This window comes from Giraffa tippelskirchi, chromosome X (assembly GCF_054371585.1).
Source record: "Giraffa tippelskirchi isolate mGirTip1 chromosome X, T2T-mGirTip1v1.2.pri, whole genome shotgun sequence".
Lineage (NCBI taxonomy): Eukaryota > Metazoa > Chordata > Mammalia > Artiodactyla > Giraffidae > Giraffa > Giraffa tippelskirchi.
This window is the reverse complement of record NC_137289.1, coordinates 78,788,705-78,860,793: the sequence shown is the minus strand read 5'-3', so window position 1 is coordinate 78,860,793 and position 72,089 is coordinate 78,788,705.

The window sequence follows — 72,089 nt, the reverse complement described above, 5'->3', positions numbered from 1 at the left end:
TTATTTTGGGGGGCTTCAAAAACACTGCAGATGGTGACTGCAGCCATGAAATTAAAAGACACTTACTCCTTGGAAGAAAAGTTATGACCAACCTAGACAGAATGTTAAAAAAGCAGAGACATTATTTTGCCAACAAAGGTCCATCTAGTCAAGGCTATGGTTTTTCTAGTAGTCATGTATGGATGTGAGAGTTGGACTATAAAGAAAACTGAATGCCAAAGAATTGATGCTTCTGAACTGTGGTGTTGGAGAAGACTCTTGAGAGTCCCTTGGACGGCAAGGAGATCCAACCAGTCCATCCTGAAGGAAATCAGTCCTGAATGTTCATTGGAAGGACTGATGCTGAAGCTGAAACTCCAATACTTTGGCTACCTGAGGCGAAGAGCTTACTCACTGGAAAAGGCCCTGATGCTGGGAAAGATTGAAGACAGGAGGAAAAGAAGACGACAGAGGATGAGATGGCCCTATTACATCACTGACTCAATTGACATGAGTTTGAGTAAACGGGAGTTGGTGATGTCCAGGGAGGCCTGGCGTGCTGCCGTCCGTGGGGTTGCAAAGAGTCAGACAGGACTGAGTGACTGAACTGAACTGAACTGAATATGCTTTAGAAATAATGTATTTTTTTTTAATGAGGTGTGTTAGTTTTTCTTGGAGAAGATAATTTACCTTCCTTAAAATAGCTGGACTTATTTTTTTTCCACTTTGTCATAAAATATCGTGGTTCATTCACAATTACCACTTAAGCCTACTGTTGAATTTGGAATGGGCCTTGCCCTCCATAGTTCATTTTCTCTACTTAGCACTATAGTGGTGGGAGTAAGTTAGGATTGGGGCATAGTTTAAATGCAGGATCCATAAAATGTATAAAGCTTGCTTAGGCTGTTTGTGTGTGCATATGTTTTCATAAAAATGAGGGCTTGGAAATCATGGAACAGAGACAAGCTCTTCCTATTTTGCCATACATTAATTTCAAACCCAAATAAGCAACGAGATATATTGTTATTTTTGTTCGTTTAAGCCAGAAAGTTTTCAAGTTATTTATTTTACAACATTAGATACTGAACATAGATTTTGGTCCTGAGTAGAGTCCTGTCAAAACAAAAATCTAAAACTCTGGCAAGATCTTTAGGACAATAAGACAGGCAAAAATTTTAAGGACTATGAAGAGGCTACTAGTAAAAACTATTGGCTCTCTAGTAGGTTGTGGGTGATGACTTAAAGAAAAATTAGTAGTTATTGTTGAAAAGTAGAGAAAGGGGAAAGTTTAACCACAAATTCTGTCTATAGTAATATGAAAATAAGAAAATCCACCTAATGAAATAGATGATACAACTAAGGAGATTTCCAAGTATAACACTGAAAGTACTCCTGGTTTCTTCCTGCTGTTTTATTAAAATGTGGGGGAAAATGTTTATCTAAATTAAAAACTCTTGAATGCAAAAGAGATATGGTATGCTGGGTTTGAAAATAAAATTATTTCTCAGAAATAAAAGTCATGCAGACTGTAAAGGAATAAATAAAACTATTTCCTTTTGCAAGTTATATAATCATTTTTTTATTCTTGATTTTTTATTGAAGTATAATTTCTTTACAATGTTGTGTTAGTTTCTGTTGTACAAAGAAGTGAAGAAGATCCTAAAGAATTTACTAAAAACTCTTAAAGAGTTTATTATTTATTAGTTATTCACCATTAATTTTAATAAGTGAATTTATTAAGATTGCAGATAAAAAGTCACTATAGAAAATCAACTGTATATCTACATTGTTGTTGTTGTTCAGTTGCCCAGTCATGCCCAACTCTTTGCAACCCCATGGACTACAGAACAGCAGGCCTCCCTGTCCCTCACCATCTCCTAAAGTCTGCCCAAGTTGATGCCCCTTGCATCAACTGCAATGATCCATCCATTTTATCCTCTGATAACCTCTTTTCTTTCTGCTGTTAATCTTTCCCAGCATCAGGGACTTTTTCAGTGAGTCAGCTGTTTGCATCAGGGGACCAAAATACTGGAGTTTCAGCATCAGTCTTTCCAATGAGTATTTATTCAAGGTTGATTTTCCTTTAGGTTGACTGGTTTGATTTCCTTGCTGTCCAGGGGATTCTCAGGAGTCTTGTCCAGCACCAAAATACGAAGCCATCAATTCTTTGGTGCTCAGCCTTCTTTATGGTCCAGCTCTCACAATCTTATGTGACCACTGGGAAGATCATAGCCTTGACTATGTGGACTTTTGTCGGCAGAGTAATGTCTCTGCTTTTCAACATACTGTCTATGTTTGTCATAGCTTTCCTGCCAAGAGGCAAGCATCTTCTGATTTCATGGCTGCAGTCACCATCCACAGTGATTTCAGAGCCTGAGAAGAAGAAATCTGTCACTACTTCCACATCTTCCCCTTCTATTTGTCATGAAGTAATGGGGCTAGATGCCATGATCTTAGATTTTTCAATATTAATTTTAAGCCAACTCTTTCACTCTCATCAAGTGGCTTTTCAGTTCCTCTTCATACTAACAATGAATAACCCACACATAAAATTAGGAAAATTCCATTTTTAATAGCATCAAGAAGGATAAAGTACTCACACATTTTTTTAAAGAAGTGAAACGCATGTATTCTGAAACATACAAATATTGTTAAAATAATTTAAAGAAAATCTAAATAAGCAGGAATTTGTAGAGGCTTCTGGTTCAAGATGGCAGAGTTGAAGGACGTGCACTCATCTCCTGTGAGAGCACCAAAAACACAACTAGCTATTTAACAACCATCAACAGGAGGACACTGGAACTTACAAAAAACAAACAAAAAAAAGAGATACTCTGTAACCAAAGACAAAGAAGAAGCTACAGTGAGGTGGTGAAAATGAAAGTGAAAGTCTCTCAGTCATGTCCAAATTTTTGCGACCCCATGGATTACAGTCTATGGAATTCTCCAGGCCAGAATACTGAAGTGGGTAGCCTTTCCATTCTCCAGGGGATCTTCCCAACCCAGGGATTGAGCCAAGGTCTCCTGCCTTGCAGGTGGATTCTTTACCAGCTGAGCCACAATGGAAGCTTAAGAATATTGGAGTGGTTAGCCAATCCTTTCTCCAGTAGATCGTCCTGACCTAGGAATCGAACTGGGTCTCCTGCATTGCAAGCAGATTCTGTACCAAGTGAGCTCTCAGGGAAGCCCCAAGGAGGGAAACAATCATGATAAAATCAAATCCCATACCTGCCTGGTGGGTGAACCACGAACTGGAAAACAGTAATACCAAAGTTCTCTCACTGTTGTAAAGGTTCTGCACTCCATCTCAGGCTTCCCAGCCTGGGGATCTGACAAAGGGTCTAGGCATCCCTAGGGAATCTGACCTTGAAGGCCAGTGGGATTTGATTATAAGGCTTTCATAGGACTGGGGGAAACAGAGACTCCAGTCTTGGAGTGCACAAACAAAACTTTGTGTGCATCAAAACTTAGAAGAAAAGAACAGTGAGCCCACAAGAGACTGAACCAAAATTACTTGCTAATGTTGGAGGGTATCCTATGGAGGGATGGGTCAGCAGGGATTCACCACAGGGATGGGTACACTGTCAGCAGTAGTCCTGGATGGTCCCTCTTGGCATAGCCCTCTTAGAGGTCACAATTAGTCTTACCAATCAAGTCCAAGAAGAACAGAGTCCCAGGCAGGATAAACCCAAGGAGTAACATACCAAAACATGTAGTAATCAAACTGACAAAAATTAAAGACAGAGATAAAATAGTAAAAGCAACAAGGGAAAAATGACAAATAATATACAAGAGAATTCCCATCAGGCTATCAGCTGATTTCTCAACAGAAACACTACAAGCCAGAAGGGAATGACATGATATATTTGAAGTGATGAAAAGGAAGAACTTACAACCAAGAATACTCTACCCAGCAAGATTTTTTTTCAGATTTCATGGAGAAATCAAAAGCTTTCCAGACAAGCAAAATTTAAGAGAATTCAGCACCACCAAACCGTCTTTACAGCAAATGCTAAAGGAACTTCTCTAGGCAGGAAACGAGAGAAGGAAAAGACCTACTTACACAATAAACCCAAAACAATTAAGAAAATGGTAATAGAATCATACATATCAATACTTATCTTAAATGTAAATAGATTAACATTGTAAAGCAATTGCATTCCATCTTTGCAATTTATGTAGTTCCTTGATTCATGAATTACAGAAAGAACTGTATTGAACTCTTACAATATAATTATGCACTTGTCAATTTTTGTTATTATTTTGTCAATATTTTTATTGTTGTTGTTGTTCATTTGTTAGGTCATGTCTGACTCTTTGTGACCCCCATGGATTAAAGTATGCAAGGCTCCTCTGTCCTCCACTATCTCCCGGAGTTTGCTCAAATTCATGTCCACTGACTCGGAGATGCAATCTAACCATCTCATCCTCTGCTGCCCCCTTCTCCTTTTGCCTTCAATTATTTTTAAGATTTTTCTCTCTGTATATACTCAGAATTTCTGGTTCCTCTGATCGATTCATTTTTTTTAATTGGAGGATAATTGCTTTTCAATATTGTGTTAGTTTTAAAAATGGAAAACAAATGTTGATAAGGATTTGGAGAAATCTTAAATCTCATAAATCCTTATGGGAATGTAAAATGGTATATCCACTTTGGAAAACAGTGTGGTGGTTCCTCAAAATGTTAAACACACCATTATCACATGACACAGCAATTGTACTCCTAGATATATACTCAAGATCAATAAAAACAAATGTCTACAAAAGTACTTACACACAAATGTTAATAGAAGCAACATTGTTTGTAACAGCCAAAAGTTTAGGCCGAGTGAGATGGCTATCAATTGATGAGTGGATAAATACATTTGGTATAGTTCAGTTCAGTTCAGTCACTCAGTCATGTCCGACTCTTTGTGATCCCATGGATTGCAGCATGCCAGTCCTCCCTGTCCATCACCAACTCTTGGAGTTTACTCAAACTCATGTTGATTGAGTCGGTGATGCCATCCAACCTGTCATCCCCTTCTCCTCCCACCTTCATTTTTCCCAGCATCAGGTCTTTTCCAGTGAGTCAGCTCTTCACATCAAGTGGCCAAAGAATTGGAATTTTAGCTTCAGCATCAGTCCTTCAAATGAACACTCAGGACTGATTTCCTTTAGGACAGACTGGTTGGATTTCCTTGCAGTCCAAGGGACTCTCAAGAGTCTTCTCCAACACCACAGTTCAGGCTCAGCTGGTAAAAAATCTGCCTACAATGCAGGATGCCCTGGCTTGATCCCTGGGTCAGGAAGATACCCTGGAAAAGGGAATGGCTACCCACTCCAGTATTTTTGCCTGGATAGTTCCATGGACAGAGGCTACAGTCCATGGGGTCTCAAAAGGTCAGACATGACTGAGCAACTAACACTTTCACTATGATAAAATATTATTCATCCATAAAAAGTCACAAAGTACTCATTCATACTACTACATACTTGAACCTTGGAAATATTAGAGTAGGTGAAAGAAGCAAGTAACTAAATATTGCATATTATATTATCCTATTTGTATGAAATACCCAGAATAAGAGTATTAGTAGAGACAGAAAAATGGGTTTTCAGAGTCTGGGCTCCAAAAATATGTATATCCTGTGGTACATTTAAATGCAACAAAGGTAAATAAAAAGGAAAGCAAAGGAACACAATGAAAAGCAAAAATGGGATTCAGGGTAGTGACCCAGAAAAATAGAATGGTGGAGGAGAAAATACATGCCTAAATAGTAAGTTATTATTAAGGCCTAGGTTTGATTTTGGATGTTGGATCTGTGGGTGATAATTGCACTAGGAAAAGTGATTTACTAAATTTAAAATGCATCTTGGCCTGTTTTCTTCTTACTCCACTACTTTTTTCAAATTTGTAATGAGCTTTGTTGCAGTTTATTTCTCTTTAGAAGTCCTTCATTTCCTTTCATTTTAGAGGAATTTTAAAGTCCTTTTTGTGATTGCAGTATAGATAGTTCTAGAGTAAATACTTAGTATTTATGTAGTCTTATCTTGTTTCAGATAGGCACTCTTAAGTGGTTAATCCATATGAATGTCATTTGATATCAATAAATAGACCACTTCACAACAAATACTTTCCCAAAGGAGCAAATGCAGCATCTTTATGCTCAGTTGCCTTCTTTTTTATCTTCTGATAGACAGTTCTATTGTTCTTGTGGTGAAGTGTGTTTTTATGGTAGTGAAAGAAAGTTGAACAAAGAAAAGCCTTGAAAAGTTGATATGTGGAAGGTCCTAAACTTATGCAACAAACAAAAATCTCCTCTGTAAATATGTATTCCTTTAACCTTGATTTGAGACATCATATTATCTTCTCCCAAGAAACAGTGTACATCAAAAATAATAAAATTTTATTTTTAACTATTCATATTTTTTTATTTATTTTATTTATTTATTTATTTATTTATTTATTTAATAAATTTATTTATTTTAGTTGGGGGCTAATTACTTTACAATATTGTAATAGTTTTTGCCATACATTAACATGAATCAGCCATGGGTTTACATGTGTTCCCCTTCCTGGACCCCACACCCACCTCCCTCCCCATCCCATCCCTCTGGGTCATCCCATTGCCCCGGCCCTGAGCCCTTGTCTCATGCATCGAACATGGAATGGTGTTCTGTAATCTCTGTCTTGTCTTCATTCAGGTCAGTGTCATCTTCTTAGAGAGGCTTTCTCTGGACATCTTATCTAAAACACATCTTCTGCTCCATCACTATTTTCTTGTTTTTCCTTATATTTTCTTTATAATATTTACCATAGTACCTAATACTATATTTTATATTTAATAGTGAATTTATTGGGTGCATCTCTTCTAGGATGTAAGCTCCATGAGAACAAAGATTTGTCTCATTCATTGCTGTATCCTGATCACTTAGAATAGTGACATTCATTATCAAATGAGTGAGTGAATGAATGATCCTCTCTCTGGGTCTCTTAAGGAAGGTCATGGCTACCAAAGCAAGGCAAGGGTATTCCAGAACCAGCAACAAAATATTGATGCTGCTATTAGATGTAATTTTTAAGAAAAGAAAATGAGCTGTAAAATTTCTTACCAAGCATTTATTTATGTAGGTATTCTTCATTAAATGCAATGAATACATTCTGAAAATGTTTGAAAATAGACATTTAGAAACTGACTTCTCTGTTTCTATGTGTATTAATTTCTTCCTGTTGATATAACAAATTACCACAAATTTTGTGGCTTAAAACAACACACATTTATTATCTTACAGTACTGTAGGTCAAACACCCAAACTGGAGCTCACATGGTTAAAACCAAGGATAGCAGAGCTGGTTCTCCTTGGAGGTTTTAGGCGAGAATCAATTTGCTTTCCTTTTCCAGCTTCTAGAAGCTGTCTATATTCCTTGGCTTTGACTCCCTTCCTCTCACTTCGAAGACAGCAATTACCAATCAAGTCTTTTTTACATCACAGCATTCACAGATTCTTTTTCCTCTCTTCCATTTTTAAGTATCTTTGTAATTACAGTAGGCTCACCTGGGTAATTCAGGAAAATTTATTCATTTTAAGGTCAAATAAATATTTAAAAACCTTCATTTCATCTGCAACTTTAATTCTCCTTCACCATATCATTATATATTCAAACTACTGGGGATGAGGATATGGATATCTCTCACGGACCACTATTCTCCCTATTATACAGTCACCAGTCATCTTTTGGACACGTTTATTTTCTTTTAGATCAATTCAAAATCCTTTCTGGAAGAAGGCAGGTCTATTTATAAACTATTCATTAAATATAGATATTGTTTATCAACTCTCCATTGATTTATCAAAGATCTACTGAGTACTTAGTATGAATAGGACATAACAAATATAGCATGTTCCCTGCCCTTGAGGGGCTCTCATCTCTACAGTTGATGGATTTTTATGGGGAGTACTCCTAAATTTTTAGTTTTCCTCATCTCTATCCCCTGTCCCAGCTGTTTTCTATAGTTAATGACCTGTAAGAATATATGTAAATGTATTTAGAGAACTCGACAATTAAAGGAGCCCTTCAGTGAATCTTTCTGCAAAGCAAATAATTGGTTCATAAAGCTATCACCCCTGATGTATCCATCTTGTAACTTCATATTTGAACATATGTAAGACTCCTCACTTTAAGAATGCCTGCCAAATTCCATCCTTTATCCAAGACACATAAGCCATAAATTGCCTGGGCCAACAGCATCCCCTACCTACTGGCATAGGAAGCAGCCAAATTCTCTTTTGTATTCCTTCTGCCTTCTCCCTTATGGGGATTCTACACACACTACTTTCCCACTTTTATTGCGTGCCCCTCTGCTCTCCTTTCAGTTTATTTTACATTAGGCTATTTCTTTTAAAATATTTTTTTTAATTCAATTACAGTTCTAATTTTCTTGCCAAAGCTTTCCTCATTTATTACATAAAAAGTTCTCTCTTGCTTACAACCCAGGTTGCATTTCATTAAAAAATTAAAAAAAGCAAATTCCCTAGGCATGATTTATAGGTTTATACTCAGATGTTTATCAGAGAAGTTTATCACATATTCTTAAGGAGTATTTAATAGTGAAATTTAACTTTATATATAACCAGTATCATCAACCACCAAAGTACCTTAAAGTACCCAGTAGTACTCATCTGCTATTGCTGCTAAGTCACTTCAGTCGTATCCGACTCTGTGCGACCCCATAGACTGCAGCCCACCAGACTCCCCCGTCCCTGGGATTCTCCAAGCAAGAATACTGGAGTGGGTTGCCATTGCCTTCTCCGAGTTCTCATCTGAATCTTCTCCAAAGAATTCTACTCCTTTCTTATCTTTGTTACTGTCGTAGATTAGTACCTCTGTACTCAGGTTCATAGGTCACAACATACGAAGACCATGATGATGAAGGGCACAAAAAGCAGCTATGACATATAAAGATTCTTCGCATACAATCCTAAGTATTGCTATTTCAATTCAGTTCAGTCGCTCAGTCGTGTCCGACTCTTTGCCACCCCATGAATCACAGCACGCCAGGCATCCCTGTCCACCACCAACTCCCTGAGTTTACCCAAACCCATGTCCATCGAGTCGGTGATGCCATCCAACCATTTCACCTTCCGTCGTCCCCTTCTCCTCCTGCCCCCAATCCTACCCAGCATTAGGGGCTTTTCCAATGAGTCAACTCTTCGCGTGAGGTGGCCAAAGTATTGGAGTTTCAGCTTCAACATCAGTCCTTCCAATGAACAACCAGGACTGATCTCCTTTAGGATGGACTGGTTGGATCTCCTTGCAGTCCAAGGGACTCTCAAGAGTCTTCTCCAACACCACAGTTCAAAAGCATCAATTCTGTGGCACTCAGCTTTCTTCACCATCCAACTCTCACATCCATACATGACCACTGGAAAGACCATAGCCTTGACTAGACGGACCTTTGTATGCAAAGTAATGTCTCTGCTTTCAAATATGCTAACTAGGTTGGTCATAACCTTCCTTCCAAGGAGTAAGTGTCTTTTAATTTCATAGCTGCAATCACCATCAGCAGTGATTATGGAGCCCCCAAAAATAAAGTCTGGCACTGTTTGTACTGTTTCCCCATCTATTTCCCATGAAGTGATGGGACCAGATGCCATGATCTTAGTTTTCTGAATGTTGAGCTTTAAGGCAACTTTTTCACTCTCCTCTTTCACTTTCGTCAAGAGGCTCTTTAGTTTTTCTTCACTTTCTGCCATAAGAGTGGTGTCATCTGCATATCTGAGGTTATTGATATTTCTCCCAGCAATCTTGATTCCAGCTTGTGTTTCTGCCAGCCCAGCGTTTCTCATGATGTACTCTGCATATAAGTTAAATAAGCAGAGTGACAATATACAGCCTTGATGTACTCCTTTTCCGATTTGGAACCAGTCTGTCGTTCCATGTCCAGTTCTAACTGTTGCTTCCTGACCTGCATACATGTTTCTCAAGACACAGGTCAGATGGTCTGGTATTCCCATCTCTTTCAGAATTTTCCACAGTTTACTGTGATCCACACAGTGCTATTTCAGTCATCTTAAACTATACTACTTTCCAGTTTGTAGTTTGTCCTAGTCACTTGTTTGCAGTGGTTGTCATGTCTGAGTCTCAAATCACCAGGCATATCTAATGAACACATGAAATGGTTTCAATGAAATCTTTACTTAAACAGATTTCTTCCTACAAATAATAAAGTCTCATTATCAATTCAAGTTACTATTGCCCAGGCTCCCATTTTTAGCAGGTTGGACATCATTTATACACTAATTAATCATCACTACAAAGATTAATAGTAACTTTTGCATGCCAAATTCAGTTGGTACAACTGTAACAATGATTTCTTCCAAACAATTCTTTCAGCCACAATGCTCCAAGATAAAGTAAAGGAAGTCACTCAAAGTTTGTCAAGTGTATCTTATTTTGTGATTTTGTTCTCAACCTTTCTAAATGTGCAGTCAGAATACAGTATTTATACCACATGTTATTTTAAAGATTCATTTCATGTATATAGCACTTTATGCTATGGCCCAATATATTGTGAAATCGTTTGTCACTGTACATTTCTGACTGCTCTTTGAGATCTGCAACAGGAGGCTATTCAGCCTTTTTAGAGTATAATCTCAAATCCCCTAAAGCAAGATATTTCAACAACTGCATTTAATAGTTATGGAATTTACTTTAGATGCCTGTTTGTAGGGTTTCTTCTGTCTTGACATTTAAAACTAAGCATATGACATATCTGTTTGCTATTGCAGTGAAATACATTTTTAATGACCTTTTCTTTCTCTTCCAAAACCTTGTGGCTTTTTTCTCAATGACACTTCAGGATACATAGATTGTTGCTTGCATTTTTTTAATAACATGGGGAAAAAACTCTCTCTCCATTAAAAAATTCCTGCCAGGTAGAGACTGGTCATTTTTTTAGAAAAACCTATGATCGAGTATTTCAATTATTAAGATTAGAAGAATGTATGTGAGATGCACATCAGCGTGTTTTCTTACACCTTTACTCTCCAGTCCCCATCCTGAAGCCTTATGGTGATTAGAATTCTGCTCCTAAGGTCATCTTGCCAAGAAATATTTTACTGGGTAAATAAATAAAGTGCAATGTGTGCTTTCACTGTGCAATGTTCACTTTAGCAGACATGATTTAAAGAATACTATTATGAATATCGTAGGTAGATAATGTATATAAGGGAAAAGTCAAAGGTCAGTCACATCATAACGATTACAGCATACATTTCTCAAGGCTAGAAATAGCAGAAATTGGAATTCACTATTAGAATATAAAGCCTAGAAAATACTGTGATTCCTGGAATGCTGCCCCTAAGAAGCTGTGTGAACTTTTCTCGGAAGCACATAACATCTTATCAAAATAACAGAAGCTTTAAAAATATTGTTGAAAACATAGTATTTTATATTAGTCATTAACCTTAATTAATGATTTACATAATAATTAGTTTTTAAAATTTAATTTTAGAGAAAAATTTCCCTCTCCCAGCAAACTGGCACATTTCTTTCTATCAGGCTACCCATTTTATTCCTCTTTAACTGTAGCTGACTTGCCTTTTAGTGCTAAAATTATAGCTCAAGTATTCTCACCATGTGAACTTAGTCATTTGATATGTTTATATTCCCTCATTTTAACTTTTTACAAAATTTTCTATTTAAATGTACTGGCCAGTCACACTTTACAAAAGTGTTTTTATCCTTTATAAAATCTTTATAAAACACTATAACAAATAAATAAGCATTTTATTAATTATTTTAAAATTGGGATTGTGGATGGGTTGAAGGAGTGGATAAGGAGCAAAAGGGAGATCAAGTCTCTTTCAAAGAAGACTTGTAATCCTACCACATTATAGCTAACATACTTTAGAGGCCTAGACACTTAGAGACATCATTTCCCTACTTCATTTATTTTTGTAACAATTACAGGCATCAATTAGTTTCTATCAACTTTATTGTTTTAATATTGAAATAAAACAGAAAAGATTCCAAAATTGCATGCTTACTGGGACTCATAAATCTAGTTATTAATATTTTCTTAGTTTTCCTGATATATACCTTTTGCCATTATTTGTATTTACTAAGTTTTAAAGTATAGGGTATCTCAACATCTGTAAAAATAAATATTTTTTAGAAATAGTTCCTTCTATGGAAGACTCTCATTTGTCTAAACATCTAAAAATAAGTAGAAATATGGTGAAATATTTTTATTCATTCATTTGTTTGGCAAATAATTTTAGGGTTTCCTCTGAGTAAAGCATTGTGCTGCCTGTTGATGCATGCATGCTAAGTCACTTCAGTTGTGTCCAGCTATTTGTGACCCTATGGACTGTAGCCCACCAACCTCCTCTGTCCATGGAATTCTCCAGGGAAGTACACTGGGATGGGTTATCATGCCCTCCTCCAGGGGATCTTTCGAAGCCAAGGATCGAGCCCATGTCTCTTACATCTCCTGCATTGGCAGGTGGGTTCTTTACCACTAGCACCACTTGGGAAGCCTATATGTGTGTTTGTGTGTGTGTGTGTGTGTGTGTGTGTGTGTGTATTCCAGTAGGAATACATGGGTATTTAAAAAAAATTAAACAGAGTTGTAACATATGGAGTTGGTGGAGAGGTTGAGCATCTTTAAGTAAGGCAGTCTGGAAAAGCCTCTCAGAGGAGGTCAGATTTTAATTGAGACTTTACATATATATATATATAATATATATATATAATGGTAAATATTCATGTATAATTATATGTGTATTCATTGAACAAGTAGTTGTGGAACTCCTACAATTATCAGGCGCTGTGCTAAGGTTATGAGTATAAAATAATGAATAAAAACAGATATGTCCTGTTAGAGTTTATAATTAGGGTGAGATACTAACAAACCATGGATGACAACAGAAATAAATGTCAAAGGAAATATGCTATGAAATAAAGTGTATGGTGCTAGGAAAGCATATAATAAGAGCAGCTGAACAAACCAGATAAATGATAATGGAGCTGAAAGCTGAAAGAAAAATAGGAGTTATGTAAGAAATGAACAGAAAGAAGAATATTACAGCAAACAGAACAGCATGTGCAAAGGCCCTACATTGGTTGAGGTACATGTCATTACATGATACCTTTGAGAAGGTGAAAGAACGTGGTTAAAAATAGAAGGAAACGAAGTTCTTGCTGTAAAATGGTATTGGAGAGTAAGTTGAGCCCATGCCATTTGGGGCATGATTTTATTATGTATTCTAAGAACAATAGAGAGGAATAAAAGGTTTTTTGTGCTTCCCAAGTGGCACTAGCAGTAAGGAACCTGCCTGTCAATGCAGGAGATGTAAGAGACTCAGGTTGGATCCCTGGGTTGGGAAGATCCCCTGGAGGAGGGCATGGTAACCCACTCCAGTGTTCTTGCCTGAAGAATTCCATGGACAGAGGAGCCTGGCAGGCTACAGTCCATAGGGTTGCAAAGAGTTGGACACAACCGATGCAATTGAGCACTGCACAGCACATAAGGATTTTTAAAGCAGAAGAGTGAAAATTGTTTATGTATTAATAAAAGAGAGAGAAAGAAAATTCTAGCTTCCACAAAAAGAAAGGATTGAGTGTCAAGGAAGGATAGCTTTGGTGAGACTCAGTTCAGTCCCTCAGTCGTGTCTGACTGTTTGCCACCCCATGGACTATAGCATGCCAGGGTTCCCTGTCCACCACCAACTCCCGGAGCTTCCTCAAACTCATGTCCATCGAGTCGATGATGCCATTCAACCATCTCATCTTCTTCTCTTTTGCCTCCTGCCGTCCCCTTCTCCTCCTGCGTTCAATCTTTCCCAGAATCAGGGTCTTTTCCAATGACTCAGTTCTTCACATCAGGTGGCCAAAGTATTGGAGCTTCAGCTTCAGCATCACTCCTTCCAATGAATATTCAGGGTTGATTTCCTTTAGGACTGACTGATTTGCTCTCCTGCAGCCCAAGGGACTCTTAAGAGTCTTCTCCAACACCACAGTTCAAAAGCATCAGTTCTTTGATGCTCAGCTTTCTTTATGGTCCAACTCTCACGTCCATATATGACTACTGGATAAACCATAGCTTTGACTATGTGGACATTTGTCAGTAAAGTAACATCTCTGATTTTTAATATTCTGTCTAGGTTTGTCATAGACTAGTCCAGAAGGTTCATGTGGTCGCTTCAGTCACAGCAATGTTGTCTTGGGTTTAGGTAGTGACAGTGATAGTAGAGATATGGAAGAAAGATCTATTTTAGGGCTACTTGTGAAGCAAAATTCAAAATAAATAAGGAACAGAAGTGAAAAAAAAACAAAAACTAGTACATCATATAGGTTTCTAGGCACTCAGAAGAATGGATGGTGGGGCCAGTAACCAAGATAAAGAACACCAAATCAAGGGCAGAGGTATTACTACGAGTTTACTTGTTAACATACTGAGTTTCACATATAATGATATAATGTTCATAATTTATTTTCTTGGACTCCAAAATCACTGAAGACAGTGGCTATAGTCATGAAATTAAAAGATGCTTGCTCCTTGGAAGAAAAGTTATGACAAGCCTAGACAGAGTATTCAAAAGCTGAGACATCACTTTGCCAACAAAGATCCATATAGTCAAAGCTATGGTTTTGCCAGCAGTCATAGACAGATGTGAGAGCTGGACCATAATGATGACTGAGTACCAAAGAACTGATGATTTCGAACTGTGGTGTTGGAGAAGACTCTTGAGACTCCCTTGGACAGCAAGGAGATTAAAACCAGTCAATCCTAAAGGAAATCAGCCCTGAATGTTCATTGCAAGGACTGATGCTGAAGCTGAAGCTCCAATATTTTGGTCACCTGAGGCGAACAGCCGAATACATTGGAAAAGATCCTGGTGCTGGGAAACATTGAGGGCAAGAGGAGAAGAGGTCAACCCAGGATGAGATGGTTGGATGGCATCACTGACTCAATGGGCATTAAATGGAGCAAACTCAGGGAGATAGTGGAGGACAGGGAAGTCTAGCGTGCTGCAGTCCATGGGGTCATAAAGAGTCAAACATGACTTAGAGACTGAGCAACAACAGACTCTACAATTGCCTCTTGAGATACAATTATCATCCCAGCATTCCTGATTGAGATTGGTCAAGAAACTGCCCCAAATCACTCATGGGTTCTTATTACTATCTGAAACTTCTACCATTAGAACCCATTTAATTTCAATCTTTTATACAAAATTCAGGCCCAGATAGTGCACCAAATTGTCCACAGTCAGTCTTATTGTCCCTATAATACAGCGAATATTTGTTTAGAACTGACTACATATCAGACTGTGCTTTAATAATTTTGCAGAGGTTATTTCATACAGTCCTCTCATCAGTCTAATGAGATAGACTGTCAACCACATTTACGTCTAGGGAAGCTGAGACTCGGAGCAATGAAATAACCTGGTGAGTGGATAGCAGCCAGGATCCCACAACTTGTGCTTTTAGGCATTATACTATTCTTCCTTAATATCCAAGAAAAATCACTGTGCTATTTTACCTTGATACTCAATTATAGTGCAGACAAAAATTCACTGTCTGTGCCCCCAACCAAGGAATTGAATTCTGAATGATGTTTTCCTCTCTGAAATAGTGAACACTCACTGATCCTGCTTCCAATTGCTCTTGTACATACCGTGAAGTTTTGACCACTTACTTATAGGCTAAAAGGACCACCATACTTACAAGACCTTCCTCCCAAGCTACATTTATGTACATTTTAATGTCCTCATTCTTTCAAAGAAAACAATTTACATGTTTTTCATCTTATTTTCATCAAGTCCAGTTACAGTATATAACTAGCTAAATCATATTTCCATATATGTAGCATTATTGCTGTTTAAGTAAGTTTATATTCAGACTTCTGTACCTTAATGGTATATTTGTACAAGAGAACATTGTTTTCTTTAAATGATAAATTTTTATAATGATAATAGCTGAGAGTGAAGATATTTTTATATTATATTACTAGGAATCATATATTTTGTATTAATTAAAATTAATTATGAACTATCTCAAAAGTATTAAGTGAACTTCCAGATGTTCAAGCTGGTTTTAGAAAAGGCAGAGGAACCAGAGATCAAACTGCCAATATCCGCTGGATCTTCAAAAAAGCAAGAGAGTTCCAGAAAAAAATCTATTTCTGCTTTATTGACTATGACAAAGCCTTTCACTGTGTGGATCACAATAAACTGTGGGAAATTCTGAAAGAGATGGGAATACCAGACCATCTGACCTGTCTCTTGAGAAACCTGTATGCAGGTCAGGAAGCAACAGTTAGAAATGGACATGGAACAACAGAGTGGTTCCAAATAGGAAAAGGAGTACGTCAAGGCTGTATATTGTCACCCTGCTTATTTAACCTCTATGCAGAGTACATCATGAGACGCGCTGGGCTGGAAGAAACACAAGCTGAAATCAAGATTGCTGGGAGAAATAGCAATAACCTCAGATATGCAGATGACACCATCCTTATGGCAGAAAGTGATGAAGAACTCAAGAGCCTCTTGATGAAAGTGAAAGAGGAGAGTGAAAAAGTTGCCTTAAGCTCAACATTCAGAAAACTAAGATCATGGCATCTGGTCCCATCACTTCATGGGAAATAGATGGGGAAACAGTGGAAACAGGGTCAGACTTTATTTTTGGGGGCTCCATAATCACTGCTAATGGTGACTGCAGCCATGAAATTAAAAGACGCTTACTCCTTGGAAAGAAAGTTATGGCCAACCTAGATAACATATTTAAAAGCAGAGACATTACTTTGCCAACAAAAGTCCATCTAGTCAAGGCTATGGTTTTTCCAGTAGTCATGTATGGATGTGAGAGTTGGACGGTGAAGAAAGCTGAGAGCTGCAGAATTGATGCTTTTGAACTGTGGTGTTGGAGAAGACTCTTGAGAGTTCCTTGGACTGCAAGGAGATCCAACCAGTCCATCCTAAAGGAGATCAGTCCTGGTTGTTCATTGGAAGGACTGATGTTGAAGCTGAAACTCCAATACTTTGGCTACCTCATGCGAAGAGCTGACTCATTGGAAAAGACCCTAATGCTGGGTAGGATTGGGGGCAGTAGGAGAAGGGGACGGCAGAGGTTGAGATGGTTGAATGGCATCACCGACTCAATGGACATGGGTTTAGGTAGACTCCGGGAATTGGTGATGGACAGAGAGGCCTGGCGTGCTGCAATTCATGGGGTCGCAAAGAGTCGGACACGACTGAGCGACTGAACTGAACTGAATATAATAAATAGGTAGCCATCAATCACATGTGATAGGTTTACCATTTGCCATGCTTATATTGAGGATGCTGTCTAACACTTAAAAGAGATAAGCATTAGAAACACAGCTGAAGCTCCACTATCATCTCCCATCTCTTCCGCTCTTGTTCCTCAAAAGCAAAGCATTTTTCGATGAGTCATATTATACCCATTCATAGTTTTGTAACTTTACTATATACTGTACTAGACATCACATTCTGTGATGTGCTTCTTCCTTAGTTCCTTTATAGCTGTAACCATGTTGTTACCTAGAACATTCATTATTTTATTAAGACAGATGTATTGTATTTATTTTTGTGAATAAACCACAATTGATTTACCTGTTTTTCTAAAGATGGACAGTTAAGTTATTTGCATTTTACTATTACAAATGAAGTTTCAATAAACATCCATTTGCATGTTCCTTGTACACACGTATAAGGGTTTCTCTAAGGAAGATTCCTGGAAGTAAACTTTCTGAGTCATGGAATAATTTCCTTTCCATTTTTATTGAAGTATATTAGTTTCATATGTTCAACATAGTAATTCAATACTTTATAGATCATACTCCTTTTAAAATTATTAGAAAACATTAACTATATTCTTTCTGCTGTACAATATATCTTTATAGCTTATTTTATACATAATATACCTTACTTTCATATACCTATCCTTTCCCTTCCCCCTTTACTGACCTCACAACAAACCACTAGTTTTTCTCTACATCAGTGAGCCTGTTCCTGTTTTGTTATATTAATTCCTTTCATTTTTTAAATTCCATAAATCAATGGTAACACACAATATCTGTCTTTTTAAATATTTATTTATTTAACTGTATAGAGTCTTAGTTGTGGTACACAGTATCTTCCCTGTGTCACGAAGGATCTTCCATTGTGGTACACAGATTCTCTAGTTGGGGGTGTGGGCTCACATGTGAGATCTTGTTGCTCTCTGAACAGATATGGAACCTTATCCCCTGAATTGCAAGGAGGATTATTAACCACCAGGGAAGTTTCAGGATCTATCTTTCTCCAACTTAATTCACTAAGCATAACAACCTCCAAATAACATCCTCTTTATCCATTTACCTACTGATGGAAATTAAATTGCTTCCACATCTTGGCTATTGTAAATACTGCTGCTGTGAACATTGGGATTCACCTGTCTTTTCAAATCAGTGATTTTGTTTTCTTTAGATATATACCCAGGGTTGGGATTGCTGGATCATATGTAGCTTTATGTTAAATGTTTTGAGGAGCCTCCATGCTGTTTTCCATAGTGGCTGTACCAATATACACTCTCATCAACAGTACTAAGGCTCCCTTTTTTTCCACACCAATATATGTTATATTTGATATTTTTAATAATAGCCATATTGACAGGTATGCTCTGATATCTCATTGTGATTTTGATTTGCATTTATTTGATGATTAGCAATACTGAGCATCTTTTTATGTGCCTGTTGATCATCTGTATGTCTTATTTGGGAAAAAAAAAAGTCTACTCAGGCCATTGTCAATTTTTAATCAGGTTGTACACTTGTTTGTTTTCATACTGAGTTGTAAAGCTGTTTGTATATTTTGGATGTTAACTGATTATCAGCCATAGTATTTGCAAATGTTTTCTTCATTCAGTAGGCTGCCTTTTTGGTTGTTGATGTTACCTTGTGCAAAAGCATTTTGGTTTGCACGTCTCATTTGTTTATTTTTGTTTCTGTATGTTTGGCCTTAGGAGTCGAATCCAAAATAATATAGGTGCCATTAGTATGAAAGAGTGGTCTGCTTATGGTCTCTTCTAGGAAATCTATGGTTTCAGGTTTTACATTTAAGTTACTAATCTATTTTTATTTTATTTTATTTTTTATATTGTGAGAGGAAAAATTCTAATTTCATTATTTTACTTGTAGCTGTCCAATTTCCCTACACCTTCTATGGAAAAGACTTTTTCTCCATTGTATATTCTTGAATCCTCTGTCATAGATTAATTGATTGTATGCGTTTGGGTTTGTTTTGGGACTCTCTGTTCTATTCCATTGACCTAAGTATCGGTTTCCATACCAGTACCATACTGTTTTGATTACTGTGGCTTTGTAGTACAGTTTGAAGTCAAGGAACCTGGTTCCTTCTGCTCCATTCTTCTTTCTCAAGATTGTTTTAGTTATTTACATTCTTTTGTGGCTCCATGTAACCTTTATGATTATTTGTTCTAATTATGTGAAAAATATCATGAGTGTTTTGATAGTGATTGCATTAACTCTGTAGATTGCTTTGGGTAGTATGAACATTTTAACAATAATAATTTTCCTCATCCATGGACACAAGATACATTTCCATTTTTTATTTTTTTTTTATTTTGTATTTATTTATTTATTTTTTACTAAATTTATTTATTTTAGTTGGGGGCTAGTTACTTTACAATATTGTAATAGTTTTTGCCATACATTGACATGAATCAGCCATGGGTTTACATGTGTTCCCCTTCCTGGACCCCCCACCCACCTCCCTCCCCATCCCATCCCTCTGGGTCATCCCATTGCACCGGCCCTGAGCATTTGTCTCATGCATCGAACCTGGAATGGTGTTCTGTTTCACATATGATAATATACATGTTTCAATGCTATTCTCCCAGAACGTCCCACCCTCACCTTCTCCCTCAGAGTCCATAAGACTGTTCTATGCATCCGTGTCTCTTTTTCTGTCTCGCGTATAAGGTTATCGTTGCCATCTTTCAAATTCCATATATATGCATTAGTACACTGTATTGGTGTTTTTCTTTCTGGCTTACTTCACTCTGTATAATGGGCACCAGTTTCATCCATCTCAATAGAACCAATTCAAATGTATTTTTTTAATGGCTGAGTAATATTCCATTGTGTATATGTACCACAGCTTCCTTATCCATTCGTCTGCTGATGGACATCTAGGTTGCTTCCATGTCCTGGCTATTGTAAACAGTGCTGCGATGAACATTGGGGTACACGCATCTCTTTCAATTCTGGTTTCCTCGGTGTGTATGCCCAGCAGTGGGATTGCTGGGTCATATGGCAGTTCTATTCCCAGTTTTTTAAGGAATCTCCACACTGTTCTCCATAGAGGCTGTACTAGTTTGCATTCCCACCTTTTCTCCACACCCTCTCCAGCATTTATTGCTTGTCGACTTTTGGATAGCAGCCATTCTGCCTGGTGTGAAATGATACCTCATTGTGGTTTTGATTTGCATTTCTCTAATAATGAGTGAAGTTGAGCATCTTTTCATGTGTTTGTTAGCCATCTGTAGGTCTTCTTTGGAGAAATGTCTGTTTAGTTCTTTGGCCCATTTTTTGATCGGGTCGTTTATTTTTCTGGAATTCAGCTGCAGAAGTTGCTTGTATATTTTTGAGATTAATTGTTTGTCTGTTGCTTCGTTTGCTATTATTTTCTCCCATTCTGAAGGCTGTCTTTTCACCTTGCTTATAGTTTCCTTTGTTGTGCAAAAGCTTTTAATTTTAATTAGGTCCCATTTGTTTATTTTTGCTTTTATTTGTAATATTCTGGGAGGTGGGTCATGGAGGATCCTGCTGTGCTTTATGTCAGAGAGTGTTTTTCTTATGTTTTCCTCTAGGAGTTTTACAGTTTCTGATCTTACGTTTAGATCTTTAATCCATTTCCATTTCTTTAAAAGAATCATTATATCATTGGCAAGTTCTTTCATCAATGTTTTTGTTTTTGTTTTTTTTTTCTGATTGGGTGATTTCCGTTATTCTATCTTTCAGATTGTTTATGTGTTCTTCTATATCACCATGTTTGATTTTGATTTTTTCTAGTGTGGTTTCATTTCAGTTATTGTATTCTTCAGTTCTTCAGTTCAGTGCAGTTCAGTCACTCAATCGTGTCTGACTCCTTGTGGCCCCATGGATTGCAGCACGCCAGGCCTCCCTGTCCATTGCCAACTCCCGGAGTTTACTCAAACTTATGTCCATTGAGTAGGTGATACCATCAAACCATCTCATACTCTGTTGTCCCCTTCTCCTCCTGCCTTCAATCTTTCCTAGCATCAAGGTCTTTTCAAATGAGTCAGTTTTTCACATCAGTTGAACAAAATATTGGAGTTTCAGCTTCAGCATCAGACCTTCCAATGAATATTCAGGACTGATTTCCTTTAGGATGGACTGATTGGATCTCCTTGGAGTCCAAGGGACTCTCAAGAGTCTTCTCCAATACCACAGCTCAAAAGCATCAGTTCTTTGGTGTTCAGCTTTCATTATAGTCCAACTCTCACATCCATGCCGGACTACTGGAAAAACCATACCTTTGACTAGATGGACCTTTGTTGGCAAAATATTGTCTTTGCTTTGTAATATGCTGTCTAGGTTGCTCATAACTTTTCTTCCAAGGGGCAAGCGTCTTTTAATTTCATGGCTGCAAACACCATCTGCAGTGATTTTGGAGCCCCCCCTAAAAAAAAAAAGTTTCTCACTATTTCCACTGCTTCCCTATTTATTTGCCATGAAGTGATGGGACTAGATGCCATGATCTTAGTTTTCTGAATGTTGAGTTTTAAGCCAACTTTTTCACTCTCTTCTTTCACTTTCATCAAGAGGCTCTTCAGTTCTTCCTCGCTTTCTGCCATAAGTGTGGCATCATCTGCATATCTGTGGTTACTGATATTTCTTCTGGCAATCTTGATTCCAGCTTGTGTGTCTTCTAGCCCAACATTTCTCATGGTGTACTCTGCATATAAGTTAAATAAGCACGGTGAAAATATACAGGCTTGACGTACTCCTTTCCCGATTTGGAACAAGTCTGTTGTTCCGTGTCCGGTTCTAACTGCTGCTTCCTGACCTGCATACTGATTTCTCAAGAGGCAGGTCAGGTGGTCTGGTATTCCCATTGCTTTAAGAATTTTCCGTAATTTGTTGTGATCTACACAGTCGAAGTTTTGGGATACTCAATAAAGGAGAAGTAGATGTTTTTTCTGGAACTCTCTTGCTTTTTCTATGATCCAACGGATGTTGGCTATTTGATCTCTGGTTCCTCTGCCTTTGCTAAATCCAGCTTGAACATCTGGAAGTTCACAGTTAATGTACTGTTGAAGCCTGGCTTGTAGTATTTTGAGCATTACTTGCTAGTGTGTGAGATGAGTGCAATTGTGCAGTAATTTGAGCATCTTTGGCATTGCCTTTCTTTGGGATTGGAACGACAACTGACCTTTTCCCGTCCTGTGACCACTGCTGAGTTTTCCAGATTTTCTGACATATTGAGTGCAGCACTTTCACAGCATCATCTTTTAGGATTTGAAATAGCTCAGTTGGAATTCATCACCTCCACTAGCTTTGTTTGTAGTGATGCTTCCTAAGGCCCACTTGACTTCACATTCCAGGATGTCTGGCTCTAGGATGACGATCACACCATCATGATAATCTGGGTTGTGAAGATCTTTTTTTGTATAGTTCTTCTGTCTATCCTTGCCACCTCTTAATAAATTAATAAAACATTCTTCAGTTTCTACTGGTGCTCTTTTATATTTTCTAGTTCCTTGTTAAACTTCCCACTGTGTTCATCTATTCCTTTCTCAAGCTCAGTTAACATTCTTATTTTTATTATTTTGAAACATTTATCTGACAAATTATTTAACCATGTTTCATAGTTTTTTTTTTTCTTTTTAGGTTTTTTTTTCTCATTCTTTCCTTTGAAACAGTTATCTGTCTTCTCCTTCTACTTTACTTTATCTGTATCTATGAATTCAAGTGAAACAGTTACCTATCTTTGTCTTGAAAGGAGCATTCATATACAGTCTTCATTCCCAGTGTCCTTGGTGAAAGAGTTGGATCTGAAGTGAGCTTAAATCATGTCTTCTCCCATAGTGTGCTGGCAGCTGTTACGTTAGTGAAAGGTGGAGAAGCTGGAGTCAGGGCTAGATGTGAGTCATGCTTCTCCTATGCTCAATGGCTGTCATGACTCTTTGGGGGCAGAATTTGATCCCAATGTGCAGGACCAGAAGCCCTGAGATTTTGGGTTGAACTGTCTCCATTCCCTTTAAATATTAATTTTTCTTCCTGTAGACAATGGCATCTTTGCCCCAAAGTGGATTCAGTACTGAATCAAGAGGCATTGAAGCAGGCACCCAATATGGTCCAAGGCATGTCCTGGGATCTTTCTGTCATGTCCATCAGAGTTCCAGACCATTTCCAGTCTGCTCCCTCCCTGAGTACCATTAATTGCCACCTTGGGCCGGTTGAGATGCTTTGCTGGGTCTTAACCAGTTGTCTCCCCCACATGTGCATTCTCCCTGACAACCGGAGTCTTAACCATGGTGAGGAACTGCACTAGAGCTAGAAGGACTAGGACATGTGCTGGGGCATTTGAAGGAAACCATCCAGATTCCCTGATATGGATGATTCAATCTTCATATTCAATGAATCAATCTTCTTCTTTTGTCTTGTTCCTGGGAGTAAGCAAGCATGTGGGTGTACTCTTCATGAGTGGAGTTTCAGTTTTTTACAGACCTCCAGTTAGTTCCACTTGTTTTAAAAACAGTTAAAGGTACTTATCTTACCGGTATTAGACCCCAGGGCTGGGCAGCCCAATATGTGGATCAACCCTTTAGTTCCTATGGAGAATATTTGAGCCCACAATATACTTCTCTTCTGTGTTGCCTCCTAGCAGTACTGGTCCCCAAACTGACACTCTCTTCCTTTCCAACCCAAATCCATGTAGATATTTCTTTACATCTGTGGTTGTATCAAAGAACAGTGCAATGAAGCTGGAAAAGTGGAAATATGGAGATATGGAAGAATTCACAAAATGTGAGAGTAATATAAACAAAACTACTTACTAATGTGGAGCAAGAGGGTTATAACCATGCCAATATTCAGGGACCACAGATCCAATCACCAAGATGGGAATCATAAATCAGTTGGGGACTTCTGTTTACTTTGAAGAGGAAAAGGAGCCAGAGAAGAGGGTTTCGGATAAAAAAATTCAGTTTGGGGCATATTTATTTTTAAAGACCTCTAGGATAAATATGATGAAATGTCCCAGGAGGCAGACAGACCCATTGTGTGTGTCTTTCTGACAGCCTTCAGTTTGATTTCAGTTAGATTTGCTCCACATATAGATGTACTTTTGATATGTTCATAAGCAGGCGTGTGCTCAGAGTCCTACTTCACCATTTTGCTCCCCTCTTGAATAATTTTCAATTTAATTATGTACTTTCTAATTGTTCCCCATGTTTTCATAAATATTTACACATCCACAGGCAATATATAGTTCCATGGACTCCCCATACTCTCACTAACACATTTTGCATTATAAGATTTACTGTTGAATGAGTGGGAAACAGTTAAGTATTGATTTAGCTTGTATTTGCGGGCTAAATCACCTAGCCAGCTTGTGTCACAAATATGTTAGATAACTCTCGATATGTTTAGTGTCTCTTCAGGTTTCTATATATTTATATTTCATGGGTAAATTTGCTACATCTAATTCTAAATTCTCTTCAAATTTTAGTAGTTATGAGCTGCATAAACTCAGCTTTTACACAATAAGATTCCAAGAGCATCAAACACATGAAATGGACTTTTGTTGAAAGAAAATAGAGCCAAGTCATTGTGAATCATTAATGATGCATGTAGTCAAGCTGAAAGGGTTCTAAACTTTAATCATAAAATAAACAAGCTGTTGGAAAAATTTATTCTAGTGGCAACATAATAAATCATAACGTGGAAATTGTTTGTCTCAATAAAATTTTCTTTGCTAAACTTCATTATATGTATCATAGCAAATTTATTTTTGAAGGCTCATAGGATATTATTTTAATGCTACTTGAGGAGAAGCATGGTTAAACTGCAAGCACTTTATAAAATCATATATGTGAAATAAACACTATCATGAATTACAGCCCAGTCTTAAGAGAGTAATGATAATTTGAAATAATAAAACATTTTTTTCTCTGAAAAACACCCAAACTATTGGAAATTTATTGTCACTTAAACACACTTGCAAGCTATTTTAGAATGTTAATATGACAGGAATAGGTGACCATCAAAGATTCAGATTCCTCTTCCATACTCTAGATTTGTTGCCAGAAGCTCTCACTACCTCTCCCTTGCATCTAATTGGAGATATGTAACTGGCTCTGACTCACTGAATGAGAATGGGAATTCTATGTGTAACTTCCAATCCAAGGTAGTTAAGTATCCACTGAGACTTATTAAGCTCTCTTCCATTTCCATGGTGGTCCTGGAGATCATGTGTAGAAAATTACAAAATATCACAACACGAAATAAAGCTGGGCAGATCTCTGACTCACCTTTGGAGTAGAGATACTCAGATAAGTTAGACAATAAGGTAATTTTCATGAAGAAGAGATAAAACACAAAAGTGAAACCACAGATATTGGAGTTGTTTCTTAAAACAATTAATCTACTCTGAGTACTACAGTGACTCGGGAGTGAGCAGAGAGGTAGAAAGAAACTAGGTTTAAGTTTAAAATACTCAGCAAAATAATTGGTATAAAAATATTTAAAACCTGTAAAGTAGTTAATAGATGTGAAGAACTTGTATAATCAATCTACAACACAACTAATACTCTTGAATGATTAAGTTTATGTAAGGAAATTTAATTTAACTGAATTGTTACCCATCAAAAATTACAAATTTTTAAAACATAAAACAATGCAATGAAAAACATAATCAACTTAAAAAAAGAGAGGTTACTTATTTGCTGACATTTAGCCAAAGTTAAATAAATAACATTTGTAAAATGTGTCCTGTGAACTTTTTTAAATTTTAACATAATTAAGGAAGAAATTGTGCTTTACTCATCAAACTGAGACAAATAGGAAAATATGTGGACAATATACTAATGGATGCCTTTCCTAACCACATTGATTGTTTTATTTATTTATTTTTTATTACCATGCAGCAAGCTAGTGAGATATGAATTCTTGCTTTGCCTCTTGACTAAGTCATCTTTGTCACTTTGCGGTATGGATCTGTTATCATTTGCAAACTAAGTTAGTTAGAGACAATGTCCTCAAAAGTCTATTCTAGTTTTAAAACATTTATATTTTTCTATCACTTATCATTTGTTAGAGAGAAACTACATTTCTTTTTAAAGAAGCACATTTTCCCCTGAGTTTAGTTATCATTTTGTAGAAAAATAGGATATAGAAAAAGGAAAAACTCAGACTTTTCTTCCTTCCACATTCTGTTTATTCTTTTAGTCTCAAAATTACATTCCATCTTCCTTTGTCTAATTGAATTACTATCACAGATGGCCTATTGCATGATGCTGAAAATGAAACCTATAAAAAAGTTGGCAATATTATTAATGTGAAAATTATTAAGTATTTGTGATATATAAGGCAACATGTTAAACATTCAAAACAACACTACCTCATTTGATAATGAAGCTTTATGAGATTGCTGTTGCTAGTATCTTAACTTTAATAATAAAGCAACTTAGCTCTCCAACTTGTAGCTCAGACAGTAAAGGATTGTCCTTCAATGCAAAAGAAATGGATTTGACCCCTTGGTTGGGAAGATCCCCTGGAGAAGGGAATACCTACCCATGCAAATATTCTTGCCTGGATAATTCCATGCACAGAGGAGCCAGGTGGGCTACAGTCTATGGAGTTGCAAACAGTCAGACATGACTGAGTCACTAACACTTTCTCCTTCTCCTTTTAATATGATACATAAATAGTAAGTAAATGAGAAATAATTTAAACATAAATCTTCTTGACTCTTTTACTATAAACAAACACTAAATATTAAAAAGCTAGTATCCACTGCATAGTTTTAAAATATCAGTTCAGTTCAGTCGCTCAGTTGTGTCCGACTCTTTGCGACCCCATGAATTGCAGCACGCCAGGCCTTTCTGTCCATCACCAAAGCCTGGAGTTTACCCAAACCCATGTCCGCCCAGTCAGTGATGCCATCCAACCATCTCATCCTCTGTGGTCCTCTTCTCTTCCTGCCCCCAATCATTCCCAGCATTAGGGTCTTTTCCAATGAGTCAACACTTCACATGAGGTGGCCAAAGTATTGGAGTCTCAGCTTCAACATCAGTCCTTCAAATGAACACCCAGCACTGATCTCCTTTAGGATGGACTGGTTGGATCTCCTTGCAGTCCAATGGACTCTCAAGAGTCTTCTCCAACACCACAGTTCAAAAGCATCAATTCTGTGGCGCTCAGCTTTCTTCACCGTCCAACTCTCACATCCATACATGACCACTGGGAAAACCATAGCCTTGACTAGATGGACTTTTGTTGGCAAAGTAATGTCTCTGCTTTCAAATATGTTATCTAGGTTGGTCATAACCTTCCTTTCAAGGAGCAAGCGTCTTTTAATTTCATGGCTGCAATCACCATCAGCAGTGATTATGGAGCCCAAAAAAATAAAGTCTGACCCTGTTTCCACTGTTTCCCCATCTATTTCCCATGAAGTGATGGGACAAGATGCCATGATCATAGTTTTCTGAACGTTGAGCTTTAGGCCAACTTTTTCACTCTCCTCTTCCACTTTCATCAAGAGGCTCTTGAGTTCTTCATCGCTTTCTGCCATAAGGGTGGTGTCATCTGCATATCTGAGGTTGGTGATATTTCTCCCAGCAATCTTGATTTCAGCTTGTGTTTCTTCCAGCCCAGCGTTTCTCATGATGTACTCTGCATATAAGTTAAAGAAGCAGGGTGACAATATACAGCCTTGGCGTACTCCTTTTCCTATTTGGAAGCAGTCGGTTGTTCCATGTCCAGTTCTAACTGTTGCTTCCTGACCTGCGTACAGGTTTCTCAAGAGACAGGTCAGATGGTCTGGTGTTCCAATCTCTTTCAGAATTTTCCACAGTTTATTGTGATCCACACAGTCAAAGGCTTTGGCATAATCAATAAAGCAGAAATAGATGTTTTTCTGGAACTCTCTTGCTTTTCCAATGATCCAGCAGATATTGGCAATTTGATCTCTGGTTCTTCTGCCTTGTCTAAAACCAGCTTGAACATCTAGAAGTTCGGGGTTCACGTATTGCTGAAGCCTGGCTTGGAGAATCTTGAGCATTACTTTACTAGTGTGTGAGATGAGCGCGAGTGTGCGGTAGTTTGAGCATTCTTTGGCATTGCCTTTCTTTGGGATTGGAATAAAACTGACATTTTCCAGTTATGTGGCTACTGCTGAGTTTTCCAGATTTCCTGGCTTATTGAGTGCAGCACTTTCACAGCATCATCTTTCAGGATTTGAAATAGCTCAACTGGAATTCCATCACCTCCACTAGCTTTGTTTGTAGTGATGCTTTCTAAGGCCCACTTGACTTCACATTCCAGGATGTCTGGCTCTCAGTGAGTGATCACACCATCGTGATAATCTGGGTCGTGAAGATCTTTTTTGTACAGTTCTTCTGTGTATTCTTGTCACCTCTTCTTAATATCTTCTACTTCTGTTAGGTCCATACAGTTTCTGTCCTTTATCGAGCCCATCTTTGCATGAAATGTTCCCTTGGTATCTCTAATTTTCTTGAAGAGATCTCTAGTCTTTCCCAATCTGTTGTTTCCCTCTATTTCTTTGCATTAATCACTGAGGAAGTCTTTCTTATCTCTCCTTGCTATTCTTTGGAACTCTGCATTCAGATGGGAATATCTTTCCCTTTCTCCTTTGCTTTTCACTTCTCTTCTCTTCCCAGCTCTCTGTAAGGCCTCCTCAGACAGCCATTTTGCTTTTTTGCATTTTTTTGCATTTCTTTTCCATGGGGATGGCCTTGATCCCTGTCTCCTGTACAATGTCATGAACCTCTGTCCATCGTTTATCAGGCACTCTGTCTATCAGATCTAGTCCCTTAAATCTAGTTGTCACTTCTACTGTATAATCATAAGGGATTTGATCTAGGTCATACCTGAATGGACTAGTGGTTTTCCATACTTTCTTCAATTTAAGTCTGAATTTGGCAATAAGGTGTTCATGATCTGAGCCACAGTCTGCTCCCTGTCTTGTTTTGCTGACTGCATAGAACTTCTCCATCTTTGTCTGCAAAGAATATAATCAATCTGATAGTCTTCTCTATCTCACTGAAACTAAGCCATGCCGTGCGGGGCCATCCAAGATGGATGGGTCATGGTGGAGAGGTCTGACAGAATGTGGTCCACTGGAGAAGGGCATGTCAAACCACTTCAGTATTCTTGCCTTGAGAACCCCATGAACAGTATGAAAAGGCAAAAAGATAGGACACTGAAAGATGAACTCCCCGGGTCAATAGGAGCCCAATATGCTACTGGAGATCACTGGAGAAATAACTCCAGAAAGAATGATTGGATGGAGCCGAAGCAAAAACAATACCCAGCTGTGGATGTGACTGGTGATAGAAGTAAAGTCCAATGCTGTAAAGAGCAATATTGCATAGGAACCTGGAATGTTAGGTCCATGAATCAAGGCAAATTGGAAGTGGTCAAACAGGAGATGGCAAGAGTGAACATCGACATTCTAGGAATCAGTGAACTAAGATGGACTGGAATGGGTGAATTTAACTCAGATGACCATTATATCTTTAAAATATAGCTATATACCTTAAAATATGCTATGCTATGCTATGCTATGCTATGCTATGCTATGCTATGCTAAGTCGCTTCAGTCGTGTCCGACTCTGTGCGACCCCATAGACGGCAGCTCACCAGGCTCCGCCGTCCCTAGGATTCTCCAGGCAAGAATACTGGAGTGGGTTGCCATTTCTTTCTCCAGTGCCTGAAAGGGAAAAGTGAAAGTGAAGTCACTCAGTCGTGTCCGACTCTTAGTGACCCCATGGACTGTAGCCTACCAGGCTCCTCCGTCCATGGGATTTTCCAGGCAAGAGTACTGGAGTGGGGTGCCATTGCCTTCTCCGGAAATATAGCTATATATTTACATATATATTTCTTTTTTAAAAAATTAGTTTATTTATCTATTTTTTAACTTTACAATACTGTATTTGTTTTGCCATACATTGACATGAATCCACCATGGGTGTACATGTTTTCCCCTTCCAGAAGCCCCCTCCCACATCCCTCCCTATCCCATCCCTCCGGGTCATCCCGGTGCACATCCCCAAGCAACCTGTATCATGCATCGAAACTGGACTGGTGATTCATTTCACATATGATAATTTACATGCTTCAATGCCATTCTCCCATATTCTCCTGCCCTCGCCCTCTCACATAGAGTCTATAATGCTGTTCTATTTATCTGTGTCTCTTTTGATGTCTCGCATACAGGGCTATCTTTACCTATTAACTAAATGCCATATATATGTGTTAGTATACTGTATTGGTGTTTTTCTTTCTGGCTTACTTCACTCTGTAAAATAGGCTCCAGTTTCATCCACCTCATTAGAACTGATTCGAATGTATTCTTTTTAATGGCTGGGTAATATTCCATTGTGTATATGTACCACTGCTTCCTTATCCATTTGTCTGGTGATAGGCATCTAGGCTGCTTCCATGTCCTGGCTATTGTAAATAGTGCTGTGATGAACATTGGCGTACACGTGTTTCTTTCAATTCTGGTTTCCTTGGTGTGTATGCCCAGCAGTGGGATTGCTGGGTCGTATGGCAGTTCTATTACCAGTTTTTTGAGGAATCTCCACAGTGTTCTCCATAGCGGCTGTACTAGTTTGCATTCCCACCAACAGTGTAAGAGGGTTCCCTTTTCTCCACACCCTCTCCAGCATTTATTGCTTGTAGACTTTTGGATAGCAGCCATTCTGACGGGCATGAAATGGTACCTCATTGTGGTTTTGATTTGCATTTCTCTGATAATGAGTGATGTTGAGCATCTTTTCATGTGTTTGTTAGCCATCTGTATGTCCTCTTTGGGGAAGTGTCTGTTTAGTTCTTTGGCCCACTTTTTGATTGGGTCGTTTATTTTTCTGGAATTGAGCTGCAGGAGTTGCTTGTATACTTTTGAGATTATTTTTTTTGTCTGTTGCTTCGTTTGCTATTATTTTCTCCCATTCTGAAGGCTGTCCATATATATTTCTATATATCCATGTTCATATTGACATTGATGTAGATACATTGATATATTTCATGGAACATGGTAAAAGTAAATAATAATATTGAATTGATTTGCAGTGCTTCTTATTGTCCTGAATATGATTTCCTTGAATCTCAATGCAGTATTTGAATACTTCCTTCAATATTCCAAAGTATAGATACATATTCTATACCAAACATGGTTTAATTACTGGGAGAGAAAAGTCAAGTGTCATGGAGCATGTCCCCCAAGTAGTATAAAAAAAAAAAGTGAACTCTCTTTTGATACTGGAAAGATTTGCTTTAGGAAAGCCACCATTATGGTCAATGTCCAGGAGATAACATAGCTAGCATGCGGGATCAGACAGATCGAGTTGAAAGGCAATTGTCCCTCAAGTAGAATATAAGGAAATTGCTTGCTTACTCTGCTACTGGCAAAATTCACATGTATCCATCTGTACTTATGATCAACAGTCTAATTTAACATAAAATATAGAAGTCATTACTTCATCAAACAGCATACAGGCTCAGCACAGAAATTAAGAAAACACACACAACACACACACATTGAAGAGGAAAGGAAGAACAGTTTACCTGAATCATTTCTTCCCCAACCACAGATATTCCCTCTGCCCTGGAGTACTCTCATGGAGAAGAAAAACAAAACAAGGAAAAAGAGTGAGGAAAGCACCCAACTTCATCACATACTCAAATTGCAGTCCTGCCCAGTGGACCCTAGCATTAGACTGGGCCCACAGGCCCAGATTTCAGCTCAGACTGGCAGTCCTTGTCACCAGTGTAATACAAGCCAACTTAGTCCCAAAGCCTACCAAGTGGGTTCTTCTGGACTTTGGCTCCAGGTTCATATCAGACCAGTCTCCACAAACAAAAGTACAGTCCACAAACCGAAAAGTACTCCACAAACCAAAACATCAGTTAACTCCTGTGGACCCAGGCTTCAGGGCCACCCCTATGAACTGAGGCTTCAGATATGCCTCTGGTTCAAAGCTGACCACCACTGACACACACTGCCTGCCCCAGTACTAGGCTAGCATCTGTGGACCAGGCACCAGACTAATACACATGAATCTAGGAGCCATAAATGTCTCAGTAGACCTTGGTGCAAAGCCAGCCCGCATGGACTCAAGCATTCACTCACATATGCATGGTTGCAACAAATTTGGCTGCCTAGTGACCCAGGCAACAAGAATGCATGCCCATGGATCATGACAACAGGCATTTACATAGTCACCACCAGTCAACCTATCCAGAATTTCTGGAAAGGATGTTTAGTGAAGAGCTTTCCCTAAAAAGTCAATCTATAAACACTGAAAGATGGGCGCAGTCCTAAGATGGTGTTGAAATAGGGCTGGGAGACCATTTTCTCCCCCACAAATTCATCGAAAGATCATTTGAATGCTGAGCAAATTCCACAAAACAACTTCGGAATGCTGGCGGAGGACACTAGGCATCCAGAAAGGCAGCACGTTGTCTTCGAAAGGATGTAGGACAAAATATAAAAGATAAAAAGAAACAAAAAGAGTTAGGGATGGAGACCCATCCCAGGGAGGGAGTCGTGAAAGAGGAGAAGTTTCCAAACACCAGGAAACCCTTTCACCAGCGGGTCTGTGGGGAGTTTTGGAATCTCAGAGGGCAACATAACCGGAAGGAAAAAAATAAATAAAACCCACAGATTATGTACCTAACCACAACTCCCAACGGAGAAGTAGCCCAGAGGCTCTCATCTACCACCAGCAAGTGGGGGCTGAACAGGAAGGCATGGGCTCCATTGCTTAGGGTAAGGACTAGGCCTGAATGCCCTGAGGACAATCTGAGGGAGCTAACGTGAGAGAGCAACCCAAACAGTGGGATAGCCAGAGAGAGAAAAAAAAAAGAGAGAGAGAGAGAACTTTCCCACGAAAAGCTCTAACCTAAGGCACTGCCAGGTCTGCTCACAGATCAAAGGACTGAGTGAATACCAGAAGAGAGCTAGCTGGCTGCAGACCAGCCCTTTCCCCACCAGAGGCAGAGAGGCAGGCAGGCAACAGCCAGAGTGGGAAAGGGGCAATCTTGGCCCCAGAGATGGCATCCTCTACTGAAATGCAAGCAGGCTTCCAGTTGCTAACCACGTCTTCCTGGGATCCCAGATGGTTGACATCCACCAGACGGGTTGCAGCCAGAGATCAGCTTCCCAGAGGAAACACATGGCACACCTGAGATGGCGCTACTACTGCGCACCCAGAAAACCGAGTGACCGGGACCGGGGAGGTTATAAGATGCACCGCCCCACCTGGAGAGAGTGCGGTTACCAAGCACCTAGACGCCTGAGCTGCTCAGACTTTGGAAGGGCACAAAACACAGGCCCAAGTGAGTCTGTGCCTTTGTGGAGTACCCAAGAACCTGAACCTGAGTGGCTTAGTCCTGGGAAGTGCATGCAACTAAGGGCCTGCTTTAGACAGTTCCCCTGCAGAGCAACCTGGAGCCTGAGCAATGTAGGCCAGGAAAGCATACACACCATGAGCGGGGACAAACCCAGTGTGGCTGAGACACTGAGAGCACTCCCCACACATGCCACTGATATTTGTTTCCACTGTTCCTCACTCCCCACAGCATAATTGAACAAGTGAGCCTAAATAAGAGACAACCTTTCCCCCTTGTGTCAGGGTGGAAATTCGACACTGAATAGACTTGCAAACAGAAGGAGGCAAAATAAACAGAGGGAGGCATTTTGAAAGTGACAGGTGCAACAGATTAAAGCCTGTTGTTAGCACCGACTACATTGGAAGGGGCCTATAGACCTTGAGAAGTAGTATAAGCTGAAACAAGGACCTATCTGAAACTGAATTGACAACACATTGCCCGCAACAACTCCAGAGAAATTCCTAGATATAGTTTACTACTATCATATTTAATCTTTTTAAAATTAAAAAAATTAAGTTCTTCATTACTCCTTTAATTTTCATTTTATAACCTACTATTACCTTGCAAAAAAAGACCCTATTTTAAAGCAAATTTCATATATTTTTTTAAATAATTTTTGTGATTTCCATTTTTTTAATATTGTATTTTTGAGAGTCTAATCTCTACTCTAGATTTTTAATCTTTGCTTTTTGGTATTTGTTATCAAGTTTGTACCTTTAAGAATCCAGTCTTCAGTACTCGTTTTTACTTAGGTCTGTGATTACTGGATTGATTGCCCTCTTCCTCTTTTGACACTCCTTTTTCTCCCCCAGGTCACCTCTATCTCCTCCCTCCCCCTTCTCTTTGCTACCCAACTCTGTGAGTCTCTTTGGGTATTCTGGGCTGTGGAGAATGTTTAGGGAACTGATTACTGGCTAGATCTGTCTCTCTCCTTTTGACTCTTCCTCTTCTCCTCCTGGTCAGTTTTATCTCCTTCCTCCCTCTTCTATTCTCTATGTAACTCCGTGAACCTCTCTGGGTGTTCCAGGCTGTGGAGAGCACATAGGGATTTTATTACTGGCTAGATTGCACTCTCCCTTTTTGATTCCCCCTCTTCTCCTCCTCGTCACCTCTATCTCCCTCCTCCATCTTCTCGTCTCCATTTAATTCTGCGAACCTCTCTGGGTGTCACTAACTGTGGAGAATCTTTCCACCATTAACCTGAATGTTTTATCATCGGTGTAGTATGGATGGAGAAGTCTTGAGACTGCTGTAAGAATAAGACTGAAAACCAGAGGCAGGACACATAAATTCAAAACCTGAGAAGGCCAGAAAAATCCTGATTCCAGGGAACATTAATCAACAAGAATTCATCCAATAGCCTCCATACAAACATTGAAACCAAACTCCACCCAAGAGTCAACAAGTTTCAGAGCAAGACATATCATGCTAATTCTCCAGCAATGCAGGAACATAACCCTGAGCATTAAAATACAGTCTGCGCAAAATCACATCAAACCCATAGACACCTCAAAACTCACTACTGGACACTTCAATGCACTCCAGAGAGAAGAGATCCAGCTTCACCACCAGAACACTGATGCAAGCTTTCCTAAACAGGAAACCTTGACAAGCCACTTGTCCAACCCCACCCACAGGGAGGAACCTCCACAATAAAGAGGAACCACAACCTGCCAGAGTACAGAAAGGCCACCCAAAACACAGTAATCTAATCAAGATGAAAAGGCAGAAATATTCAGCAGGTAAAGGAACATGATAAATGCCTACCAAACCAAACAAAAGAGGATGAGATAGGGAGTCTACATGAAAAAGAATTCAGAATAATGATAGTAAAAATGATCCAAAATCTTTAAAACCAAATGGAGTTACAGATAAATAGTCTGGAGACAATGAATGAGAAGATGCAAGAAATGTTCAACAAGGACCTAGAAAAAATAAAAAAGTCAATCAATAATGAATAATTCAATAAATGAGACAAAAAAACACTTTGGAAGGGACCAACAGTAGAATAACTGAGGCAGAAGATAGGATAAGTGAGGTGGAAGAGAGAATGGTGGAAATAAATGTGGTAGAGAGGAAAATATTAAAAAAAAGAATTAAAAGAAATGAAGGCAACCTCAGATACCTCTGGCACAATGTCAAACGTGACAACATTTGAATCATAGCATTCCCAGAAGAAGAAGACAAAAAGAAAGGCCATGAGAAAATACTTGAGGAGATAACAGTGGAAAACTTCCCTAAAATGGGGAAGAAAATAGCCACCCAAGTCCAAGAAACCCAGAGAGTCCCAAGCAGGATAAACCCAAGATGAAACATCCCAAGACACATATTAATCAAATTAATGAAGATAAAACAAAAAGAACAAGCATTAAAAGCAACAAGGGAAAAGCAACAAATAACACACAAGGGGATTCCCATAAGTATAACACCTGATCTTTCAATAGAAACTCTTCAGGCCAGAAGGGAAAGGCAGGACATATTTAAAATGATAAAAGAAAAGAACCTACAGCACAGGTTACTACACCTGGCAAGGATCTCATTCCAATATGAAGGAGAAATCAAAAGCTTTACAGACAAGCAAAAGCTGAGAGAATTCAGCACCACCAAACCAGCTCTTCAACAAATGCTACAGGATCATCTCCAGATAGGAAACACAGAACCCAAAGCAGCAAATTTAATGGCAATGGGATCATACCTATCAATAATTGCCCTAAATGTAAATGGGTTGAATGCCCCAACCAAAAGGCAAAGACTGGCTGAATGGATACAAAAACAAGACCCCTATATATGCTGTCTACAAGAGACATACCTCAAAATAAGGGGCACATACGACTGAAAGTGAAGGGCTGGGAAAAGATATTTCACACAAATGGAGACCAAAGGAAAGCTGCAGTGTCAATACTCATATCAGACAAAATATACTTTGAAATAAAGGCTGTGAAAAGAGACAAAGATAGACACTACATAATGATCAAAGGGTCAATCCAAGAAGAAGATATAACAATTACAAATATATATGCACCCAACATAGGAGCCCCTCAATATGTAAGGCAAATGCTAATAAGTATGAAAGGGGAAATTAACAGTAACACAATATGAGTAGGAGATTTTAATACCCCATTCACACCTATGGATAGATCAACTAAACAGAAAATTAGCAAGGAAACACAAACTTTAGATGATACAATGGAACAGTTAGATCTAATTGATATCTATAGGACCTTTCATGACAAAACAATGAATTTCACCTTTTTCTCAAGTACACACGGAACCTTCTCCAGGATAGATCACATCTAGCCTTGGTAAATTCAAAAAAAAAAAAAAAAATGAAATCATTCCAAGCATCTTTTCTGATCACAATGTGGTAAAATTATATGTCAACAACAGGAAAAAAAACTATTAAAAATACAAACATATGCAGGCTAAACAACACGCTTCTGTATAACCAACAAAACACAGACGAAATAGAAAAGAAATCAGAATAAGCAAAGGAATGAATGAAAACGAAAACAAAACAACCTAAAACCTACAGAACTCAGTAAGAGCAGTGCTAAGGAGAAGGTTCATAGCAATACAAGCTTACCTCAAGAAACAAGAGAAAAGTCAAATAAATAACCTAACTCTGCACCTAAAGCCACCGGAAAAGGAAGAAATGAAGAGCCCCAGGATTAGTAGAAGGAAAGAAATCATAAAAATTAGGGCAGAAATAAGTGAAAAAGAAACAAAGGAGACCATAGTAAAAATCAACAAAGCTAAAACCTGGTTCTTTGAGAAGATAAATAAAATAGACAGACCATAAGCCAAGCTCATCAAGAAAAAAAGGGTGAAGAATCAAATCAACAAATTCGAATTGAAAAAGGAGAAATCACAACAGACAACACAGAAATACAGAGGACCATAAGAGACCACTATCAGCAACTATATGCAAATAAAATGGACAACTTAGAAGAAACGAACAAATTCTTAGAAAAGTATAACTTTCCAAAACTGAACCAGGAAGAAATAGAAAACTTTAGCAGAACCATCACAAACACAGAAATCGAAACTAATCGGAAATCATCCAGCAAGCAAAAGCCCAGGGCCAGATGGGTCCACAGCTGAATTCTACCAAAAATTTAGAGAGGAGCTAACACGTATCCTACTCAAACACTTACAAGAAAATGTATAGGAAAGTAAACTTACAAACTCATTCTATGATGCACCATCACCCTAATACCAAAACCAGAAAAAGATGCCACAAAAAAAGAACAGTATAGGCCAATATCACTGATGAAAAAAAGATTCAAAAGTCCTTAACAAAATTATACCAAATGAAATCCAACAACATATTAAAAATATTATAAATCATGACCAAGTGGAGTTTATCCCAGGGATGTAAGGAGTCTTTAATATCCACAAATCAATCAATGTGATACACCACATTAACAAATTGAAACATAAAAACCATATGACTGTCTCAATAGATGCAGAGAAAACCTTTGAAAAAATTCAACATCCATTTACGATAAAAAACCCTCCAGAAAGCAGGAATAGAAGGAACATACCTCAACATAATAAAAGATATATATGACAAACCCAAAGCAAACATTATCCTCAATGGTGAAAAATTGAAAGCATTCCCCCTAAAGTCAGGAACACTACAAGGGTACCCACTCTCACCCTTACTATTCAACATAGTTTTGGAAGTTTTGGACACAGCAATCAGAGAGGAAAAAGAAATTAAAGGAATCCAGATGGGAAAAGAAGAAATAAAACTCTCACTGTTTGCAGATGGCATGATCTTCTACATAGAAAACCCTAAATACTCCACCAGAAAATTACTAAAGCTAATCAATGAATATAGTAATGTTGCAGGATATAAAATAAACACACAGCAATCCCTTGCATTCCTATACACTAACAATGAGAAAACAGAAAGAGAAATTAAGGAAATATTCCCATTCACGATTGCAACGAAAAGAATAAAATACTTAGGAATAAATCTACCTAAAGAAACAAACAAAAAAAAACTATATTCAGAAAACTATAAAACACTATGAAAGAAATCAAAGAGGACACGCATAGATGGAGAAATATACCATGTTCATGAATTGGAAGAATCAATATAGTGAAAATGAGTATTCCACCCAAAGCAATCTATAGATTCGATGCAATCCCTATCAAGCTACCAATGGTATTTTTCAGAGAACTAGAAAAAACAATTTCACAGTTTGTATGGAAATAGGAAAAACCTCGAATAGCCAAAGCAATCTTTTTTTTCCCCTTTTTTTGAGAAAGAAAAATGGAACTGGAGGAATCAACCTGCCTGACTTCAGACTATACTACAAAGCAACAGTCATCAAGACACAATGGTATTGGCACAAAGACAGAAATATAGATCAATGGAACAAAATAGAAACACCAGTGATAAATCCACACACCTATGGAAACCTAATCTTTGACAAAGGAGGCAAGAACACACAATGGAGAAAAGACAATCTCTTTAATAAGTGGTGCTGAGAATACTGGTCAACCACTTGGAAAATAATGAAACTTGAACACTTTATAACATCACAGACAAAAATAAACTCAAAATGGATTAAAGATATAAATGAAAGACCAGAAACTCTAAAACTCCCAGAGGAAAACATAGACAAAACACTCTCTGACATAAATCACAGCAGGATCCTCTATGACTCACCTCCTAGAGTAATAGAAATAAAAGCAAAAATAAACAAATGGGACCTAATTAAACTTAAAAGCTCTTGCACAACTAAGAAAACTATAAGCAAGGTGAAAAGACAGCCTTCAGAATGGGACAAAATAATAGCAAATGAGGCAACTGACAAAGAATTAATCTCAAAAATATACAAGCAACTCCTGCAGCTCAATTCCAGAAAAATAAGCAACCCAATCAAAAAATGGGCCAAAGAACTAAACAGACATTTCTCCAGAGAAGACATACAGATGGCTAACAAACACATGAAAAGATGCTCAACATCACTCATTATCAGAGAAATGCAAATCAAAACCACAATGAGGTACCATCTCACACTGGTCAGAATGGATGCTGTCCAAAAGTCTACAAACAATAAATGCTGGAGAGGGTGTACAGAAAAGGGAACCCTCTTACACTGTTGATGGGAATGCAAACTAGTACAGCCACTGTGAAGAACAGTTTGGAGATTCCTTAAAAAGCTGGAAAGAACCGTCTTACTACCCAGCAATCCCACTTCTGGGCATACACAAGGAAGAAACCAGAATTGAAAGAGATACGTGTACCCTAGTGTTCATTCCAGCACTGTTTGTAATAGCCAGGACATGGAAGCAAACTAGATGGCCATCAGCAGAAGAATGGATATGAAAGTAGTGGTACATAGACACAATGGCATATTACTCAGCCATTAAAAAGAATTCATTTGAATCAGTTCTAATGAGGTGGATGAAACTGAAGCCTATTATAGTGTTAAGCAAGTCAGAAAGAAAGACACCAATATAATATACTAATGCATATATATGGAATTTAGAAAGATGGTAATGATGGTCTATATGTGAGACAGCAATAGAGGCACAGATGTATAGGACGTCTTTTGGACTCTGTGGGAAAATGCAAGGGTGGGATGACTTGAGAGAATAGCATTGAAACATGTATATTTTCATATGTGAAACAGATCGCCAGTCCAGGTTTGATGCATGAGACAGGGTGCTCAGGGCTGGTGCACTGGGATGACCCTGAGAGATGTGATAGGGAGTGAGGATGGAGGGTGGTTCAGGATGGGGAACTCATGCACACCCATGGCTGATTCATGTGAATGTATGGCAAAAACCACTACAATATTGTAAAGAAATTAGACTGCAATTAATATAAATTAATTTATAAATAAAAGACTGAAAGATGTGAATACATCTTCAAAAGAGCATACACCAACATCTAGTTACAGGGCCATTAACTATCAAAAGAACATAGCACAAAATGAGAAAAAAAATAAGTAACTGATCCTGTATAAAAGGAATTCTATCTATGAACTCTTCAAGATAAAATTCAAAACAGTGTCTTAAAGGAGTACATCAAACTACAAGAGAACACAGATTGGTAATTAAATGTAGTGAGGAAAACAATACATGAGCAAAAGGAAAAAGTAAACAAAGACAGAAACCATAAAAGAAACCATAAATTTTGTATTTAAAGAATATAATTAATGAACTGAAAAAAAAACTAGTAGAGGGGTTCAACAACAGACGTGACCATGCAAAGAAAAATCTCAGTGAGTACAAAGACAGACTGCTTAACTTACCCAGTGAGAGTAAAAAGATAAAGAGTGAATAAAGCCTACAGGAGTTATGGAACATCATGAAGCAAAACAATATACACAATGAAAGTCTCAAAGAAGCAGAAAAAGAGCCACAAATCTCATTTTTACAATTGACAGTTGTGGTCCCAAGATGGCAGAGGAATAGGACAGGGAGACTAGTTTTTCCCCGACAATACATCAAAAGAACATCTGCATGCAGAGCAACTTCCACAAAATAACTTATGAATGCTTGGTAGTGGAACCCAAATACCCAGAAAGGCAAACCAATCTCATCAAAATGAGGTAGGACAAAAGTCAAAGACAAAAGAGAGACAAAGAATTTAGAGACAGAGACCTGCCCTGGGGAGGGACTTATGAAGGAGGAGAAGTTTCCACACAGTAGGAAACCCTCTCACAGGTGGGTTCAGTGGGGAGCTTTGGAATCTCAGAGGGCAGCATCTCAGGGGAAAAAAAAAAAAATCACAGAATTCGCACTGAACAGCAATTACCAGCATAGAAGTGGCTCACAGGCTCATGTCTGCTGGAAGTGATTAGGGACTGGGTGCAGAGGCACAGGATGCATCGTCAGTCCTTAGGAGAAAGACTGGGTTTGAATACCCTGAGGACACTCTGAGGGGACTAATGTGGCATAGCAACTCAAACCATGGGAACGCCAGAGACACAGAGGAAAACAAAGGACATATCCCACGGGAAAGCTCTAACTCTGCACTGTGACCCTTGGCACACTCACAGAACAAAGGATCGTGCCCTAGGGAATGCCAAAGGAGAGCAAGCCAGCTGTGATTTATATATATGTGGGCTAAATCACGAGCTGCTGGCTGCTATTTATGGCACTCACTGGAGGAAGGGAGACAGGTACGTGACAGCCAGAGGTGGAAGGCAAGGGGATGCTGCAAACTCGGCCCCAGAGACTGCATCTCCAGCCAAGTTGTGAGTAGGCTGCCAGTTGCTAACCACATCTTCCTGGGATCTTGGTTGGTTCATACCTGGCAGGAGTGTCACAGCTTGAGATCAGCTCCCCTGAGGAGACGTACAGCTCTCACAGCACACCTGAGAACCTGAAGGCTTGGACCTGGGAGGTGCACAAGATGCACAGCTCACCTGGGACTGTGCCCTCACAAAGCACCCAGGAACCTGAGTAGTTAGGAACTGGGAAGTGCATGCCTCCTAGGGCTGTGGTAACCACAGTGGGGTCCATCCAGAGCTAGTGTTCCCCACACATGCCAGCATTATTTGTTTGCAGTGTCGCTCTCTCTCTACAGCACAACTGAGCAAGTGAGCCAGAACAAGAGCCCATTTATGTCTCCTCATTTCAGAGAGAAGATTATACACTGAAGAGACTTGCAAGTAGAGGAGGCATACCTAAGCAAAGAAAAAAAGGAGGAGCCACTCCATAAATGGCAGGTGCAACAGAATAAAATTCAGCAATTAAGCTGAGACTGTGCATTTGAGGGACAACTGTAGACTTTGAGATCAAGTACAAGCCAGAACAAGGGATTATCTGACACTGAACTGACCCCACTATATATACATATATTATTTTGTGTACATTTTTTTTATATTGTACTTTGAGAATCTAATCTCTATTCTGTTTTTTTTATAGATTTTATTTATATTTATTTATTTATTTTAATTAGCTTATTTATCTATTTTTTAACTTTACAATATTGTATTTGTTTTGTCATACATTGACATGAATCCACCATGGGTGTATATGTTTTCCCCTTCCAGAATCCCTCTCCCACCTCCCTCCCCATTGCATCCCTCCAGGTCATCCCGTAGGGTTTTAATTTTTGCTTTGATATTTGTTATTAATTTTGTACTTTTAACAGTTTAATTTTTAGTATCCATATTCACTTAGGGAATTGATTGCTGGCTTGATTTCTCTCTTGATTTTTCAGTCTCTTTTTTCTTCTCCTGGTCACTTCTATATCTTCTCTTCTCTATATAACTCTGTGAATCTCTATGGGTGTTCCTAGCTGTGGACAGTTTTTGCACCATTAAACTAGGAGGTTTGTCTTCTGTGTTGTGTGGACAGAGAAGTCTTGATGCTACTAGAAGAGGGGGATTGAAAAGCCAGAGGCAGGAAGCTCAAATCCAGAACTTTGGACCATCATAGAACTGCTGACCCTAGGTAACACTAATAGACAAGAACCCACCAAAATCCCCCATACCTACACTGAGAACAAGCTCCACCCAAAGCTAGCAAGCTACAATGCAAGACACCCCACACTAATCCTCCAGAAAAACAGGGACACAACACTGAACATTAAAAGACAGGCTGTCCAAATCCATACTAAACACACAGACATCCCAAAACTCACTACTGGACACTGCATTGCCCTCCAGAGAGATGAAATTCAGCTACACCCACCAGAAAACAGACACAAGTTCCCCTAACTAGGAAACCTTCACAAGCCACTGGTCCAAACCCACCAGTAGGGAGCAGACTCCACAACTAAGAGGAACTATGACCCTCCAGCCTGTAGAAAGGAGACCCCCAAACACAACAAACCAAACAAAATGAAAAGGCAGAGAAATACCCAGCAGATGAAAGAACATGATAAAAATCCACCAAATCAAACAAAAGAGGAGGAGATAGTCTACTTGAAAAATAATTCAGAATAATGATCATAAAGATGATATAAAATCTTGAAAGCAAAATGGAGTTACGAATAAATAGACTAGAGTCACAGATTGAGAAAATGTGAGAAATGCTCAACAAGCACACAGAACAAATAAAGAATAGTCAATCAGTAATGAACAATGCAATAACTGAGATTAAAAACACTCTGTAGGGAACCAGCAGTAGAGTAACTGATGCAGAAGGTAGAATAAGTGAGCTGGAAGATAGAATTGTGGAAATAAATGCAGCAGAATGGACAAACAAAAAAAGAATAAAAAGAAAGGAGGACAGCCTCAGAGACCTCTGGGACAATGTTAAGTGCCCCAATATTCAAATCATAGGTGTCCCAGAAGAAGAAGACAAAAGAAAAGGGAATGAGAAGATACTTGAGGAAATAACAGTTGAAAACTTCCCTAAAATGGAGAAGGAAATAGCCACCCAAGCCCAAGACCCAGAGAGTCCGAAAGAGTATAAACCCAAGGCAAAACACAACAAGTCACATATTAATCAAACTCTCAAAAATTAAATGCAAAGAGCAAATATTAAAAGCAGCATGGGAAAAGCAATAAATAACGTACAAGGGGATTCACATAAGGATAGCAGCTGACCTTAGAAAAGAAACTCTGCAGGCCAGAAGGAAATGACAGGATATACTTAAAGTGATGAAAGGGGAAAAGCTACAGCAAAGATTACTCTAACCAGCAAGGATTCCATTCAGATTTGAAGGAGAAATCAAAATAGCTACAGACAAGCAAAAGCTGAGAGCGTTTGACACCACCAAACCAGCTCTTCAACAAATACTAAAGATTCTTCTCTAGGCATGAAACACAGAAAATATTTATAAGAAAGAAAAGTAAAGTAAGACAATAAAGTAAATGGTAACAGGATCATATTTGTCAATAATTACCTTAAACATAAATGGGTTAAATACTCCAGTCAAAAGACAAAACTGGCTGAATGAATAGAAAAACAAGACCCCCATATATGCTACTTATTAGAGACCCTTCTCAAACCTAGGGACACATGCAAACTGAAAGTGAGGGGCTAGAAAAAGATATTTCATGCAAATGGCAATCAAAAAAAGTGTGAGTAGCAATACTCATATCAAGTAAAATAGACTTTAAAATAAATACTGATATAAGAGGCAAATAAGGACACTACATAATGATCAAAGGATACATTCAAGAAGATATAACAATCATAAATATATATGAACCTAACATAGGAGCACTTCTATACATGAGGTAAATGCTAACAACTATTAAATGGGAAATTGACAGTAGCACAATAATAAAGGGGGACTTGAATACCCCACTCACACCAATGGACAGATCATCCAGACAGACAATTCACAAGGAAGCTCAAGCTTTAAATTACATATTGTACCAGTTAGACCTAATTTCTATCTACAGGACATTTCACCAAAAAATAATGGATTTCAGGTTTTTTTCAAGTGCACATGGAACATTCTCCAGGAAGATCACATCCTGGGCCACAAATCTAGCCTTGGGACACTTAAAAAAAATGAGAACATTCCAAGCATCTTCCCTGATCACAAAGCTGTAAGATTAGATATCAACTACAGAAAAGAAAATATTAAAAACACAAACATTTGGAGTCTAAACAACACACTGCTGAATAATCAACAGATCACTAACGAGTTCAAAAAGGAAACAAAAATATGCAAAGAAACAAATAATAATGAAAACATGACAGCCCCAAACCTACGAGATTCAGTAAAAGAACTGCTAATAGGGAAGTTCACAGCAATATAAGCCTACATCAAGAAACAAGAGTAACATCAAAAAAAAAAAAATACACCTAATTTTACACCTAATTCAACAAGAAACAGAACAACAACAACAACAGTCAAAAAATCCAGCAAAGTTAGTAGAAGGAAATAAATAATAATAATCAGAGCAGAAATAAATGAAAAAGAAATTAAGGAGGCTATAGACCAGCTCAATAGAACTAAAAGCTTGTTGTTTGAAAAGATATACAATATAGACAAACTGTTAGCCAGACTCATCAAGAAAAAAACAAACAGAGAAGACTCAAATCAAAGAAATTGGAAATGAAAAGGGAAAAATTAACACAACACTTAAATGCTAATGATCATATGCCAACAAAATGGACAACTTGGAAAAAATTGACACATACTTAGAAAAATATCACCTTCCAAAACTGAAACAGGAAAAAAAAAAAAACCCACAAAAAGAACAGAAGCACGGAAATAGAAAAAAAAAAGATAAAAAGAACAAGCATGGAAATAAAAGCTATTTAAAAAAAAAGCTTCCAACAAACAAAAGCCCAGTACCAGATTGCTTCATAAGTGAATTATACCAAAAATTAAAGAAGATCTAGCATCTACACTACTGAAACTCTTCCAGAAAATTGCAGAGGAAGGGAAACTTCCAAACTCATTCTCTGGGGTCACATCACCCTGATACCAAAATCAGAAAAAAATACCACAAATAAAGAACACTACAGGCCAATATCACTGATTAACGTAGATGCAAAAATCCTCAACAAAATTCCAGCAAACAGAATTCAACAATTTATTAAAAATAACGTGCATCATGATCAAGTGGGCTTTATTCCAGGGATGTAAGGATTCTTCAATATTCACAAATCAATGAACATACCATATTAACAAATTGACAGATTAAAAAAATATATGATTATTTCAATAGATGCAGAGAGAGCCTTTGACAAAATTTAGCATCTATTTATGATAAAAAAAAAAAACTCTTCAGAAAGTAGGCACAGAAGGAGCATGCCTCGACATAATAGAAGTCATATATGACAAACCCACAGCAAACATTATCCTCAATAGTGAAAAACTGAAGCATTTCCTCTAAAATCAGGAACAAGACAAGGGTGCCCACTCTCACCCCTACTACTCAACATAGCTATGGAAGTCCTAGCCATAGCAATCAGAGAAGAAAAAGAAATAAGAGGAATCCAGACTGGAAAAGAATAAGTAAGATTCTCACCGTTTGCCAATGACATGATCCTCTACATAGAAAACCCTAAAGATGCCACCAGAAAATTACTAGTACTAATCAATGAATATAGTAAGGTTGCAGGATATAAAGTTAATACACAGAAATCCCTTGCATTCCTATACACTAACAATGAAAACTCAGAAAAGGAAATTAAGGAATCAATGCCATTCACCATTGTGAAAAAAATAATGAAATAATTAAGATAAATTTGCCTAAAGAAACGAAAGACCTGTATACAGAAAAATATAAAACACTGATGAAATAAAGCAAGGATGACACAAAGATATGGAGAAATATACCTACCATGTTCTTGGACTGGAAGAATCAATATAGTGAAAATGAGCATATTACCCAAAGCAATCTATAGATTCAACACAATTCCTATCAAACTACCAATGCTATTTTTCAGAGAACTAGAATAAATAATTTCACAATCCATAAGGAAACACAAAAGACCCTGAATAGCCAAAGCAATCTTAAGAAAAAAGAATGAAATTTGAGAACTCAACCTTCCTGCCTTCAGACTATAATACAAAGCTACAGTCATCAAGACAGTATGGTCCTGACACAAAGACAGAAATATAGATCAATGGAACAAAATAGAAAATCCATAGACAAATCCATGCACATATGGCCACATTATATTTGACAAATGAGGCAAAAATACGCAAAGGAGAAAAGACAGCCTCTTCAACAAGTGGTGCTTGGAAAACTGGTCAACCACTCATAAAAGAATGAAACTAGAACACTTTATTAACACCATATCACCTCCCCCAAAAAAAACCTCAAAATGGATTAAAGATGAAAGTGTAAGACTAGAAACTATAAAACATTTAGAAGAAAACATAGGCAGAACATTCTCTGACATGAATCACAGCAAGATCTTCTATGACCCACCTCCCAGAGAAATGAAAATAAAAACAAAAAAAGACAAATGGGACCTAATTAATCTTAAAAGTTTGTGCACAATGAGGGAAACTATAAGCAAGGTGAAAAGATAGCCCTCAGAATGGGAGAAAATAATGGCAAACAAAATAACTGACAAAAAATCTCCAAAATATTCAAATAGCTCATGCAGCTCAATATCAGAAAAATGAACAATAAATCAAAAAGTGGGCAAAAGACTTAAACAGATAATTCTCCAAAGAAGATATACAGATGGCTAATAAACACATGAAAAGTTGCTCAGCATCACTCATTATTGGAGAAATGAAAAACAAAATCACAGTGACATATCATCTCAAACCAGTCAGAATGGCCATCATTAAAAAGTCTACAAACTTAAATTCCAGAGAAGGTGTGGAGAAAAGGGTACCCTCTTACACTGTTGGTAGTAATGCAAACTGGTACAGCCACTATCGAGAACAGTGTGGGATTCCTTAAAAAGCTGGGAATAGAATTTCCACGAAAGTGAAAATGAAAGATGCTCAGTTGTGTCTGACTCTTTGCGACCCCATGGACTATACAGTCCGTGGAATTCTCCAGGCAAGAATACTGGTGTGGGAAGTCATTCCCTTCTCCAGAGGATCTTCCTATCCCAGAGATCAAATCCAGGTTTCCTGCGTTGCAGGTGGATTCTTTACCAGCTGAGCCACAAAGGAAGGCCAAGAATACTGGGGTGGGTATCCTATCCCTTCTCCAGCAGATCTTCCTGACCCAGGAACTGAACCAGGGTCTCCTGCATTGTAGGCGAATTCTTTACCAGATGAAATACCAAGGAATCCCCAGAACTGCCATGAGAGACATCAGTTCCACTGCTAGGTGTACACCATAAAGAAACAAGAATTTAAAGAGACATATGTACCCCAATGCTCATTGCATCACTATTTGCAATGACTATGACATAGAAGCAAACTAAATATCCACTGGCAGATGAATGGATAAGGAAGCTGTGGTACATATACACAATGGAATATTGCTCAGCTATAAAAAAGAATACATCTGAGTCAGTTCTAATGAGCTGGATGAACCTGGAGCCTATTATACAGAGTGAAGTAAGTCAGAAAGTGAAAGATAAATACTGTATATATATGTATATATGTGTGTGTGTGTATATATATATATATATATATATAATTTAGAAAGATGGTACCGACTATCATACATGCAGGGCAGCAAAGGAGACACAGATGTCAAGAAGAGACTTTTGGACTCCTTGGGAGAAGGCGAGTGTGGGATGATTTGAGAGAATGGCATTGAAACATGTACATTACCATATGTAAAATAGATGACAAGTGTAAGTTTGATGCATGAAGCTGGGGACCCAAAGCCAGTGCTCTTGGACAACCCAGAAGGATAGGGTGGGGAGTGAGGTGGGAGGGGGATTCAGGATGTGGGGGACACATGTATACCTGTGTCCAACTCATGTTGATGTATGGCAAAAACCACCACAATATTATAAAGTAATTATCCTCCAATTAAAACAAATTAATTAACTAAAAAAGAAATAAAAATAGAGTAAAAAATAAAAATGACAGAAAACTTTCCAAATCTGGGGAGCAAAATGAACATATCAATTCATGAAGGCCATAAACTTCCAAATAGGATGAATCTAAAGAATTCTACACAAAGATATAATCAAGTCATCAGAAGTAAAAGACAAAGAGATAATAAATTGAAATCATCAAGAGAAAAGTGACTTTTCACATATAAAGTGACACCCATTAGACTGCTAGTGATTTTTCAGTATATCTTTCATGCCCGAAGTGAGTGGAATGATATATTCAAAATGTTCGAAAGAAAAAAAATAATAATAACTTGCAACAGAGATGTTTTATTGGGCAAATCTTGCCTCTAGGAATAAAAGTTTAGATGAAGACTGTCCTAGACAAAGAAAAGCTGTGGAAATTCATCATCACAAAACTTATCTTACAAGAAATGGTGAAAGGACTTTTTCAAATTGAAAGTTAAAAGAAGCTATGTAGCAACATGTAAACATATGGAAACATGAAATTTACTGGTAAAAATAATTATATAGTAAAATCCAGAATAATACCGTAATGATGGTACATAAATCACACATATCTTAATTAAAAAAGCAAATATAAACACACTTAAGTTATTGCTTTAGTGGTTTGTCAATGAATACACAATTTAAAGAAATGTAAATTTTAGCAAAAAATGTATAAACTATGGACAAAGATAAGAAAATGTAAAGTTTTTATATGTGATTTTGGCTAATATTTTATCATCTGAGACTGTTATAACTAAAAGATGTTTTCTGTAAGATTTTTGGGAATCACAAAGAAAAAAAAATTGATACCAGAGCACACATTGTAAAAATAATCAAATCACAAAGAAAAATAGCAATAAAAGGACAAAAGAATAAAGAAAATACAAAGGTCAGAAAACAACAGTAGTGAAAGTATGTCCTTACCTTTCAATAATTACTTAAAGGTAAATGGTTCAAATTCTCCAATCAAGTGACACACAGTAGCTAACTGATAAACACAAATACAACCCAACTCATTTACAAGAAACTCATTTCAACTTTAAGAACATACATAGGATGAAAGTGAAAGAAAGGAAAAAATATTCCATTCAAATAGTAGACTTAAGATAGTAGGGATGGCTAACTCATATGTGAATAAACAGACTTTAAATCAAAAATTTTCACAAGAGAAGGAAAGTTATCATCTAATAATAAATTATTTAATTAATCAAGAAGATATAACTTTATATATAGATAGAAAGTTAGATAGATAGATATACACTAAACATATGATCACCTAAATATATATAGCATGTATTAATAGGACTTAAGGGAAATAGACAACAATATAATGATATTAATGGGCCTCTAATACCTCACTTTCAAAAATGGAAAGATTATTAGACGGAAAATCAATATGAAAACAGAAGATTTGATCAATGCTGTATACCAAACCAGTCAACCCTAAAATAAATCAATCTTGAATATTCATTGGAAAGACTGGTGCTAAACCTGAAGCTCCAATACTTCGGCCACCTGATGTGAAGAACCAACTCATTGGAAAAGACTCTGATGCTGGGAAAGACTGAGGGCAAGAGGAGAAGGGGGTGACAGAGTTTTATGGGTTGAATGGCATCACTGTCACAATGGACATGAGTTTGGGCAAACTCAGGGAGATAGTGAAGGGCAGCGAAGACAGGTGTGCTGCAGTTCATGGGGTTGCTATAAGTTGTACACGACTTAGTGGCTAAAAAACAGCATAGACCAAATGTATAATGTGCATACTAGAATATGCTATCAAACAGCAGCAGAATGCATATTATTTTCAAGTGCACATAGAACATAATCCAGGATGAATCATATGCAAGGCCACAAAAAGTTTAACAAATTTTTAAAAATTGAAATCCTATCAAGTATGATTTTTTCTGACAACAATGATATGAAACTAGAAATTAGGGGCTAATGGTCACCTCCTCCAAGAGGACTTGCTGCCATATGGCATGCCTTCCAGGTCTTCAGCAAACAGAGCCCCTATCTTGGCAGCAGGGCATTGCTGACCCATGCCTCCACAGGAGACACTCAAACACCCAAAAGCAGGTCTGGCTCAGTCTCTTTTGGAGGTCACAGCTCCTTTCTGTGGGTCCTGATGCACAGAAGGTTTTGTTTGTGCCCTCTGAGCATCTCTGGTGGTCATGAGGTTTGATTCTAAGCACAATTGAGCTTCTCTTACCATCCTGTTGGGGCTTCTCCTTTGCCCTTGGATGTGGGGTATCTTTTTTTGGTGGGATCCAACATTCTTCTGTCAATGGTTTTTCAGCAGCTATTTGAGACTCTGGTGTTCTCACGGGAGAAAATGAGTGCACATCCTTCTGCTACACCATCTTGACCTACATGGCATACTTAAGGTAATGAAAGATTGAAATTTTTCAGCCAAGGATAATCTATCCGACCAAATTATCCTTCAGATATGGAGGAGAAATAAAGGCTTTCCCAGATCAAAAAAAAAAAAGTTCACAGATTTCATTACCACTAGATGTGTCTTACGAGAAATGTTGAAAGAAGTTTTTCTACCTGAAACAAAAAAGCATAAATACACATAACTTTGATTAAGATGATAATTGAACAGGCAGGTTTGGAAAATTGTACCACTATATCAGAATAGATTGCTAAAAATTCTACCATAAAGGTGAAAAGGAAATAACAGTAAAAAATAACTATACCTACTGCAATTTGCTAATAAATTCACAACAAAAAAGGTGATAAATTAAATAAATGAAAGCATAAAAAGGAAAGAGGTAAAGGATGGAACACATATTGGCAAGTGAAAATACGGTGTTGGCAGAAAAATTACTATATTATCATTGAAGCTTTTTTTTTTTTACAAACCTTATAGTAACAATAAAACATAAATCTAAAATAGAGACATAAAAAATGAAAAAATGAAACTGAGAAAATCATAGAAAACCACCAAATAATAGTCCATGCAAATGGCAACCAAAGGTAATAAACATGCTGTACCCCATTAAAACGAAAGATAAAAATAATAATCATTTCAATAAATGAAGGAAAAACATTTTACAGAATAAAGCACACATTTATGATTAAAACAATAAAACATGTGAAGAATAATATATATCAAAATAATAAATACAACACATGAAAAACATACAGTTAATATCATACTCAAGGAGAAGGAAATGGCAATCCACTTCAGTATTCTTGCCTGGAAAATTCTATATAGAGAGAAGCCTGGTAGGCTATAGTCCACGCATCACAAAGGAGTTGGAAACGACTTAGTGACTGAACAACAGCAGCATCATACTCAATGGTGAAAATCTGTAAGCTATCCCCCTACAAACAGAAAGAGGACAAGGATATACACTCTCACCACTCTTATTCAACATAATATTCGAAGACGGCCCCATAGAAATTAAACAAACAAGCAAAAAAAAAAAAAAGAAAAGAAAGAAAAGGCAACCAAATTAAAAAGTAAGAAGTTAAACTATCACTTTTTGTATATGACATGATTCTCTATATAAAAAATCCTAAAGACTCCACAAAAAAATATTAGAAATAATAAGTGAACACAGTAAAGATGCAGGGTACAAAATCAACATACATAAATCTATTGCATTTCTCTACACTAACAGAAAACTAGGAGAAATAGAAAATAAGAAAGCAATCCCATTTATATTTGCAACAAAATAATTAATTATGTAGGAATATATTTAACCAAGGTCGTGAAAGACCTGTGCATTGAAAATTGTAAGACACTGCTTAAAGAAATTGAAGATAGAATAAATACATGAAGCGATATTTTGTGTTCATTGATTGGAAAAACTGACAATGTTAAAATGTCCATATTACTTAGAGTAATTTACAGATTTAATGCAATCCCTATAGAAATTGCTGCATTTTCAAAGAAATAGAATAAAAATAATAAAATTTATATGAAACCACAGATTCCAAATAGCCAAAGCAATTTTGAGAAAAATATACAAAGCTGGGTGTATCACATTCATTTATTTAAAATTATGCTACACAGCTATAGTAAACAAAAAGCATAGAATTGTCATAAAAACAAACACATGGAACCCCTAGAACAGAAGTGAGATACTACAAATAAACTGACACGTATAGAGACAAATTATGACAAAGGATCAAAGAACATAAAGTTAAATTAAAAGGATATTCTCTTCAATAAACGTCTTGGGAAAAACTGGACAGCCTTAGGCCAAAAAAAAAAAAAAAAAGCTAGACAACGATTTTGCAATATACACAAAAATAAACTCAAAATGAATTAAAGAACTGAATGTGACACCTGAAAACATAACTCTTAGAAGAAAACATGGGCAATACATACTTTGATATTGGTCCTAGCAATATCTTCTTGGCTTTGTATCCCAAGGTAAAAGAAACAAAAGCAAAAATAAACAAATGGGACTACTTCAAACTAAAAAGCTTCTGCACAACACAGGAAGCATCAACAATATGGAAATACAAGCTACAAAGTGAAAAAACATTTTCAAATTATATATCCAGTAAGAATAACCCTGAAATACCAAAATATATAAAGAACTTATACAGCTCAAAAATAACAGCAGAAATAGATTTTAAAAGGGGCAGAGGATCTGAATACACTTTTTCAAAGGAGACCAATAGATGGCCAACAGACATGTGAAAAGATATTCAACATCACTAATCATCAGGGAAATGCAATTCAAGACAACAATAAGACATCATCTCATACCGTTTAGAATCATTACTATCAAAAAAAAAAAGAAATAATGAAGTCAGAAAAGATATGGAGAAAAGAGGACTCTCACTGTTGTTGAAAATGTAAACTGGTGTAGCTGCTATGGCTAACTCTATGGAGATTCTTCAAATAATTAAGAGAACTGCCATGTGAGCCAGTTATTCCATTTTGGGTATTTATCTGAAGAAAATGAAAATAGTAATTCAAAAATATATATGCATCACTATATTTATTGTAGAATCATATACCATAGCCAAGATACAGAAACACACCAAGTATCTACTGATGGAAGAATCAATAAAAAGTTGAGATCTACACACACATGCACACAAACAAAAGCACACAATGGAAATCTACTCAGACATAAAAAGATGAAATCTCGCTATTTGCAGCAATATGCATGGACTTTAAGGTATTGTGCTAAGTGAAAAAGTCAGACTGAGAAAGGCAAATATCATATTATTTCACTCATACATGGAATATAAAAGCAAAACATAACAAATAAAATTCAAAAGTAAAGAAAATATCCCAAATAAAACGACCTAAGTTGAATCTTCAAAGACCTAGAAAAAAGAGTAAACTATCTCATGTTAGCAGGATAAATAAATTAATAAATAAAGCAGAAATAAATGAGTTGGTTTTTGAAAAGATAAGTAAAATTGAATTATTTTTAACTAAAGGACTTATGAAATAAAAGAGAAGACAAATTAATAGAGTAATGAATGAAGAGGGACATTATAGGTGATACCAGAGAAATACAAAGGATCATCCTTTGTATTTAACAAATTTCTTTTCTATGTTAACAATTATATACCAACTAATTGGACAACCTAGACAACATGGGTAAATTCTTAGCAATTTTAAAACTACGAAGGCTGAATCATGAAGAATTAGAATTTCTGAACAGATGAGTAAGGAGATTGATTCAGTAACCCAAAACCTTCCAAGAACAAAAAAAGCTCAGGACCAGCTTTACTGGTGAATTGCATCAAACATTTAAAGAACAAATGTCAATCCTTCTTAAACATTTTTACAAATTTGAAGAGAAAGAATCACTTAAAAAACATATTATGAAGTCAACATTGCTCTGATTCTGAAGACAAACAGGGACATGACAAGAAAAGAAAATTATAGACAAATAGCCTCCAAAAACATAGATGCAAAAATGTTCAACAAAATACTAGCAGGTCAAATTCAGCAGCACAGTAAATGTATCTTACACTATGATCAAGCGGGATTTATCCAAGGAGTGCAAGGACAAACATATGCAAATCAATAAATGTAATATATTTCATTAAAACAATGAAGAAAAAGTCACATGATCATCTCAGTAGATGCAGAAAAATCTTTTGAGAAAAATCAACAGACTCTCATGATAAATACTCTGAACAAATTAGGTGTAAAAGGAATATACCTCACCATAGAAAGGCAATGCATGGCAAGCCCACAACTAACATCATATCCAACTGCAACAAATCTTAAAGCTTTTACTCGAAGATCAGGAACAAGACAAGGATAGCTACTCTCACCATTTCTATTCAATATAATATTGAAAGTCCTAGCCGGAGATTTAAGCAATAAAAAGAAAATAAAGACATTCAAATTGGAAAATAAGAGTAAAACTGTCTCTATTTTCAGATGATATAATCTTACATATGGAAAACCCTAAGAATTACCAAAACCGTTAGAACAAATAAAGTCAGTTAATTTGAAGGATGCAAACTCAGCATTTCAAAACCAGTTCAGTTTCTGTACAACTAACAAAGAACTTAACTGAGAAGCATGTAAAGATACAATTAAGCCTTGTGAAATAGCATCAAAAAGAGTAATGCAATTATTATATGTATAACCAAGGACGTGAAAGATCTCTGTGCTGAAATCAACATGATATTAATTTGAATTTTGCAAAAAAAAAAAAAAAACAGAAAAAATGGAAAGACACTCAGTGTTCATGGAAGAGAAAAATAAGCATTCCTAAAATGTCCATACTTCTCATAACAATCTATAGATAAAATGTAATTTCTATCAAAATTTTATTAGCATTTTTCACAAAAGTAGAAAATACTGTCATAAGATTTATATAAAATCATAAAAGACTCAATTGTCAAAGCAATTGTGAGAAAGAACAATAAAGATAGAGCTACACTTTCGGAATTCAAATTATATTATACAGCTATAGTAATCAAAACAGTATGGTACTGGCACAAAAACAGGCTCATAGACCAATGTAACAAAATATAAGACCAAGAAACAAGGCCACACATATGTGATCTTTGACAAAGATGTTAAGATTAAACAGTGGGGAAACAATTGTCTCCTCAGCAAATAGTGTTGAGAAACTGGTTATCCACATGGAAAAGAAGGAAGTTGAATCACTGCTATGCCATACACAAAGATCAATACAAAATTTGGAAACAACCTAAATATCTATTGTCAAATAAATGAATAAAGAAAATAAAGAAAAATAAAGAAAAATGTGGTGTATATATACAATGTAATGAAGAAAATGGAGACCTCCTTCAAAAGGTTGCCATCATTACCTCCACCACAGTTTGGCCTCAGGTCAAACAACAGGGAGAGAACACAGCCCCACCCATCAACAGAAAACTGGATTAAAGATTTACTGATGTTCTGATGGCTTTGCCCATCAGAACAAGATCCAGTTTCCTGCACAGTCAGTCTCTCCCATCAGGGAGATTCCATAAGCCTCTTATCCTTCTAAATCAAAGGGCAGACAGAATGGAAACCACAATCACAGAAAACTAAGGAATCTGATCACATGGACCACAGCTTTGTCTAACTCAATGAAACTATGAGCCATGCCATGTAGGGCCACCCAAGACAGACAGGCCATGGTGGAGAGTTCTGACAAAATGTGGTACACTGGAAAAGGGAATGGCAAAGTATTTCAGTATGCTTGCCTTGAGAACCCAATGAACAGTATGAAAAGGCAAAAAGGACACTGAAAGATGAATTCCCCAGGTTGGTAGGTTCCCAGTGTGCTACTGGAGATCAGTGGAGAAATATTCCAGAAAGAATGAACACACGGAGCCAAAGCAAAAACAACACACAGTTGTGGATATGACTGGTGATGTAAATAAAGTCCAGTGCTGTAAAGAGCAATAATGCATAGGAACATAGAATGCTGGGTCCATGAATCAAGGCAAATTGGCCAAAACAGGAGATGGCAAAAGTGAACTTTGACATCTTAGGAATCAGCAAAATAAAATCGACTGGAATGGGTGAATTTAACTCAGATGACCATTATATCTACTACTGTAGGCAAGAATCCCTTAGAAGAACTAAGCCTAAAAAAAAAAAAAAAAGATCAAAAGCATGCCTTGTATGTAGCTGATGTTCAATAAATTTCTGCTGAATTTTTTTTTAAAAAGAAGATTGAAAAATATATTTCATGCAAATTGTAAGCAAAAAAAAAAAAAAAGAGTCTGAAATTCAGTACTTAGATGCAATCTCAAAAATGACAGAATGATTTCTGTTCATTCCCAAGGCAAACCATTCAACATCACAGTAATTCAAGTTTATGCCCCAATCAGTAATGCTGAAGAAGTTTAAGTTGAACAGTTCTATGAAGACCTATAAGCCCTTTTAGAACTAACACTCATAAAAGATGTCCTTTTCATTATAGTAACTGGAATGGAAAAGTAGGAAGTCAAGAGATACCTGGGGTAACAAGCAAATTTGGCCTTAGAGTACACAAACACAAGACTTTCAACAACACAAGACTCTATACATGGACATCACCAGATGGTTAATATCAAAATCAGATTAATTATATTCTTTGTAGCCAAAGATAGAGAAGCTCTGTACAGTCAGCAAAAACAAGACTGGGAGCTGACTGTGGCTCAGATAATGAACCCCTTATTGTCAGATTCAGACTTAAATTGAAGAAAGTAGGGAAAACCACTAGACTATTCAGGGATGACCTAAATCAAATCCCTTATGATTACACAGTGGAAGTGACAAATAGATTCAAGGGATTAGATCTGAGAGAGTACCTGAAGAACTATGGATGGAGGTTTGTAACATTGTGCAAGAGGCAGTGATCAAGACCATCCCCAAGGAAAAGAAATGCAAAAAGGCAAGATGGTTGTCTGAGGAGGCCTTACAAATATCTGAGAAAAGAAAAGATGTGAAAGACAAAGGAGAAAAGGAAAGATATACCCATTTGAATGCAGAGTTCCAAAAAATAGCAAGGAAAGATTAGAAAGCCTTCCTCAGTGATGAATGCAAAGAAATAGAGGAAAACAATAGAATGGGAAAGGCTAGAGATCTCTTCAAGAAAATGAGAGATACAAAGATGGTCACAATAAAGGACAGAAATGGTATGGACCTGACTGAAGCAGAAGATATTAAGAAGAGATGGCAAGAATACACAGAAGAACTATATGAAAGAGACCTTCATGACCCTGATAATCACAATGGTGTGATCACTCACCTAGAACCAGACATCCTGGAGGAGGAAGTCAAGAGGGCCTTAGGAAACATCACCACAAACAAAGCTAGTGGAAGTGATGGAATTCCAGTTGAGCTCTTTCAAATCCTGAAAGATGATGCTGTTAAAGTGCTGCATTCAATATGCTAGCAAATTTGGAAAACTCGGAAGTGGCCACAGGACGGGAAACGGTCAGTTTTCATTCCAATCCCAAAGAAAGTCAATGCCAAAGAATTTCCAAACTATCGCACAATTGCACTCATCTCACATGCTAGAAAAGTAATGTCAAAAGTCTCCAAGCTAGGTTTCAACATTATGTGAACCATGAACTTCCAGATGTTCAAGCTGGATTTTGAAAAGGCCGAAGAACCAGAGATCAAACTGCCACCATCAATTGGCTCATTGAAAAAGCATGAGTTCCAGAAAGACATATAATTCTGCTTTGTTGACTATGCTAAATACTCTGAGTCTGTGGATCACAACAAACTATGGAAAATTCTGAAAGAGAAGGGAATACCAGACCACCTGACCTGCCTCCTGAGAAATCTGTATTCAGGTCAAGAAGCAACAGTTAGAACTGGACATAGATCAACAGACTGGTTCCAAATAGGAAAAGGAGTATGTCAAGGCTGTATATTGTCACTCTGCTTATTTAACTCATATGCACAGTACATCATGAGACATGCTGGGCTGGATGAAGCACAGGGTAGAATCGAGATTGCTGGGAGAAATATCAATAACCTCAGATATGCAGATGACACAAACTTTATGGCAGAAAGTGAAGAAGAGCTAAAGAGCTTCTTGATGAAAGTGAAAGAGGAGAGTGAAAAATTTGGCAACACTCAGAAAACGAAGATCATGGCATCTGGTCCCATCAATTCATGGCAAATAGGTGGAGGAAACAATGGAAACAGTGACAGACTTTATTCTTTTGGGCTCCAAAATCACTGTGGATGGTGTCTGCAGCCATGAAATTAAAAGATGCTTGCTCCTTGGAAGAAAAGTTATGATCAACCTAGATAGCATATTAAAAAGCAGAGACATTTTTTGATTGGGTCGTTTATTTTTCTGGAATTCAGCTGCAGAAGTTGCTTGTATATTTTTGAGATTAATTGTTTGTCTGTTGCTTCGTTTGCTATTATTTTCTCCCATTCTGAAGGCTGTCTTTTCACCTTGCTTATAGTTTCCTTTGTTGTGCAAAAGCTTTTAATTTTAATTAGATCCCATTTGTTTATTTTTGCTTTTATTTCCAATATTCTTGGAGGTGGGTCATGGAGGATCCTGCTGTGGTTTATGTCGGAGAGTGTTTTGCCTATGTTTTCCTCTAGGAGTTTTATAGTTTCTGGTCTTACGTTTAGATCTTTAATCCATTTTGAGTTTATTTTTGTGTACGGTGTTAGGAAGTGTTCTAGTTTCATTCTTTTACAAGTGGTTGACCAGTTTTCCCAGCACCACTTGTTAAAGAGATTGTCTTTTCTCCATTGTATATTCTTGCCTCCTTTGTCAAAGATAAGGTGTCCATATGTGCGTGGGTTTATCTCTGGGCTTTCTATTTTGTTTCATTGATCTATATTTCTATCTTTGTGCCAGTACCATACTGTCTTGATGACTGTGGCTTGGAAGCTGTGGTACATATACACAATGGAATATTAATCAGCCATTAAAAAAAATACATTTGAATCGGTTCTACTGAGATGGATGAAACTGGAGCCCATTATACAGAGTGAAGTAAGCCAGAAAGAAAAACAACAATACAGTATACTAATGCATATATATGGAATTTGAAAGATGGTAACGATAACCCTATATGCGAGACAGAATAAGAGACACAGATGCATAGAACAATTTTATGGACTCTGAGGGAGAAGGTGAGGGTGGGACGTTCTGGCAGAATAGCATTGAAACATGTATATTATCATATGTGAAACAGAACACCATTCCATGTTCGATGCATGAGACAAGGGCTCAGGGCCAGGGCAATGGGATGACCCAGAGGGATAGTATGGGGAGGGAGGTGGGTGGGGGGTCCAGGAAGGGGAACTCATGTAAACCCATGGCTGATTCATGTCAATGTATGGCAAAAACTACTACAATATTGTAAAGTAATTAGCCCCCAACTAGAATAAATAAATTTATAAAAAAAAAATAAAAATAAAAAGCAGGGACATTATTTTGCCAACAAAAGTCCATCTAGTCAAAGCTATGGTTTTTCAAGTAGTCATGTATGGATGCGAGAGTTGGACTATAAAGAAAGCTGAGTGCTGAAGAGTCGTTCCTTTTGAACTGTGGTGTTGTTGAAGACTCTTGAGAGTCCCTTGGACTTCAAGGAGATCAAACCAGTCCATCCTAAAGGAAATCAGTCCTGAATATTCATTGGAAGTACTGATGCTGAAGCTGAAGCTTCAATACTTTGGCCACCTGATGCCAATAACTGACTCATTGGAGAACATCCTGATGCTGGGAAAGATTGAAGGCAGGAGGAGAAGGGGACAATAGAGGGTGAGATGGTTGCATGGCATCACTGACTCAATGGACATGAGTTTGAGGAAGCTCCGAGAGTTGGTGATGGACAGGGAAGCCTGGTGTGCTGCATTCCGTGGGGTTGCAAAGAGTTGGACATGACGGAGCGACTGAACTGAACTGATATACAATGTAATAATGTACAACCTAAAAAACAGAAAAAAAAATACTGTCATTTTTAACAACATGGATTTACCTTGAGGACATTATTCTTAGTGAAATATCAGTTACAGAAAAACATATATTGTATTATTTCACTTATATGTAGAATCTAAAATAGTGCATCTCACAGAAACAAAGTTTAAAATGGTAATTTTTAGGATTTTGGAGAGTGGGAATTGTGGGAGATGATTATCAAAGTGAAAGAAATTCCGGTAATACCTACACAGCAATGTACCCATAGCAGGCAATACTGTAGTATGTACTTAATTATTTTTTTTTGACTATAGACTTCATGTTAAGTGTTTTTTACTTTTTTACAAAAAAGTAATAATACATAAGTTGGGAGAAAACTTTGTTAGATGATGAAATATTTATGGCCTTAATGATGATAATATTTTAATAGATAACTATCTAACATCAAAATCATGAAAAAGTAAATTTTATATGCCTTTCATACCCTACTAAAGGAGTTTTTAAAAATACTTAATCTACACTAACTTTAATAGGATGCAGCAATTCAGATGATCCCTAATGCTTTAAGCTTATCTGAAAGTAAAACCGCCACCATATCTAACATCTCACATGTAAATTGTTTGGAAAGCATGAAAAATTTATACATTTTTATTTCCTGGAAAAATCATATTTTTTATTGTAACTCAAGTAGAAAACACTTGTAATCCTGAAATAATTATATACTCACATATGCATGTAAGAAAACGCATGAGGAAGTCCTATAAACACTACCCAGATTCTCTCAATTACATCTTTCGTCCTTACAGTACAATATCAAAATCAGGCAATTGACATTGCAAAAATCTATGAGCTTACTGAGATTTCACTAGTTATATATGCACTCATCTATAAGTGTGTGTGTGTGTGTGTGTGTGTGTGTGTGTTTGTGTTTGTGCATATGAGGCCCTAGGCAGGAACTTAACATGTTTACTTATATGCAAACTTCACCACACTCAAGATATTTATCTCCCACAATGTACCATAACCCCATGATTCCCTGGTGCTACCCCTTTATATTCACACCTACAAACATCCTGTTCATTCTTAACAACTGACAACCACCAGACTCAAATGTTAGGTAAACATAGCAATTTGGTAGATATTTATTCAATACTGTTTTGTTGTTGTTGTTGTTGTCGTTTTCCACTCAGGATAATTTCCTTGAGATATATAGAAGTTGCTGTATGTATCAATAATTCATTCCTTTTATTTCTGAGTAACATTTCATGGTACACCAGAGTTTGCTAAAGCATTCCCCCATTGAAGTACATTTTGGTAATTTGCAGTTTGCAGGCTATCAAAAATAAAGCTGCTTTGAGTATTTAAGTACAAAATGTTACAAGTAAATATGTTTTCCCTTCTCTGGGATGTATGCTTAGTAGTGCAATAACTGAGACTTACTGATAAAGCCATTTTTAGTCTTAAAGAACCTGTCGAACAATTTTTCAGAGAGGCTTTATCATTTTATATTTTGACCAGGAAAATATGACTGACTTAGATTTCCCTGACATCTTTTGGCATGGTATATATATATATAATCTTGATAGCTGTGTAGTGATATCTTCTTGTGGTTTTAATTTTCATTTCCCTAATGGCTAATAATGTTCAACATATATTCATGTATTTATTTCTCATATGTATATCCTTTTTGGTGAGATGCTTGAGCATATCTTTAGCCCATTTCACAAATAAATTGTTTGATTTTCAATGTTGTAATTTAGAATTCTTTTGATATTATAAATGCAAGTGTGACGTGTGATTGTGATAGAAATCATAAAGACACACCCTTCAAAAAATTTCCACATATTAAACCACAGAACCTGAGAATATGTTATGTACACAGAAAAATGGAAACATGCTTTCAAATAGAATTAAAGTTGTTAATAATTTTATTCTGAGAAATGGCGATTATCCTAGGTTGTCTGGGTGGGCCTAATGTAATGAGAACCTGCATGCCTGCATTCTCAGTCACTCAGTTATGTGCGACTCTTTGCAACTCCATGGACTGTAGCCCACCAGGTTGTTCAGTCCATTGGATTTTCCAGGCAATAATACGGGAGTGGGTTTCTACTTCCTCTTCTAGAGGATCTTTCTGTCCCAGGGATCAAACTCATTTCTCTTGTATCTCCTGAACTGGCACTTAGATTTGTTTATCACTGCACCATGTGGGAAGCCCAGTGTCATTAGAAGGACCATATAAATGAAAGTTGTAGGCTGGAGAAGTAGAGTTTAAGGAAGTGACATGATTATGGAAGCAGAGTTTGAAGTCATGACACTGTTGGCTTGAAGATGAAATGAGGACATCCTCTAGAAGCTGAGAAAAGTAAGAAAATAAATATTCCTCTACAGGCTTCAGAAAGGTAAGAAGTTCTACAAACATTTTGGTTTTAGTCCAGTAAGACCAGTTTTGGACTTCTTACATTTAGGAATGTTGTCATTGCTGTTCAGTTGGTCATTCATGTCCAACCCTGCAATCCCACGAACTGCAGCACACCAGGCTTCCCGCTCCACTGTCTGTCTGACTTTGTGCCAACTCATGTCCACTGAGCTGGTGATGCCGTCTAACTATCTCATCCACTGTTTTCCCAGCATCAGGGTTTTAACAATATGTTGGTTCTTCGTATCAGTTGTCCGAAGTATTGGAGCTTCAGCTTCAGCATTAGTCCTTCCAATGAATATTCAGGACTGATTTACTTTAGGATTGACTGGTTTGATCTCCTTGCAGTCCAAGGGACTCTCAAGAATCTTCTCCAACACCAAAATTCAAAGCATCAATTCTTTGGCATTCAGCCTTCTGTATGGTCCTTTGTTAACTGACTTCTCTCTGGCTTATGGCTGTCCAGTTACTAACACTATTTATTGAAATCGTATCCTTCGTTCAGTGGGCAGCTTTTGCTTCTTTGTTAAAATTAACAATCCACATATGTACGAATCTAATTGTAGATTCTTTATTCTGTTGTATTTGTATCCCTTCATAGTATCATATTATTTTGACTAGGGGAGATATATCAGTTCAGTTCAGTTGCTCAATCATGTCTGACTCTTTGCAACTCCATGGACTACAGCAAGCCAAGCTTTCCTGACCATCACTGACTCCCAGAGCTTGTTCAAACTTATATCCATTGAGTCAGTGATTCTATCCAACCATCTCATTCTCTGTCGTCCCCTACTTCTCCTCTCTTCAATCTTTCCCAGCATCAGTGTCTTTTCCAATGAGTCAGTTCTTTGCATCAGGTGATCACAGTATTGGCGTTTCAGCTTCAGCATCAGTCCTTCCAATTCAGGGTTGATTTCCTTTAAGATTGACTGGTTTGATCTCCTTGCAGTCCAAGAGACTCTCAAGAGTCTTCTTCAACACCACAGTCCAAAACCATCAATTTTCCAATGCTCAGCTTTCTTTATAGTCCAACTCTCAAATCAATACATGACTACTGGAAAAACCATAGTCTTTTACAAGATGGCAGAATAGAAGGATGTGCAGTCATCTTCTCCTGTGAGAACTCCAAAATTACAACTCACTGCTGAACAACCATTGATGGGAGAATGTTGGATCCCACCAAAACAATATACCCCACATTCAAGGGCAAAGAAGAAGCCCCAGCAAGCTGGTAGGAGGGGCGAAATCCCACCACATACCTGCCAGAGAGGCTCGGAGGGCTCAAACAAAACCTTGTGTGCATCATGACCCAGAGACTTCACAGAGACTGAGCCAGATCTGCCCTTGAGTGTTTGAGTGTCTCCTGGGGATGTACATGTCAGCAGTGGCCTTCTTCGGGGCAGGGTCTCTGGGTGCAGCAGATATGAGTCACACAGCGTGTGGCATAAGCCCTCTTGGAGAAGGTCGCCATTAACCCCAGCACAGAGTCACCAAGCAGACAAGCCACAAACTGCAGAAAAATTATACCAAATAAATTATCGCACTAAGAAAGTTTTAGGATGCACAACAGATTTCCCAACCTGGGGATCTGACAAAGGGACCGAGAACCCCCGGGGGATTTGTCTTTGGAGGCCAGTGGGATTTGATTACAGAACTTACACAGGACTGGGGAAACAGACTCTTGTAGGCAAAAACAAAACTTTGTGAGCACCAGGGCCCAGGAAAAAGGAGTAGTGACCCCACAAGAGACTGACCCAGACTTGCCTGTGAGTGTCCAGGAATCTCCAGCAGAAGCATGGGTCAGTGGTGGCCTGCTTCAGGGGGCACTGAGTGCAGCAGTGGGTGCACGGGACCTTTTGAAAGAGGTCACCATTATCTTCATTACCTCCACCATAGTTTGATCCCAGGTAAATAACAGGGAGGGAACATAGCTCCACCCATCAATAGAAAATTGGATTAAAGATTTACTGAGAATGGCTCTGCCCATCAGAAAAAGACCCAGTTTCCCCCACAGTCAGCCTCTCCCATCAGGGAGCTTCCATAAGCCTCTTCTCATTATCCAACAGAGGGCAGGCAGAATGAAAACCTCAATCACAGGGGAGGCAAGTGGTAAGGCGTAAATTAAGAAGAGTTCTTTCTCCTACTTGATTATTCTTTTTTCTATACTAGTTTCAACTACTTTATTACCTTTCCCTTTTTGTTTAAATCTTAGACTAAGCCCTCTTCATCTATAAAATGTCTTTCTGAGATTTTTATAGGAACAGCATTTATCCCATAGGTAACTTTAGAGAGAATTGACTTCACTACGTTGAGTCTTTGATCTATAAGCACAGTATGTTTTTCTAAACATTTAGATTTTCTTTGATTTCTTTCATTAGCATTTGTTAATTTTCATCATATATATTTTATGATATCACCATATATGTTTGGTTAGATGCACAGGTAATTATTTCCTTTCTTTGTGTAAATGTCATTGTGTTTTTTTAATGTGTTTTATATGTATAAATATACATAAAATAATTGTAAGCAAATTAAAAAGCTCCATAGGAATACACACACACATACCAGAAGGAATACTTAACCATACAAATAAGAAATTTTACAATTTGAAGCAACATGGATGGACTTGGAGGTAACATGGTAAATGAAAAAATTCATAAAGGGAAAGACAAATATTATATGATGTCACTTATATGTGAATTAAAAAAAATATAACCAGCTAGTGAAACTAGGAAGACCAGTGGAATTTGATTAGAGAACTTCCACAGGACAGGAGAAACAGACTCTTAGAGAATACAAACAAAACCTTGTTCACCTCAGGACCCAGGAGAAAGTAGCAATGACCCCACAAGAGACTGAGCCAGACTTGCCTGTGAGGGTCCATGAATCTCTGTCAGAGGTGTGTGTCGACAGTGGTCTGCCATGGGGTCAGAGGCACTGAATACAACAGTCCTGGGAGCCATGGTATGCTGGTATAAACAATTTTGAAGAGGTTGCCATTACAGCCATTCCCCCTAACATAGATTGGCTTCAGGCCAAACTATAGGGAGGGAACATAGCCCCACCAATCAACAGAAAATTGGATTAAAGATTTACTGAATACGGCCCCACCCAACAGAGCAAGACTCAGGTTCACCCACAGCAGTCTCTCCCATCAGGAATTTCCACAAGCATCTTATCCAGTCCCTCAGAGGGCAGACAGAATGAAAGCCACAATTACAGAAAACTAACCAAACTGGATCACATGGATCAAAGCCTTTTCTAACTCAAAGACTATGAGCCATGCCATGTAGGGCCAGCCAAGGCGAACGGGTCACAGTGGAGAATTCTGACAAAACATGGTCCACTGGAGAAGGGAATAGCACATCATTTCAGTATTCTTGCTTTGAAACCCCAGTGAATAGTATGAAAATGCAAAAATATATGACACTGAAAGATGAATGCTCCAGATCAGCAGGTACCCAATAAGCTACAAGAGAAGAAGAAAGAAAGAAAATGCTTAGCCTAAATGAAAACAATACCCAGTTTTGGAATGACTGCTGATGGAAGTAAAGTCCAATACTGTAAAGAACATATTGCATAGGAATCTGAAATGTTAGGTGCATAAATCAAGTAAACTGAAGTGGTCAAACAGGAGATGGCAAGACTGAACGTCGACATTTTAGGAATCAGTGAACTAAAATCGGCTGGAATGGGTGAATTTAATTCAGATGACAGTTTTATCTACTACAGTGGGGACAAATTTAATTCAGATGACCATGATATATGTGGGGAAGAATACCTTAGAAGAAATGGAGTGGCCCTCATAATCAACAAAGCAGCTCAAAATGCAGTACTTGGGTGCAATCTCAAAAATGACAGAATGACCTCTGTTCGTTTCCTAGGCAAACCATTCAATATCACAGTAATCCAATTCTATGCTCCAACAACTAATGCCAAAGAAGCTGAAGTTCAACTGTTCTATGCTGACCTAAAAGACCATCTAGAACAAACACCAAAAAAAAAAAAAAATGTGCTTTTTATCAGAGGGGACTGGAATGCAAAAGTAGGAAGTCAAGAGATACCTGGAGTAATAGGCAAGTTTGGCCTTGGAGTACAAAATGAAGCAGGGCAAAGGCTAACAGAGTTCAGACAAGATAACACACTGGTCATACCAAACATCCTCTTCCAACAACACAAGAGAAGACTCGACACATGGACATCACCAGATGGTCAATACCAAAATCAGATTGATTATATTCTTTGCAGCCAAAGATGGAGATGCTCTATACAGTCAGCTAAAAAAAAAGGCCAGGAATTGACTGTGGCTTATTGCAAAATTCAGACTTAAATTAAAGAAAGTAGGGAAAACCACTAGACCTTCAGGTGTGACCTAAATCAAATCCCTTACAATTATACATTGGAAGTGACAAATAGATTCAAGGGATTAGATTTGATAGACAGAGAGACTGAAGAAGTATGGACGGAGGTTTCTAACATTGTACATGAGGTGGTGATCAAAACCATCCCCAATAAAAATACATGCAAAAAGGTAAAACGGTTGTCTGAGGAGGCCTTAAAAATAGCTGAGAAAAGAAGGGAAGTGAAAGGTAAAGGAGAAATGGAAAGATATACCCAACTGAATGCAGAGTTTCAAAGAGTACCAAGGAGAGAGAGAAAAAAAAAAAACCTTTCCTAATTGATCAATTAAAAGAAATAGAGGGAAAAAATAGAATGGGAAAAACTAGATAACTCTTCAAGAAAATGAGAGGTATCAAGGGAACACTTCATGCAAAGAGGGGCACAATAAAGGACATAAATGGTATGGACCTAACAGAAACAGAAGATATTAAGAAACATTGACAAGAATACCCAGAAGAACTATACAAAAAAGATCTTCATGACCCAGGAAACCACGATGGTGTGATCACTCACCTAGAGCCAGACATCCTGGAATGTGAATTCAAGTGGGTCTTAGAAAGCATCACTATGAAAAAATCTAGTGGAGGTGATGGAAATCCCACTGAGCTATTTAAAATCCTACAAGATGATGCTGTGAAAGTGCTGCACTCAATATGCCACAAAATTTGGAAAATGCAGCAGTGTCCACAGGACTGTTAAAGGTCAGTTTTCATTCCAATCCAAAATAAAGGCAACACCAAGGAATGTTGAAACTACTGCACAATTGCACTCAACCTACACACCAGCAAAGTAATACTCAAAATTCTCCAAGCCAGGCTTCAACAATACATGAATCATAAACTTCCAGATGTTCAAGATAGATTTAGAAAAGGCAGAGGAACCAGAGATTAAATTTCCAATATTTTCTGGATCATAGAAAAAGCAAGCAAATTCCAGAAAAAAACATCTACTTCTGCTTCATTGTCTACACTAAAGCCTTTGACTGTGTGGATCACAGTAAACTGCGGAAAATTCTTTAATAGATGGGAATACCAGACCACCTTACCTGCCTCCTGTGAAATCTGTATGCAGGTCAATAAGCAACAGTTAGAAACAGACGTGGAACAATGGACTGATTTCAATTTGGGAAAGGAGTACACCAAGGCTGTATTTTGTCACCCTGCTAATAAGAAGGGTACAACATGTAAAATGCCAGGCTGGATGGTGCACATCCTGGAATCAAGATTTCAGGGAGAAATATCAGTAACCTCAAATATGCAGATGACACCACCCTTACGGCAAAAGGTGAAGAGTAACTAAAGAGCCTCTTGATGAAAGTGAAAGAGGAAAGTGAAAAATCTGGCTTAAAACTCAGCATTCAAAAACAAAGATCATCGCATCTGATCCTATCACTTCGTGGAAAACAGATGGGAAACAGTGACATACTTTATTTTTTGGACTCCAAAATCACTGAAGATGGTGACTGCAGTCATGAAATTAAGACGCTTGCTCCTTGGAAGAAAAGCTATGACAAATCTAGACAGCATGTTAAAAAGCAGAGACATTTCTTTGCCAACAAATGTCCATTCAGTCAAAGCTATGTTTTTTCCAGTCGTCATGTGTGGATGTGAGAGAAGGACCATAAAGAAATCTGGGCACTGAAGAATTGATACTTTTGAACTGTCATGTTGGAGTAGATTCTTGAAAGTTTCTTGGACAGCAAACAGATCAAACCAGTCAATCCTAAAGAAAATCAACCCTAAATATTCATTGGAAAGACTGAAGCTGTAGCAGAAGCTCCAATACTTTGGCCACTCTATGCAAAGAACTGACTCATTAGTGAAGACCCTGATGCTGAGAAAGATTGAAGGCAGGAGGAGAAGGGGATGACAGATGACAAAATGGATGGAATGCATCACTGACTCCATGGACATGAGTTTGAGCAAGCTGCAGGTGTTGGTAATGGACTGGGAAGCCTGGCGTGCCACAGTCCATGGGGTCGCAAAGTGTGGACACGACTGCCTAAATGAACTGAACTGAGTGAATATAAAAAAGTAATAGACTCAGAGATATAGAGAAAAATTTAATGGCTACCTGGGAGAGGGAAAGTGTGGTGCAAAATGTGGGTACATGATTAAGAGGTACAAACTATTATGTGCAAATATCTACAGGAATATAGTGTACAACACAAAATTATAGCCAATATTTTCTAATAACTATAAATGGAGTATAACTTTTAAAAATTGTGAATCAGTGTGTTCTATACATGTAACTTTTTTAATATTGTACGTCAACTATATCTCAATTATTTTTAACTTTAAAAAAATAAGTAAAGGAAAAATCAACCTCATGCAGTTCTGTCTTATTTTTTTCTCTCCCAGTTACTGTTAATTTTCTGTCAGAATTGTCTATATCCGTTGACTTATTTTCCTCAATTCCAATTTACTAAGTTCACTGCAAGCATTTTGTAATCAAAGACAATTTACAATCTACAAAAATGCCGTGGTTTTTTTTTTTTTTTTGTAAATTCTGAGTTCTGTACTCTCACATTTCAATGATTTACTCTGAAGTTTTTCAAACTCTTGACTGTTCTCTTCCTTCAACCCATTCAAAGATAAATACATAGAGCACTGAAGATGAATGATTCAGTATTTCACAGACTGTTGACACTCGAAGAGTGTAGGAATTAGGTGCATCAACCCTCTGTGCAGTAGAAAATCTGTCTATAATTGCTTTCTTTCTTTTTTTTTTTTAATAATTACTTTCTATAACCTAGTTCCTTGGCAATTGTGTTTCCTTCCTATCCACAGTTCCACATCTGCAGATTCAACCAACTTTAGACCATGTAGTATTGCAATATTTACCATTTTTATGAAATCCTCATAGACGTGTATTTGTGCAGGGCAAATGTATGTTGTTTAAGGGTAAAATCATTTTACTTTGCTTATAATTATTTGGAAATATTTGGACATTTTTTTCCTTTATGAATTCAAGACCTTCTAATAGTACTTTAAAAATATCTGTTAGGAAAAAAAAAAAGATAAGTGTGCATCTTATTCTGGGATGTTTTTGTCCTTTTCATTATACTGTCTGTTTCTTCATTTTTCTGAGGGTCCTCTTTCTTGGGGCCCTCCATCCTGCTGTTACAGTTGGAATCAGTAGCTCTCTAGAACTCTGCCTAAATCTCATCCTGACACTTTTTATTACTATTGTTTTGAGTTATGTCCTCTTTTCTTCAGCCTCATATTTTCCTTTTCCTCAGTTTTCCTGTTCATGTTATTGAAGGAGAATTTCCAGTTAAAATCTTCAAAAGTGTTTGTATGCTTGCATATCTGAAAATTTGTTGACACACCACTCATTTTATTGTTTTGCTGTCTCTGAATATTTGTGTTTGCAAATTTCCCTCAGACTGTTGAGGCAATATTCTACTGTTTTGTACATTACAGTGGTTTTCTTGAGAGGTCTGATGTCCTTGTGAGAGTTATTATTATTATTATTTTATCTATGACCTGTTTTCCCTCTTCAAATCTTGTTTTTATTTAAGGATTTCTCTTTATCCTTGTTGTTTTGAATAGGAAAATGTTTAGTTCATTCATTTTATTGCCCACTTGATGAGCCCTGTCACTATGCCACTATGTGTACCTCTTCAGCTCTTGAAATTTTGCTTCTATTTTTTTTTTTTTTTGTATATATGTACCACATCTTCTTTATCCATTCTTCTGTTGATGGACATTTAGGTTTCTTTTATGTCTTGACTATTGTGAATAGTGCTGCTGTGAACATTGGGGCACATATATATTTTCTAGTTTTCTCCTAGGAATGGTGTTGCAGGATCATATGATAGTTCTTTCTTTAGTTCCTTAAGGAAACTTCATACTGTTTTTTTTTTTTTTTATAACTTGTCTTTATTTCAGTTTCTGTTTTCCTCTGAAGTTCCATTTAGTTATATCTCTTCAATTAGCCTTTTATATATAATTTAAAAATTGTCTCAACCATTTTTCTTTCAGATCTACATCACTGAGATTTTAAAAATTTATCCTTTAGTCTTTCTATGAAATTGAAGTAGGAGAGCATGTTCATACTTAAACTCTATAATTTTGGTTGGTCTGTGATTTTTTTTTGCTTTCTTAGGAAAAGAGTATAACATTTTTGACTCTAAATAAACCAAATCGTATTTTATTTATTTTTCTCCTTCCATATTGAAGGTTTTATTCATATGCCTGAAGATTTTGGGGTACATATTCATTCTGAGAAACTATACTTTAAATTGTTGACCAGAAACCCTGTGTACATGGGTGGAGCATTTTATGACTGGTATGTTATAATCTAAGGTATTAGCAAGCAGTTTTTTTCCCCCACTACAGAAGCATCAAGATATAAATATATGTAGATATTTTCTCCAGAGCAGTGTAT